This window comes from Peromyscus eremicus, chromosome 3, assembly GCF_949786415.1.
Source record: "Peromyscus eremicus chromosome 3, PerEre_H2_v1, whole genome shotgun sequence".
In the NCBI taxonomy this organism is placed as follows: domain Eukaryota; kingdom Metazoa; phylum Chordata; class Mammalia; order Rodentia; family Cricetidae; genus Peromyscus; species Peromyscus eremicus.
The window spans coordinates 106,851,833-106,923,921 of record NC_081418.1 but is presented as its reverse complement, the minus strand read 5'-3'; the positions used below and the strand labels follow the sequence as shown (position 1 = coordinate 106,923,921).

General features: G+C 43.9%; 1 long non-coding RNA gene across 1 annotated transcript; it reads left to right on the top strand.

Annotated features, from left to right (window-relative positions):
- Positions 1 to 16,815: 16,815 nt before the first annotated feature.
- LOC131906010 (uncharacterized) lies at positions 16,816 to 67,714 on the top strand. Its single transcript, XR_009378094.1, has 3 exons — positions 16,816 to 16,957; positions 64,201 to 64,275; positions 67,532 to 67,714. It is a non-coding gene; the product is annotated as an uncharacterized LOC131906010 (long non-coding RNA).
- Positions 67,715 to 72,089: the final 4,375 nt, after the last annotated feature.

Here is a 72,089-nt window from a genome sequence, read left to right as displayed (position 1 = left end):
CCATTTTTCTCTAAGGGGAAGAAACTCTCTCCTTCCTCTCCTCCAGCAGGCTCTTGAGGAGAGAATGAAATGCCGCCACAGAATGGACCAGACAGCTCCTCTGTAGGGGCTGCACACCCTCACTGCTCTATTCTGTTCTCTCTACCCTGCCTCTGACGCCAGAAAACTCCTGGAAGTTACGTGATGGTGGCTAGAAGCTTCCCGAAATGGGGCTTTCTGTGTTTGAGAAAGGGTTACTTACCAACATGAAAGATGGATTATCACGATGCCATCTATGTGCTGCCACATCTGGTCACCTTTGCTTTATCCACAGCCAGCCCTGAATAACTGACCTAAACTTGGGTTTGGAGTATCACCTTCCTCGTGTTCCAATTGTATCTCCATGCTGGGAGGCTGGGCATAGTCCTTTGGTGCTCTGCTTACTCCTGTCTGGGAGCTTCTCCGTTTGATTCTTAGAAGGGCCCCTGTGATACCATCGTGTCAAAGAAGCTGGCATTCTCCCTTGGGTACAGATGTTTATTTTCCAGTTCCTGATGGGAATAGATGTTTGAAGGGAAGACTGCAGGGGCCTTAGCAGCATGGATGCTGGTTTACTGGATGTAGATTCAGAAAATAACCAAGTTGAGAAATCTCTAAGGCTGTCTGCCTTCTGGGCTACCCTGATCTTCCAAATAATAACAATAGTAATAATAATGTTTCCTTAATCAAGAACTCCTCGGATTCCAGGATGCACTAGAATTGTACAGAATACATCTGAAGAAAAACAGGAAGGCCCGAAGGCCTCCTCTGCTTCACTAGGGCTGAGGAAGCCCTGGGGACCACGGCCCTTAGTACAGTGTCCCCCACTTTCTAGCTGGCTCATGCATCCAGGGTGAGAGTGCAGGTTTCCTATCGTGGGTCCATCAGTTGACATAACACTGAGTCTCCCCTGTTTCAGCCCTCACATCCTGTAATCCTTTACTCCGAGCAGAAAGCACCAGGAAGTAACATGATGTTAAACAATTCATTATTTTTCCATCATCCTGCATCCCTAGGCCCATGGCCACTTTGAAATGACCAGTCTGCTTTTTGTTTTTCATTCCTGCTTTGTACAGCTTTTCTTTGTCTATGAAACCCTCCTTCTGCTTCTGTCCATCGGAACGTTTCCATTTCATAGAAGAAATCTTGTTGTTCAATTCTAGAGTCAGAAGTAAAGCCAACGTGAGAACTTCACACTGAGTTGTTATCATGTGGTCTTTTGACATCATTAACCTCTTTCAAGGTTGTGGAGGTTTTAGGGGACATCAGATGACAAGGCCACGGTGGCAAAGCTACCGAGTCACCGAGCTTAGAGTACAGTGATGCTCTGGGCTCCATACTGAGCATGGTCAGTGCTGTGTAAGTGAACGAAACCCCTCTCGGTAGCCAGTGCATGAATTGTACAGTGGGGAAGGTAAACACACACACACACACACACACACACACACACACACACACACACACACACAACTGATGGACTCTTGCATCTGGGGAACACTTTAGAGCAATCACCGGAACAGCCAGAGGATGAACAGCAGCAGAGAGCTTGGCCTGTCAGGCGAGGGTAAGGTGATTAATTGGTGAGTGGAATAGAGCCAAGAGCAGAGAAGTCACACCAGGTCTCCATCCATTTGTCCATGCCCTGAGGTCAGAGATGGAACAAATGAATCTTTTCTGGCAGAGGAAAAGATGGAATGCAGCCATGGGGGGAGCGGTGTAAGGAATTCACAGGTGTTTTCTTATTGTGCTTCCTCCTCCCTGGGGACCTCTGGGTGTGCTGTTAGCTGTAGAGAGCGGGAGGGAGGGAGTGCACCGCAGCCGGGCTGGGCTCTGCAATTCTCACCCACCCTCCCCTCAGCCCTGTCTTCTCAAGAACTACAGCAGGTTTCAATTGAAATGGCAGAAGCCTCGCTCAAGTCACCGGAAAACCTAAGTCCTTCACTTAATTTCAACAGGTGACTGTGAAAGGGACCTTAGATTTTGGAAGTGTCCAGTCACTGAGGTCACTCCAATGTGGGCAGGAGCAGATATCGTAACTACTCTTCAAGGGACCCAATCTTTGTTTTTCTATAGTTTAGGTGAGAGAGAAGTCAGTCAAGTCTCCCCTCTTCTGAAGAAAAAAGAAGGGGGGGGGCAGAGATTGACTCAGCTGATTCTGTCTCCCTGGGGTTCTGTAGTTGACACTCAAGGCATTGTGGGAGGAGAGAGACACTGCTGTGGAACAAATCATTTCTCTACTATTTATTCAAATCCTGAAAAGAAAAGGTATTTTCTATACAAAAAATTGTTAGTATGTATGTGTGTGCATGATGGGGGCTGTGCGAGCGTCACAGAGACTGTAGGAGAGCTCAGAGGGCAACTTTGTGGAGTCTGATCTCTCTACGGATACATGGGTTCTGGGGACCAAACTCAGATCTAGGCTCACGTGGCAGATACATTTACCCACTGGGCCATCCTCTTTGCAGCCATGGAAAGGATTATTTTTAAGTCACTTTTAAGGGCTGAAAAGATGACCCAGCAGTTGCGTGCACCCTGGGTGGTATTGCGGCACCTGTACCAGGCAATTTACCACAGCTTGTAACCAGTTTCAGGGGATCTGATGCCCTCTGGCTTCTTCAGGGACCTGCATGCATATGGTACACATAAACTCACACAAGCACACACACACATATAAATAAAAATATTAAATACATATTTAAAAAACATTTTTTTAATTGCTTGCCACCCATGAAAGCAAGCTTGATTACTTTGGTATATGTTTCTCTGGAAAGACAATTCTAGCAGACAAGGAGAACTAATGGGATCATTAGGGAAATATATATATATATATATATATATATATATATATATATATATCCCTTAATAGATCATTACAAAGGCTGTGTACAATTATGTTGACTACTGGGCCATTCAAAATCAAGTTTAGGAATGTTAGGAGCCAGACATAATGGCACAGACAGGCCTAGAATCCTGGTTCTTTCAGCTAGAAGGAGGAAGATCAGGAGATCAAAGTCATCTTGGCCATATGGAGAGTTTGAGGCCAGCCTGGGCTATGTGAGACTCTGCTTCAAACAAAATGTCTAGGGTCATACTGACTCCCTCCCTTCCTCCCTTTTGTTTTCCATCTGCTTCATAGGATCTCCACTACAGCTTCTCTCCTGTGAACTGCCCCTGTCATAGACTTAGTAGGGAGCATGAACTCTAACCTAGGCACTCTCACCTGCCGCCAATTATACTTCCCCTGGATTCAGCCATTTTTGCCAGCTTCTAAGGGACCAGGATGAGGCTGAAGGTTTCACAGTCTTAAGAAAAACGAAGCTACAAACAGCATCTTTCCGCTTTCACCGATCTCAGTCACCACACACATAATCTACCTTACCTTTAGGTCAGACTCTTCCTTCCCAGTAGAGAATGGACCAAATGGATGTGGTTAACTCAGGACAGAGCATGCCTTCTGCTGCATCAGGTAACGAGAATGAAATGCCCTGTGACCTACTAAGCACCAAGTACTAAACTAATCGTTTAGGAGGTAACTCGCTGACTCTTTGCATCAGTCTTGGAAAGAACCTGAAGTGCAGAGAGGTGACAGAACCTGCTAGCTCACAGCCAGGGAGTGTGAGCAGAGTAGGATGAACCCCAGCCTGAGCCATCTAACTCTCAGAGGCCCCATCGTGGTCAATTATTTCTTCTAAAGATGTCTATACCAAAATATACAACTCATTATACACGATTTCTGATGACATAAAGTGACACTCCGCCAATGAAGGGCAGGCTGGGGATGGAAATCTATCCCTTCTTCTTGAAATTGTTTGTTTTTGTCTTTTGTTTTTTCAGACACTGTGGTCTCACTGTGTAGCCCTGGCTGGCCTGGAACTCACTCTGTAGACAGGCTGGCCTCAAACTTACAGAGATCTGCCTGCCTCTGCCTTCTGAGTGCTGGGATTAAAGGTGTGCGCCAACACTGCCTGACTCTTCTTGAAATTTAAAACCATCTTAAGCAAGAGAATGCGGCAGAAGTGACCCTGTGACGTCTAAGGACAGATGTGTGTGTGTGTGTGTGTGTGTATGTGTGTGTGTGTGTGCTATCTAGCTTGATTTCTCATTTGGAACACTCACCCTTAGAATCTAGCCTCCTAGTTGTAAAAAATCCCATGGCACATGGAGAGGCCTTATATAGTGTTCATAGGAAGTGAGGAAAAGATGTTCAAGGTGATCCTAGCTCCTAACTTTGGAGCCTTCCCTGTGAGACTCCAGACACAATAGCACAGGACAGAGCTGTTTGATTTCTGACCCACAAACCTTGTGAGATAATGAATGACCATAACGTTTTGGCATGACAGCATTTTGAGCTAACCTGTTGTATAGCCAGAGTACTGGGAACTACATGTGAGGGGGTACAGTAAAGAAATGGCCAACACAACATCTCCCTTAGGGGAAGGTTTCTATTGTGGGTAAGAGAAAGAAAATATCCAGAGGCATCTGGAAGAGTCCAGAGCAGAAAGAAAAGAAAGACTGGGGTACGGTTAGGGTGAGGGAAGTTGGGAGCAGGAGAGAATAGTGGAGACAACAGGAAATAGAGTGTAGCAAGAAAGCGTGAGGTAGAAAAATCATGTGGATTATAAGGAGGACACGTAACTGGAGAGATGGACTCCTCTTGAGGACAGAAAACCCATTTCCCACGTCCTGAGGAATGCTGGCTTTTATCTATAATAAATCCTTCTAGAGTCCAGCTTGAGCCCATTTCTGGATATGTGGACTTCCTGAAGCCCAGAGGAACATTGTTCTTAACTGTACAGTGGGCCTAGGAGATTTTCACCACAGCCATCCAGCTCCACCTTGCTTCTGGATAGCTCTTAGACATTGTCAAGCTTGAGTTAGCCATGAGGGAGTTTTTGCACAAATTTCTTTTTCCTGCCTAGTTACATTAGGGGAATTATTCCTAGGTTTTCAGTTGTTGAAGAGTTTGCGTTTTCCTCGGTGTTTGTCAGTCTTTTCTTGGGGCAGTGAGTAGAGACTGCTTTGGAGCCTGCCAGCCAAACACATTTTAAGCCAGATGTTGAGTTGGCCTCTTCTAGGAAAAACTGTGGCCATTCCTCTAGTAGTTGTTGACTAAGGCGATGCTTGCACCAGTACAGAGCTTTGTCCAACTGAGGTTATTCACTCAAAAGATCCTATACAATAATTTTCTTTATAAAAACCATAAAGTAGAAAGTCCTAAAGAAGTGTAAATGCCCTAACTGCTTGGAATCCTGATTGCTAGACCTTCTCTATAATGCTTTTCTCTGGAAAAACCAAGAGAGACAGAGGTGGTGGGGTGCAGGTCCACAGACAAGGAAAAAAATACAAAGGTCCAAGAATCAGATGAAAAAAAAAATCACTGTTAAATTTGATTATAGGAGACAGGCCAGATATTGAAGATTTGCCAAGTTCTGGACTCTATGATTGGCCCCATATTCCAGAGCTTTTTTGCTGTAGTTTTTAGAGCTGTGTCCTCATACAGAACTGTGATTCAGTTCTTCTAGCTCTCTGCTAAATTTTCATTGTAAAATTTCAATGGATGATAATAACTTTCGGTGATTTGAGGGGAAAGGATGGGAAATGGTGATGGGAACCAGTTAGGGGTCAATCTGGTCCATTAACGTAAGGGAAACCATGTGCCAGGCTCACATGGGCTCTGATTCCCAAATGGAACCTGGAGGGAACAAACTGTTTATTTTACAAGTTCCTTATAAGTTATTTCCTGGAATCGTCTACACATCTATCTGCATTTCCTGTACTTTTATAGGCTACAGTACTGAGGAGGAAGAAAAGAAGTAAATAGAAGATGAGAATAGACTAAAATTAAAAGCATAAATACCCCAGTTTGAATGTTAAAAGACACACTGTTGCCATGCTGGCTCTGGACCCCAGTGAGGACAGATGGAGTGTGGATAATAAACTTCCCTAAGGAACTTTTATTTGCAGTGGGTCTTTTTACAGTGGTATGGATGTAGAGACCCACAGGAGAGAGTTTATGAACTAATAACTAGTTATAGTAAAAATGTCCTTTCCCATAGACCAAACAGGGAGAGAAAAGTCACTAGAGTTAAGAGTCATGAAGAACAGGACGTTTGAAACCAAGCTATGACCTCTGTTTTTAGACATAGTTGAGTACTAGAGGGGTTCACACCAGGGACTGAAAGCCCGGATCTCAGCCTTCTCTGTCATATTTGCTGAAGCTTCCTGTTGGCTGTACCTTTATGGAAGCCAGTGGGGCAAGAGGCCAATAAACTTTTCATAGGAAGTTCCTGGAGCAGAGAGCAAAGCAAGAAGAAGTAGAGGATGTGGAGGGTGAAAGACAAGATGCAGTGTAATCGCCACCACACACATTTAAAAGCTTTCCAAAAGCAGAAAATGGCAATAGCGCTAAATATTAGTGACATGCATGTATGTGTCATATAAAATATATTGCTAAACTTATATATTAGAAATACACAAAACTATAACTTCAAATAAATTATAGTTTAGAATAAAATTCACAAGACCTCCAGGTTGATTACTCAGATCATTGGCTTAAATATAATTGAGTAACCTGGGTGAACATTCCATTCTTATTTTACCTCCATGTGGCTGATCTTCAGGGTGATGATAACTACACCACAAACTCCTTAGGACTGTATCTTAGTATGTGACCATCTCAAAACTCTTTAAAGTACTATTTTCTCATAGCTTCATGTGAGAACCAGAGCCCACCATAACCTACAGGTGTAATTGGAGGCTTTTCTATGTCCCTCCCCATTCTGCAGTTGCTTCCCAAATTATCACTCAGAGGCTTATATTAATTATAAATGCTTGGCCAATAGCTCAGGATTATTACTAGTTAGTTCTTACATTTAAATTAACCAGATTTCTTATCTATACTTTGTCATGTGGTTCGTGGCTCATTACCTCATTTTCTACATATCTTACTTCCTCAGCAGCTGGTTGGCTAGCATCTGCCCCGACTCTGCCCTTCTTCATCTCCCTCTTCAGTTTGATTGTACCTCCTAACCTTATCTTGCCTCACCATTGGCCAAAATTACTTTATTATCAACCAATGAGAGCAACGCATTCACAGCATACAGAAGAACATCCCACAGCATACAGGTCCCTAGGTAATACTTCCTGGACCTCTCTCACCACCATCCAGCCCCACTGCTTCAGATTCACCCATCCTAACCTGCCTCAGGGCCTTTGTTCTTGTTCTCTCTCCACTCTCTCAAATATGAGCATGACTCGATGCCTCACTTTTACTGGGATATTTTCAGATGTCATCTTTGGAGAGGCTACCAGGTGATCCTATATGAAACAGCAACCATACATATGTATTTTTCAAAAGTGCTCATGATCCTTCAGAAACTTGCTATGAACCGCTAAATAGTTCTCCTCCCCTCATGCTGGGATGTGTTACTATGGTAACATATGGGTAAGTAGAAATAACGTGGTGGACTCCCAGTGTTGGGTCATAAAAGGTGATACAGCCAGTTTTTGATGTTCTCTCTTCCTTGGGACATTTGCCTTTAGAACTCAGCCAGGACCCTGTAAAGACACAAAGGTATTTAGGGGTTTCCTTAAACAGCCCCCAGCTCAGCGGATACCCAGCCTTCAGGTGGAAGTGAGTGAGCCAGGAGACAGTCCTAGCCCGTGGGCATCACTCATTCCATCCAAGGCTAAGTAAGTAGACAAAAGCTATTCCCTCCTAAGACCTGACCATTGCAGACCATTTATGCAAACACAAATACATGATTATTTATGTCACTGTTTTTGGAGTAATCTGTATATTTTGGTATCAGAAGTGAGATCTGGAAAGAAAAATGTAAACCTAACAAGTGAAAATGTCTTTAAAATAACACCTTTAAATACCTTTAAAGTAATGGACAAAAACCAAGTAGACTTGGGAACAGTGCTAGGGATAGCCTAACTCGAAGGTGTATCCAGTGTGTGGTGACCAAGGGTAGCTATCAATGTGGCCAGACGCAAAAATCACAAACTTACTTAAAACATTATGCAAGGGGGTTTGAGATTTTTTTTTAAAGTAGCTTGAACTCACAATTCTCAAGTATGAACTTCTAGATGTCAATGTCATGCTATGTGTCAAAAGACAGATGTTAGAAGGATCTTGAAGAGGCTGTCAGTGGAAGCCTGAGAACCTTCTGTAAAGCTGTCAGAGAGGGTGTACTGAGGCAGGGGGATTGTTGTTGGAAACCAGGAGAAAAGACATCATCTTATGCAGCAGGAGAAACCTTGCAATGCTGTCTTTCAATGACCAGGAAGCTGTAGGATGTCTTTACTTAGTCAGGTGGTCTGGCTAAAGAATTTTTGACAAAATACTAAAAATGCTTCCCGGCTTCATCTTACTGTGCTAAAGGAGAGGGCAGAGACATGGCCTTATAAAAAAGGAAATATTTATAAATTTGCTTTAGAGGAAATTTAAGGATCTCGAGATTCCTGGGTTCAAAAATAAGACTGTTAACTAATCCTAGCCTCACCAAAGCTCAGATGAAGAGAGTGCTTCAGAGCTAAAAGTAAACCCAGGATGAAGTAACAAATGTTTTCTTAAAGCCCCAGAAATGTCTAATGCAATGACTCGGGGATTGTTTCGTTGAGACCAAATCCTTCTGGAGATGGCTGAGTGGGAAAGTACTTGCCATACAAAGTGAGGACCTGAGTTTGGATCCTTAGAACCCACAGAAAACAGGACCTGGTAGCATGCATCTGTAATCCCAGCACTCACATGGAAAGATGGGAGGCTGAGACTGGAGGATCCCTGGAAGTTCATGGACCAGCTAGCCTGGGGCACATAGGGGCAACCAAGAGATCCTGTCTCAAACAAGGTAGACAGCAAGGACTAATACCCGAGGCTGCCTCTGACCTCTACACATGTGCTATAATGTGTGTGTGTGTGTGCCCATACTCACCCATTAATACATGCATTCACATACACATTGCATTTTTCACACACATGCGTGCGCGCACGCGTACACACACACACACACACACACACACACACACACACACACACACACAATCCCCGGGAATCAGCACCTGCTACCATGCATGAAATACTGAGTTCAATTTCCAGCAAAAAAGTTGGCAGGGCTTGCTTTGTTTTTGTTTTGTTTTGTTTCAGGGGTTGTTGTTATTTTGGTCTGTTTTTTGGTCTTATGGATTCCTAAGAAAAAAATTTCTTAGTTTTTATTTTATTTTATTTTTTGAGACAAGATCTCATATAGTCCAGCTTTATTCAAACTCCCATGTAGCCAAGGCTGGTCTTGAACTCCTTATTCTCCTGGCTCCACCTTCTAGTGTGGGGGTTACAGACATTTGCCACTGCACCCAGCTAAGACTCATAGTTGTTTTTTTTTTTGGGGGGGGGTCATTTGTTTGTTTAACTATACTGACTTGAGTGGAAAGATTATTTAACCAACATTTCCACACAGAAAACAGGCTGAGGAAACTATTCAGCTGTGAGATAGACCACCCTTTATAGACAAATGAAGATTTGGAGGGTCCACACAACCAGAGCCACGATGAATTACCGCTGAGCACTAGGGTGCTTCCTAATTGGTGTGTGTGCCCTGCTGGGTTTCAGAATCGTTAGGGATCCCTGTGTTCCTCTTATTTCACTTGTTCTGAAAAAAGAGGGCACAGAGCAGTGACCCTGAGCCCGTAGCACCATTATGTGTCCAAGTGGAAGGGGCGGGTGAATTGGTTCTTTACAACAAATCTTAAATAGGAACTACCTCCAAGAGTTCTGTTTGCGCAACCCAATCCAAGGCACTTCTCTATATGAAAACAGTGTCCAGAGCAAGGTCCCAGAGTGTGAACCTGCTCTGTGCAGACCCAGGTGAGAAAAAGCTTTTCTGCTTGTGTGAGTAGTGTGAACAGTAGTGACAGCCAGATGACAGATCTTCGTGATATGCATTTTCAAAAACTAATCATAGCAGTAATTATTATTCTATATAATCTTCCGCATCCTTGCTGCATTCCATCAGGAGGTAGAGTCTGCTTCTCCTCCCTTTGGGAAGAGCTTGAGAAATGCAGCCCCATTTAAAATAAAGACAAACTGATGTGGAAACTCTTTTTTTTTTAATATTTATTTTTATTTATTATGTAAACAGTGTTCTTTCTGCAAGTCTGCCGTACGCCAGAAGAGGGCATCAGATGTCATTATAGATGGTTGTGAGCCACCATGTGGTTGCTGGGAATTGAACTCAGGACCTCTGGAAGAACAACAGACAGTGCTCTTAACCTCTGAGCCATCTCTCCAGCCTGTGGAAACTCTTGAAAGAATCCAACAGACAGGGACATGTATATTAAAAGGATGTTTCAATGTCATAAGCATATCAACTATCCCTAAATGAGTAATTTAGTTAGATGCCTTGTCAACAGGTAGGGCTTATCATAAAACTGACCAAGCTGTTCTAAAATTTAAGTAAGAGAGATGGCTCAGCAGTTAAAAGAACTTCTTGCTCTTCAGAGGACCCAGGTTCAGTTTCCACTACCTACATGATGGCTCATAACCATCAGTTACTACAGTTCTAGAGGATCTGATCCCCTCTCCTGACCACAGCAGGCACCAGGCACACACATGGTGCCCATACATATATGTAGACCAAACACTCATATGCATGCTTAGGCAGGTTTTAATCCTAACAGAGTAGGTAAAACTATAAAGTAGAAGGATGTCTCAATGGTGTCAGGGTAGAGAAGGATTTCCTTTAAAAACATAAAAAAATACAATAACTATATGGAAAACAGCTGATAAACTTGTCTAAATTAAAATTCAGAACATAGAAAATCCAAGGATACTAAAAATAATATTTAAAAAAACTCACTGGCTGGGGAAATATTTACCATGAATTTAAACCCACACAGGATTAGCATCCAAAAATGTATAAATAACCCTTCCCAAAACTGTAGCAATGAGAAAAGTACAAATTACAACCAGAAATGAAATGTTTTTCACAGCCCACAGGTTGGCAAAAAACTTTCAATCTGCCCATACCAAATGTGGGCAAGGATGTGGGAAAAAGAAAAATGTCAAACATGCTGATAGAATTATAAATAGGTCTCCATAGAGCATCTTGATTGAGTCTGCTGAAGCAGAAGGCTCACATAGCATGGATGACACGTCCACTCGAAGGCATTTGTCTTGCAGGGAGTTCCTGCACACACATACAAAGAATCATCCATGCCTAAGCATAGTCACCAAGACCGTGTTTGTTATGAGAAAACGTTGGAAGCAAGACAACTGTTTCTGGGTTGGGAAGATGGGAAAACAAATTGTGATTTACTCATACAATGGGATGTTTTACAGCAGTTGAAATAAGTGTACCAAATTACACATGGGTAACCACAAAGTAGGCTATTGAGTAAAGCTGAGCAGTAGAATGATCCACTCATACAAGTCTTAAAACCATCCAAATAATACTGTGTGGTTTAAGATGCTGTCTGTGTAGTAAAAAGATTAAAACATCCTTGAGAATGATAAAAACAAAATTCAGGATCAAAATAAAACCCATCTGGGGAAGGAGAACAGTAGGGCTAGAAAGAGGTGGTAGGAAATTCCAAGCATGTTGAGATGTTAGGTTCTTTAAAAATAAAAAGACTGTAGCAGAATGTTAAGATTTCACAAAGTTTTGGTGTGGTGGACAGAGCGGTTGGTACATCATTTCTGTCCTTTTTGTTGACAAACACTTTCAAAGCTAATGGGAATCATAAGCCACAGCGTCTTACTTGTGGGTCTAGTACTACATTTGTTGCACAGTCTCTGCAAAGAATGTTCTAAACACATGTATGGAATTCCAATCCTATTGTTCTCTGAAGTGAAGTCCACATGTTGTCAACAGAGCTCTTCAGTTTTAGGTAAAGTTAACACTTGTTTGTTCCCACTTCGCAGGCAAAGGGATTTCTTTTACATTTATCTCCAGAAAATGCACTTCTAACCAGTCTAATCTACACATTGTTAGGCTAGCTGATTCATTTTCGGTTGTCAGCTTGATAGGATTTACAATCACCATGGAAACACACCTATAAATGTGTCTATGGGAAGTTTCTGGATGGGTTAACTGAGTTGGGAAGACCCACTCTAAACATGTGTGACCTTGTTCTGCAGGCTGGGGTTCTAGACTGAAGGGGAAGGGTGGTATTTCATGGGCTGGGGTTCTAGACTGTTTTCTAGGTATACATAAATATAATTCAGTTAGGTAGGTAATCTTCAAACACTTCGAAGACCTACAGAATATAGCATTTTAAATGTTTTTAAAATTTAGACTTTCTAGACAGTGAGACATGTCTGCTCCTGGCAGCACCAGATTTACTTCAGAGAGGAGGATGGGCATCAAAAACATTCTATATAGAGTTTATCTTCACCTTGGCAAAAATAGCCATTTGGGCAAGAAACTGTTCTTGCCTGGACTGCTTGATCGACTGGACATTCAGGACCCATAGGAAGGTGACCACTGAACTTTGCTTGGCAAAATGGTCCTTCAGATTCCTGCTTCACAGAGGAAACTGCCAGAAATTCTACAGGACACAGAGAGAAGTGACTGAGAGGCTCTAAGCCTGTGGACTGAAGACAGATGCCCCAACTTTACAAAGGAACATTAGGTGACTGTCCAGGCTGCCAGCTATCTCTGTCTACTGTCACAAAACTCCTGAAAGTTGCTTCATCCTTCTTCCATTTCTCATGTATTATTATATCCTTCTGAGGTCTTTGATGTAGTTGAAGACTAGATAGTTATAGCTTTCCTTAGTTATGATAAAAGATAAGTTAGATATGAAACCTTAGACTCACAAATATAAGATAGATAGGATATCTTCTTTAATTTTGCCAAATACAAATAGACTAGATATTATAAATAGACTAGATATTGTAACTGTAATTCTTGCTTGGTAATTGTTTTGTTATCTGTAATTTTACTATGTGAAAATTAAAACCTTCCTTTTTGAAAAAAAGAAAAGGGGAAGTGCTGTGGGATGTTCTGTATGTTAAATGTATTGCTCTGATTGGTTAATAAATAAAATACTGATTGGCCAGTAGCCAGCCAGAAGTATAGGCGGGACAAGGAGAGAGGAGAATTCTGGGAAGTGGAAAGCTGAGGCAGAGAGACACTGCCAGCCACTGCCATGAGAAGATGTTAAGATACTGGTAAGCCACGAACCACATGGCAACTTATAGATTAATAGAAATGGGTTAATTTAAGATATAAGAACAGTTAACAAGAAGCCTGCCACGGCCATACAGTTTGTAAGCAATATAAGTCTCTGTGTGTTTACTTGGTCGGGTCTGAGCAGCTGCGGGACTGGTGGGTGAGAGAGATTTGTCCTGACCATGGGCCAGGCAGGAAAACTCTAGCTACAGCTGTGTTCCATGGACTAGAGTTCTAGACTGAAGGAGAAGGACAATGTTCCATGGGCTGGGATTCTAGCCTGAAGGAGAAGGGTGGCGTTCCACAGGCTGGGGTCCTAGACTGAAGGAGAAGGGTGGCGTTCCACAGGCTGGGGTCCTAGACTGAAGGAGAAGGGTAGCGTTCCATGGGCTGGGGTTCTAGACTGAAGGAGAAGGACAATGTTCCATGGGCTGGGGTTTCTAGACTGAAAGAGAAGAGCGGCATTCCACAGGCTGGGGTTCCAGACTGAAGGAGAAGGGTGGCGTTCCACAGGCTGGGGTCCTAGACTGAAGGAGAAGGGTGGTGTTCCATGGGCTGGGGTTCTAGACTGAAGGAGAAGGGTGGTGTTCCATGGGCTGGGGTTCTAGATTGAAGGAGAACACAACTAAGCACTAGAATCCACATTCCTCTGCTTCTGGCAGTAGATGCAGTATGAGCAGCTGCCTCGAGCACCTGCCACCAGTCTTCCCTGTCATGAAGGACTGCACCCTCGAGCTGTGAATCAAAATAAACCCTTTTTTCCTTAAGTTGCTCCTGTCAAGTATTTTGTCAAAACAACAGAAAAAGTAACCAATACAGTTGTAATCAAATTGCCAGCCCCCTCTCAACTATCTAAAGACTAGAAAGAAAAGACAAATGGAAAAAATCCCACCTGTGTAGCTACCAAGACCATATTTGCCTGGTTTCTCAGAAGGAGAAGAGAGCTGTCTCATCACCATTCACAATGAAGGCTCACAGCAAGAGCCTACAATCTCTTGTTTGCTGAAAAGTCGCTGAGGTATAAATCCATCCCCAAGCCCGCTCCTACATCTGAGTCTACCTCGTGGTTCTAGGAATAGTAGATTAAGCTTCAGTATCAGGAAATGACAATGAACAGATAGCTTTTATGTTGTTTCTCTTAAGGCTCTATCTATGAGCAGGGTACTTACTGCTGAGGGAGACTAGGGCACAATTTTACAGGAGACTCAGAGGTTGCATAGAACACACCATGGAATAGGTCCTTCAAAGTATAAGAGAGCAGATGTTTTTATCTTCCCAATCAGGTTTGATGGTTGATCTTGAGAGTCTTTGCACTTTAGGCCTGGCTTCCTGTATATAAGCCAAACAGGTTCCTGTGGGCTACAGAAAGCCCTTTCCATGAGCCCAGAAGCCAGCTGTGTACAAACTTCAGATGACACTCCTCATAGGCTAGGGGAATTTGCCAACTCCCTCTGCCAAGGATATGTACAAGAGCCCTGGGCTGTGTTTTCTGAAGCATGGGCAAGTACCCCTGGTGAGTGGTCCAGGGGATACTTGCTGGTGGTTCTGGGTCATGGCATTAGTATAGAATCATAGGACAAGGGTCCTCCTTTTTGACTTCTCTTTCTTGGTCTCTGATTATCCAAAGTAAACACCTCATTGTGGTGCTAACTATGGCTTTAATACACCTCCAATCCCTACAATCTTCCACTTTAGCAGAGATAGCCCCAGGCTCAGAACATTCACTCCCAGCTCTACTTGGCTGAAGAGCACTGGCATTGTTCCATTCTCAGAGTGTTTACTTTTATAATTACCTTCCACCTATGGCAAGTGATATTACTGATTTTTTTTTTTTTTGCCCGCAATGTGTGGCGCTGCCTTTTAGAACATATTTACTTAATCTTTTAACTCAGTCAACTTAGAGGGTTGAACAAGTAAGAGAACCAGGCAGATGATGTGAAATAGCACTTTCCTGATAAGTTCTTTGCTCAAGTCAGAAAGTTGTGTAGATGGAGAGTGACTTTGGGCAAATCACCTGACTTCTCTAAGCTTCTGTAACCTTGATAGTGACCTCATGGGAAACTTCAAATGGAGAAATATCGGTAAAGCAAGTACTACGGTAAAAGTAAATTTTTAAAAATCAGTAAATGTTAGCTCACTGTCCTTCAAATATTTATAAAATACTGTATTTTTTAGGCAATTTATTGATTGAGTATCAGAACTATTCATCAGATAGCAAACAGATTTTATGTAGTTTCATTTAGAAAAGCCCCTTTCCGGTCATTGCATTCCATCCTGGGAAACGCATTTGAAGGGGCAGGAACATACTTGGCCATAGAATTGATTTGTGCATTTCAATCAGATTCAATTAGTGGGTGAAGACACACTTCTCCTATGACTTTGTTTCTCCACAGGCAAAGTGCTAACAGAACTAAGGGTGCAGGGAGCATTTCCTGTTTCCAATCAAAAACCTTCCATCACTAGACCTGTTGACAGACAGCAGTTTGAGTCCGTGTTCTTAAACAGTGAAAACATGAAATCGGAACACAATGCAATGCTTCTCTCGTGCGGAGCAAAGCCAGCATGGAAATCCCCAAGTCTCAGTTATCACAGTATCATTCCTGCTAGGACATTTCAGTTTTTGTTTTCTGGTTTCTAGTTCTGTTTCCTCCAAATAGGGATAGATGAAAGGTTTGGCATCATGTTGGAAACAACAAAAAACAAAACAAAACAAAAAACGCTTACTCCTCAGCCAGGTTCTTAGGAATGTTGTCTCCAAGTCATTTTGAAGGGATGTGATTCTATTAATGAACCTGCCACCTATGGCAAATAAAGGGACAGGTGACCTTCAGGAGAAGTAATAGGTGAAGCCCTGGTGAAGAGAATATATATATATATATATGTATATGTATATGTATATGTATATGTATATGTATATGTATATCCATACATACATGCATATGCATGCCTATATAGTCACAAGTAATAACTGAAATTCATCATGTCCCCACCAAGTGGTAGATTCTCGTTGAAGAAACGAGCAGCTGAACAAAAGTGAAAAGGCTGTACCGTTGAGGAGCCTGCATTCAGAAGCAGGTTTGACTTATCCATACATACATGCATATGCATGCCTATATAGTCACAAGTAATAACTGAAATTCATCATGTCCCCACCAAGTGGTAGATTCTCGTTGAAGAAACGAGCAGCTGAACAAGAGTGAAAAGGCTGTACCGTTGAGGAGCCTGCATTCAGAAGCAGGTTTGACTTTGTAATACTGAGGGCCCATGGCAGCCACATGGTCAGTGGATCTTATCTCAAAATAATGTTCTCTAAAATATACAGTAAGATATGTAGAACTCAAAGAAAACCAATTATATCACAACTCAGAAGCTTGCGACACTGTGTAACTACACATTCACCTGGCAATGTTATTTTAAGTCACACAATTTAGTAATTATGCCAGCCATCAAAGGTATTTGAACTTTCTTTCTGGACTGTGTGCCTAACCTTGTTACAAAAGGCCATACAGTCTTCTTATTACAGATAAGAATTCTCCTTTGAACAATCTACTCTTAGAAAATTCTAAACAAACATAGGGACAACTTATTCCTTCTATGGATTGACAAAGGAAATTCTAGAAGCCTTGAGACTTTCTCCCTATTCAGAGATACTGAGTTTCTACAGTTGGTGATGGAAGGACAACCAAGCACCCACCTGTCTATTCTTCAAGGAAGGCTTCCTTCACATACCCTCTGAGACAAGCTTAATGGCCGCCAGAGTTTCAAAGGTGAGCACAAATGGTATTTCATGGTTTTGTCAACAGTGGTAATGTTATAGGGAATACATCTGTCATTGCCTGAAGATAAATCACAGGCCCTGCTCAGTCATGGGAGGTGCAGTCTACATTTTCATAATTGAAGAAGATACTACAATTCAATTAGAGAATTGCCTAAGTAATTACTTTCCTATCCAGTGACACCACCACCACCACCCTGCCATAAATCTTCCATTGACTCTAGATACAAATTTCTGGTGGGAAAGCAAGCAATAAATACATAATAAGTAACACCCTGAGTGTTATTATGTATAAGACACATAACACAAAGGGTGATACAGGGTGGGGCATGCAAAGGGTAGGAGCTACATGTAAGTAAAGAAGACTGCTCTGAAATGATATTCAAGCATGATCTGAAAGAAGAAATGGATGAGAGCATGACTGTCTACAGGATGAACATCTAGAGACAGGAAATGCCAAGTATGGTCCCATCTCTTCGGATGGAACCTATCTGACACACAGAAAGAACAGAAAGAGCGGTGTATGATGGCTGAGACAATACGGGCTCATGAGAAGGCAGTGAGAGACGATTTCAGAAACCTGAACGTCAAACTCTACCCTGAAAGCAGAAATTCTGTGAGTGTCTTAGATAAGGGCTTGTTACAGGAATTAACCTTCTGTACTTGAGGGGAACAACAGCCTAGATGGTGGTGCTGGATGCCACTGAAGAGTTCCTTGGTCCTGATGTAGGTGAACAGGCAGATCTTGCAAGGCAGACTCAAGAGTCGGTGAGGTCAGTTGCTGGAATGGATGAGGAGGGCTGGCAGAACAGTCTAGCGAAAGCTTTGCCTGAGTATCACATGAGTATCCACAGACAACCATCTGCATTCAGAACTCGTCCCTATTCCTTTTTAGTCAACTGTGATCCATTCAGAAGAGAAGACTGAAAAAAAAGGCAGTCCCAGCCTAACCAAGTTCACAAGAGAATGAACTACTGCCAATGTCAATGTAAAGAACTTGGTCTTTAATTTTAGTAAGATAGAAAACCACTAGATGGGTTAGTTAGACTTGTTTCAGTTTTCATTAATAAGACATTCATTTAGTCCAGGGGTTATAAAGGAGGGTCCAGAGAAGCTTTATAGAAATGCATTGGTCTCAATATCACACAGACCCTAGTCACCAGGTGGATTTGAATGGAGATGTACATGGTCTGACTTATGAGAATCCTCCACCTCCAGCATCTGCCAGTCAAGTTTGTAGGCCCAAGGCAGCTAAAAGAATGCAATCCCCATCCACTAAGACGAGAAAGACTACAGGAAGAGAAGACCAGCCACATATCGAGTGGGAAGTCAGCTACATCACTCTTGCAAAGCTTATGAGAAACTCAACATGACAGTGTGACAAGTGGGATGACTAGACTCGTGAACCCAGAGTGTAACGCTGTTCAATGAGAACTGAGGATGTTAACACAAGGAAGATTGGGCCCTGGCACTTCCAAAGGTGAGCACGATGAGAAGCATTCTGCAAAAACAACCTTGAAGAACTGTTACCCAAGAGGTAAGAGGAAAGCAAAGACCTGCCAAGAAAGAAAAGGTTTGGACAAAACAACAATCAGTGTGTGCATCATTTTATAAGACAGGGATGAGTAAGACCCTGAGGTCTGACCACTGTTTGGCAAAAAGATCAGTGATAATTGCAGAGAAGGTTGTTGGTGGGTCAGAAGCTATGAGAACTGTTTTTAGAATGAGACAGAGTAAAAGAGGAATCTTCAGAGTCTGGATCTCTCATATGAACCTACAGCTCACCAATTTAGCTAGTCTAGCCACCCAGCTTGCCCCAGAGATTCCGTAGTCTTTACCTCCCAAGTCTGGGATTCCAGGCTGGCTACCACACTCATCTAGCTTTTACATGAGTATTGTGATCTCTAGTCCTCATTTTGCACAGCTATCACTTCATCTGCTGACCCGTCTCTCCAGCCCTTCAGCTATGGTTTTGAATGATGAGTGTAGGCAAATTAGTTTTAGAGTTAGAAATAGTTTGCCCATGGTATCGGGACAGAAGACAGAGGACGAGGATGATTGCTTGTGGAGGGCAACTGAGGAAGAGATCTTCAGCAGACAGTGGCATACGTGGAATGCATCCCCAGGGGGAGAAAAGGGATGTTCACTAGTTCTGCAGGTTACTCTTCTTGGAAGAGAGGTGATCTGGGATGATAGCCTTACCTGCAAGGCCTGGGGCAGAAAAGGATGATGAGAAGCAGGCATCTGGAGCAAGGAGGATGTCTCACCTCCAGGTCTAACAGCTGTGAACAGCAGCCCCCTTAGAGAGAAGCAGTTTACAGTCAGTAGTGGGTGAAAGGATCATTCAGAGAGAGGTTGAAGATGTGGGTGATTTGCTTCTTTTAGGACAGTGCAACAGTGAAAATGTTTTCAGGGAACAGGTAGGAACTAGGTAATTGTTCCCGGGGTGTGCTTTATCGTGTGTCTAGCAACATGTTCATCCTTCTATCTATTGTAACATCTTTATTCACTGTGCACTTCTGATGCATTTTTCTACTGACAAATGCAGAGGCTAGGTTTGGCTTGATTTAAAACAGGTCAATCCTAATCTGCACTGTGCAGCTGGGTCATTATAAATCTATAGAGTTCTGGAATTTTTCTAACAGTAGAGATATTGGCTTGAGGTTAAAAAAAATGTACAGATTCATGAAATTGAGTCTCCATATTGAATTATATAGGCAAACACACACACACACACACACACACACACACACACACACACAGTTCCCTTGATACCTTCTGTGTACCCTGTACTATGGTAGTATTCTAGAAATGTACAGTTTAATCAGTATACAAATAAAAAAATTGCTATCTTATGGAATTTACATTATACTTGGGGAGACAAATAACAAAATAAACATAATTAATCTACCTAGGATTTTAAACAAGTGAGGCAGAGCTTGGTAAACAGGATGACCAGGAGGGTTGGAAGTCAGGTTGTAGTATGGTCTAGTAGTCAGAGCAAGCAAGCTGTCAGAGACAGCTCAACAGTTATGGCACTTGCTGCTCTTACAGCCTGAGTTCAGTTCCCAGTACCTGCACTGTAGCTTACAACCATCTGAAACTCCAGTTCTGGGAGAGCCAGCACGTACCTGGCACATACATAGCACACCGATATACATGCAAGCCAAACTCTCATGCATAGGAAAAATTTTTAAACAAATGATCTCTTTTAAAAGAAAGAGAGAGAGCACGTGTACAAGCCAGCAAAGCCTCAGAGGAGATGAAGGGGTAGATGTTGTGGATTTCTGGGGGCAGAGGCAACAGCTAAGCAGAAGTCCCTAGGCATCACCTGGCATATCCAAGAAACAACAGGGAGCAAGTGACAGGGGAAATGTTACGGAGGAAGTCATCAGAGCACGCAGTGGGTTCGGGAGCTAATCCTTGACGTCCCAGGCAGTAACTTAGTTTCTGCCCTGAGTGAAGCAGGGAGCCGTCGTAGAGGTCAGAGCGAGAAGACGGCAGTGTGTTGAATGAGGACGTGTACCAGGAGTTTTCAAGTGGGAACTCATTCTCATGGATTAGATCTTGGGACTAACGTGAGTGTGCTACCTGATCTCGTTGTTGTTTGGTAATCTAAATAAGACATGGATCTGGCTGGGGGTATGACTTGGTGACGGAGCCTTTGCTTGACGTGTGCAAGGCCCCGGGTTTGATCCAGAGCACTACCCACAAAGGAAGGAACAAAATATGAAGGGAAAAAGAAAGGAATCATCTCTCCTCAAGTAATGATAACACCAAAAGAAAAACAAGACCAGGAGCCAAGTTCGCAATCTTCTTAATGACTCCACATGCTCAGGTAACAGGGACTGCCCTCCTCTGGGGGCGTTAGTCACATCCCTGAAGCTCCAGGATCCCTGAAGTTTTGGCATTTGCCAAGGCTTGGTGTTTGTGGGCCTAGACACACTCATTGGGACTTCCCAGGGCACATTTGATGTTGATTAATGATAAAAGGAAAAAAAAAAAAAACACCTCACTGCTCTAATCCTTAAGCATAGGAAAACCCCTGTCTCAAGGTGATTCAATCTGTTGGCTAGAGGACTTGTCCTTTCACCCTAGAAAAATGAAAATGATAAATGATCACCTGTCTCAGGCAGACCTGGATTGGATGGCTCCAACCCAAGAGCAGGCCTATGGTACCCACTCCGTCAAGACTGAAGTTTGGCTCCCGTGGATAAAGTAGCTCCTTTTCACATTGACACTGCATCATTGCGATCTTTGTGAGGAGCCAACTCAAAGAAGGTCCTAAGACAATAGGAAATGCACTCCTCCCCCCACCACACACACCCCAGATCACCCTGGGCTCAAACCGCTCTTCTGTAGCTAGCACCTTCAGAGCTACAAAATCCAACAAAACTCCTTTTGTATATAGAGAAGGTAAAATTTGCCATGGTAAATAAATGAAGGAGTAAATAAATACACGGATAAACAAGCAAGCACCATTTTGTAACGTTAAAGAGAGATTGCCTAATGCTTGGAAGGCGATTGGAGGTTCGGTCCCGAGCACACACAGAAATGGTAATCAGTTCATTCCCAGAGGCACTGTGATGAAATTCCTCGTGGAGTAAACAAACAAGAGAAGAGCATCAAGACCCAACAGGACTGATTGGGCCAGAATCATGGAGAGGCTGGCAAGCTCGCAAGAAAAGTCATAGTACTGGTCTCAAAAGCCTCCCTGAGGCTGCTGGATTTCCAAAGTGCAGCCAGAGCAAAGCAGCACCTGAGAGACCCAAACAAGGAGCGTCTTCTACAGGCTCTGTGCATGCTACCACTCACCTAAAGAGGCACCAAGGATGATGAGGAAATGCAGACCTCCACAACCATAAAAATCAGAGGTTTTGAAGCCCAGAGTGACTTAAAGTAACAATCACTGATCTTTCTTTCTTTCTCTTTCTTTCTTTCTTTCTTTCTTTCTTTCTTTCTTTCTTTCTTTCTTTCTTTCTTTCTTCCTTCCTTCCTTCCTTCCTCCCTCCCTCCCTTCCTCCCTCCCTCCCTCTCCCCCCCTCTCTTTCTTTTTTAAGCAACATTGAATTAGGTCCATGTTAGCTTAAGATTTACAAACTCAGGCAAAATTCCAATGTCCTCAACTCCTGTCCAAGTTTTGGGGAAGGAAAACCAAAGAGCAGGAACCACCTGAATTCAGGCTCATTTGGTAGCATAGAGTTTACCTGCCCTGGTCTTAAAGGACTGTAGAACAAGAACCTGAATGGAAGATTACACATCAGATTGTTTTACCATCCTAAAAAAAAATTTACTACCCTAAAAATTAGATTTGTACACATGTACACATACATACACACCACCAGCAACAACAACAATAACAACAAAGAACCTCAGTGTACTTGCCCGGGCCTTACAAGTGGAGGAATGGTAAGTTTCCTATTGTATTTTTGTGCAGAAGAGTAAATCTCCATTTTCCTTGTTAATCTGTATTGGTTACTTTTCCACTGCTGTGCTCAAACGCCATGACTAAGGCAACTTATAGAAGAAAGGGTATTTGGGCTTACAGTTTCATCACCGTTTCAGTGGGGAAACATGGCAGAAAGGTAGGCATGGTGACTGGAGCCAGAAGTTGAGAACTGAAGACTGACATCTGCAACCACAAACAGGAAGTTTAGAGAGGGAGCTCAAAAGAGCAAAAGTCATTAAACTCTGAAAACCCGCCCCCAGTGACATACTTCCTCCAGTGAGGCCACACCTCCTAAGCCTTCCCAAATAGCATCACCAACTGGGGACCAAGGATCCAACTGAGAATGACCTCCTTAATGATCTAATCTAGAAGAGATGGATAGAAGCATCGTCTTGGGGCTGGAGAGGCAGCTCAGAGGTTAATAGCATTTGCTCTTCTTTCAAAGGACCCAAGTTCTTTACCCATATCTGACAGTTCATAACTGCCTGGAACTCAAGTTCCAAGGGATGTGACACCTGCTTCTGGCTTCCCTGTGTTCCCATACATGTGGCACACATGCACACACACACACTCAAGTGTGTGTGTACATATGTATATATGTGTGTGTACACGTGTATGTGTGTGTGTGTGTGTGTGTGTGTAGTTTGTTGGTTTTTTTTAAAGAAACATTTAGTGTCTTGATACACACTAAGCTTTATTCTGCTCACAGACTATTCTGGGAAATTCCCCAAATGAAAATGATAATGGGATATGGAAACCAAGCCATTTCTGGAACAAGACACTCAGGGCTTTGGGTTTCCTAGAATTTACCTTTGTCATTCAAGTTAGGAAGGTGTCAGGATCCCAGAAGTCACTACAGACGAACTCACCGCTCAACACCTAGGGAGCGTCCTGCAAGCACCTCTCCAGGGAACTAAGGACAGCATCTCTCTTCCTGTATTTGATAGTCACCTTTTGGGATCCCCTAGAATTTAGGATGAATTACAGAACTAAATAATTCCACTAAAATCTTGTAGATTGAAAGCCATGCACTAAAGTGTTGGAGGATATTCAATCACACTGTGAACCCCAAGTTTGCATCTGCGTTAATTAAATAAAATTAACCTTGGGTCAGGAGGCTGAGTTAGCAACTAGTTAACAGAAAGTAATCATAGAGCATCAAAGGGCATTTGGAAGAGAAGGAATGATGCATGGGAAGGCATAGGGAGGGATTTGGAGTGGTGAGGCTTTTTTTGTTTGATGGAGTGGAAGGACACTCTCTTTGGAAGATTCCAGCAAGGAGAGAAGGTCAGCTAGGTGCTACTCAGCCTCTCTGAGCTAGCAGGTTTTCACCCCAGCCTTTGAATCTCTAGTCTTATTTATAAAGAAAGCAATAGAGATTTAGTTAAAGCTACCTTTAGTGGCAATGGCAAGGCCAGTGCTTGGAACAGAATTCCTGTCAAACTGTGGCCTGAGTGTCCAGGTCACTGCCAGAGAAGCAGGCCAGTAACTGCAGAGTTGAAATTTCTGGCTGAAATAGTAGTAGATTAAGGCACAACCACTGTGCTGAAGATAAAACAACACTAAAACTCTTTGTTTTGAGTTGAGACCTGTGCCAAACACACACCTGTCATATCCCCAAGAGATCAACTCATCCACTGCAAAAACACAAACATCCCAGGGAAATTAAGTATAGCTTATGTCCAGGCAGCAGTGGCGCACACCTTTAATCCCAGCACTCGGGATGCAGAGCCAGGCAAATCTCTGTGAGTTCGAGGCCAGCCTGGTCCATAGAGAAAGATCCAGGACAGGCACCAAAACTACACAGAAAAACCCTGTCTCGAAAAAAAAAAAAAAAGTATTGCTTATGAGAACTGAGCACAAACACACTTCTCTGCCAATTCTTTCACCTTAGAAGAGTTGAAGGAGCAAACAGTCAGACTTTAGGTGAACCTAGTCTGCTATGGGATGTTCTGTATGTTAAATGTGTTGCTCTGATTGGTTAACAAATAAAACACTGATTGGCCAGTAACCAGGCAAGAAGTATAGGCAGGACAAGGAGAGAGGAGAATTCTAGGAAGTGGAAAGCTGAGGTAGAGAGAGACACTGCCAGCCACTGCCATGAGAAGATGTTAAGATACTGATAAGCCCTGAGCCACATGGCAACTTATAGATTAATAGAAATGGGTTGATTTAAGATATAAGAACAGTTAGCAAGAAGCCTGCCATGGCCGTACAGTTTATAAGTAATATAAATCTCTGTGTGTTTGCTTGGTTGGGTCTGAGCAGCTGCGAGTGAGAGAGATTTGTCCTGACCGTGGACCAGGCAGGAAAACTCTAGCTACACTAGTCCACTGCATAGGGTCCTCCAACAATTTTTATAGGTCTCAACCTTGACCATAAACACAGTAGAGTCATATGGGATATCACCTTTATTGGTGAAATTATTAAGGCCACTTCACGTAGTTAAAAGGGAGGTTTATTTTGTGGGGTAACTTACAGGTGAAGGGATAGGTAACGGTCTGGGAAAGGTGTGGCGCAGTCCGGCGGTATTCTCTGGAGATCTCTGCTTAGTCTACCTCCAGTGTCCAGGGTCCAGAAACCAAGAGAGCCCACGCATCCGGATCTTGGGTCTTCAGCGTCCTCTCTCAGCCCTGCCTTGTAGGCGTGATCATTACCGAAGCCTCAGTGGGGGTTGGAACTTCCAGGTCAAAGCTGGAAAGGCTACCCACTACACACCTTTGTGGTGGTTTGAATGAAAATGGTCCCTATAGATTCATAGGAAGTGACATTATTGGAGGTGTGGCCTTGTTGGAGGAAGCATGTCACTGAAGTGGGCTTTGAGGTTTCAAATTCTCAAACCAGGCCCAGTGTCACTCTCTCTTCCTGCTGCCTGCTGATCCAGATACAGGACTCTCAGCTATCTCTTCAACACCATGTCTGCCTGTGTGCCACCGTGCTTCCCACCATGATGACAGTGGACTAAACCTTTGAACTGTAATCCAGTCCCAATTAAATGTTTTCCTTTATAGAAGTTTCCATGGTCATGATATCTCTTTACAACAACAGAAACCCTAACTATGACAACCTTCAATGTGGGTCTCTGGGCTCCCATATTTTATCTTTATATAATTTTACTATTGGTTTGCATATTAGCACTTGGCCCAAAGATGAGAAGAGGTCATGCCATTTGCTGTTAATTTTATTCAACTTTGTTTTTTAAAATCAGCATATGACAGAGAGGGAGAGAGAGGTGGATCTCTGGAACACTTCTTAATTACAATGGGCTATAATTTATTCTGTCAACATGTGATTCATAGGATTTCATGAGTCATCTGACCCACCCTTCTTGTTTTACATATGAGGAAATTGAGGGTCAAGGGGGGGAAATAATTTGTCAATGGTCACACATGTGTCTCATGTTTATGCATGCAAACTTTATTCATACTAATTCCCACAGACCGGTTAGCTGATTTGTTATTTAACTCCATGCCTGTTCTTTCTGTGAGAGTGATTTCTTCTTTAAGGAAAACAGCAGCATTTTGCAGCCAATAAGACAGGAAATTCAACTGGACCTGCCATTCCTTCTCTCTTTTCCGTGGTGTCGTGGGTAGAACCCAGAGCTGCAGACAAGCTGGACAAGGGCTCTGCCGGTCAGCTAGCCCCTAGCCAAGGCTGCCCATTTCTCATCTACCATGGCCAAAGAAAGCTATAACAGTGAGTTTTGTAAATACTTCTATCTTGAGTTGGGGAAATAAAAGCCCTGTGATTAGGGTGTCAGAGTTACAAGGACAAGGACAATAGCCTCATTTCTGCTAGGCCTATGCTTGGAAAAAGAAAAGTTTAGAATCTGGTGCTCTACTGTCTTACCTTCAAGAATTAAGGATTCTCTCTTATTTTATTATTTAACTAGAAGGATTCCTGGCTTTTACAGCAATTGAAACTTTTGGGTTTAGACAAGTTCTCATACTCCATTCAGGTTGGTTTTGATCTCACCATCCTCTTGCCTCAGCTGCCTTCCAAATGCTAGAATTAAAGATGCATGCTATCATGCCACTCTGGAAATTAGATGTTAGATCAAAAAGTCAGTTCCTGTAAGATGCTGTGGTGGTGTCCCAGTTCCGCTGGTCTCCCAGCCTGACTCTGTGGTTTCTATATTCCTTGACTGGATCACTGGAAAATTCACATGTACAATAACATGGAGAGAGCATTCACATGTAGCAATCCTGACATCGAGCAGTTGTCATTTTTTATTTCTATAGCAGTTTACCTGAGCCTGGGTAATTTATAAAGGAGAAAAAAAAGTCTTTTTAGCTCATGGTTCTTAAGACTGAAAAATCTCAAGATCAGGAGGCTACACTTGGTGAGGGCCTCATTATTCAGGCATGAAGGCACAAGTCTATAAACCCAACACTGAGGAAGCTAAGGCAGGAGAATTGCCATGAGTGGAGGCCAGCCTGGACTATAGTGTGAGACTCTGTGTCAAAAATATTTATACAAAGAAGATAAGATGGCATTAAAGAGGAAAGGCAAGTAGCAAGTAGGTAGAGCAGGTGAGGCCAGTCTTGCTTTCTACTACCCATTCTTAGGCTTACTTATCCAGTACCACAAAATTCACCCATTCGTACCGGAGCAGCCAAATGCCTCTTCAAGGCGCTATACCAGTGGTTCTCAACCTGTGGGTCATGACTCCTTTGGCAACCCTCTAGTTCCAAAAATATTTACATTATGATTCATAACAGTAGCAAAATTAAAGTTATGAAGAAGCAATGAAAATAATTTTATGGTTGAGGGGGTCACCACAACATGTGGAACTTTATTAAAGGGTCACAGCATTAGGAAGGTTGAGAACCTCTGCTCTACACTCTCAACAGGCAGTCTTGGGATCACATTTCAGCTTAGGGTGTGGGAGAGACAGTCATCATGCCTTAACAGTTAATGCTGTGTGTGGCTGAAGAAATCTTCCCTCACATTGCCTGAATTAGTGTGTCGAGCTCTTTCAGTTCACGGAAATGTCTTCTACTTCCTACTCCATTTTTTCATAAAAATGTATATTTAAACTGAATTCTAAATTCTTCACACAAAGAGAAAGTATTTCATCCACATGAGGGGTCCTCAACCCTCAGCCTTGGTTACATTTGAGGTTGTATAAAACGTGTGTGTGTGTGTGTGTGTGTGTGTGTGTGTGTGTATGTGTTTTCATCACGGATTTCTCTGTGTAACAGCTCTGGCTGTCCCAAAACTTGCTTTGTAGGCCGTGAACTCACAGAGATCTGCCTGCCTCTGCCTCCTAAGTACTGGGATTAAAGGTGTGTGCCATCACTACCCAACTTTGGAGTTGGATAATTCTTTGTTGAAGGGACTATCGTGTGTATTGTAGAATGTTGACTGGAACCCTTGAGTTCCAAATGTTGTGTGCTAAGTGGCATCACACCCTCACCCCCAGTGTGACAACCATAAGTAAGGGCTGACCTGATCTTGGTGGAGGACCACTGAGGAAACAATAGAATGAATAGGATGTGATTATGTCTGTGGATATGGGTGTGTATATGTAATATACACACGCATATATCTATACATATACATATATATATATATATATATATATATATATATATATATGTAAAAAGAAAGGAAGTGATCCAAGGGAAGTGGTTCATACAACTGTGGGGACTCTGTGGACCTCAGAAATCTCAACAGCACTTGAGAGGGTTGTGCAATATTTGAACGCAGTCCAGAGACAAAAATCTCTTCTTCCTGGAGGAAATGGTCTTTTCAAGGTCTTAAGCTGATTGATTGAGGCCCACCACTCATAGAGGGTCATCTTCTTTGCTGAACTTCCTGGATTTAAGTGCCCATCACATCTACAATATGCATTTACAGCAATACCTAGACCGACATTCAGCCAAACAACTGGCACCACAGCCTAGCCAAGCTGCTACATAGAATGAACCAGTGTACTGGTAAAAATAATCGTGTTTGCCTATATAAGCTCTATTTCCAGTTTACAGTGTTTTCTGGTTTACTAGAAGAGTAATACTCACAGTATAAAGTCAAGTGACAGTGAAATATATAATTTCTTCTTATTACCTTTATGATTAAAGATACTTGTGGTTATAATAATTATTTAATAATAACTTAATGATCACCATTTACTGGGTCCTTCCTACATTACCATTACACTAAATGGCTACTGTAGAGTGTCACATTCAGTCCTCAAAACACTTCCATGGGTTAAAAATGACTATCCTCATTTTAGAGGCAAGAAAGCTGAGCCTTGGGAAGATTAATTAAGTGGCCCATCTATTTGGTGGCATAGCTGGAATTCAGCCCCACACAGCAATGACCTTGTCCCTCAATTCTCAGCTGCTCTAATTTCCATCCCCTAGTCCTAACTTTTATAATTTATCTTTTTAAATGTTTCTGTACAAACATGTAATATATGCTAACTTTAATTTTTTTTAACATTAGGAATTGAACATCCCACCTACTTGCTCTCTGAAGGTAACAATACTAAAAAGTCTGATGTGTATATATCCAATTTTGTTTCCACATTTATTTTACTATAAACATGAAACACATGAGTCACTGTCCAGTTGTGGGCTGGCAGTTGTAGCATGTAGGGTAAGGTTTACACAGGAGTCGGGACAAAGGCAGGTTTGTGCTGTGGGATCTACAGGCCAACCTCAGGCAGCAACATGGGATCTATAGACCAACCCCAGGCAGCAACATGGCTATGTCCATGTGTCTGTGTTGTCAGGGCTTGTTATTGACTTCTGGCTTTGTTTCTCCACATCTTCTTCTACCCTAGTAGCGAAGACCACACATTATTTATTAGCCAAGCTTTCCAAGGAAATCAAAACTCTTCTACCTAAGCCCTTGCTTTCCAAGTTGAACTTCTAATATCCCTAATGTGCACACACACACACACACACACACACACACACACACACACACACACACACGAACATTGTATCCTTTTATACTGTATCATCTTCCTCTGGATTTTTATCTTGAGCTAAATTCAGTATTACACATATTTCTACCACTTCTGCCACTAATAATGATTTGTATAATAGCAATCTTCTTGTGTGATCAGCAGAAACAGTCAGCTTAAGTTATGAAGGACCAGTTTGTAAAGAAACAGAGAGATGGCCTATCATGCCATTTTTATCTTTCTTATCTCTCAATGTTTCCTAAACTTTGGTCATTAATCTATCACTTTCATTATTGTAGCCATGCTTTCATAATTTTATTATGCTGCTGTTACACACTGGTGTTTTAGAAATACATTCACTGTTCTAATTTAAAGCTGCTTTTGAATTTTTGTCTCTGTCATGTGGAAAGCCAGTATCATTTGTTATGAGTGGGAGGTAGCTGTAAAATAAATAGCAATTACTGGTTACCTAACATAATCATATAACATCGTTAGTATGGTAAATATTTCTTTAATTGTCTGGATATAGATTCTAGTGTCCTATCATTGATGGAAGTTCTAGATGCTAGAAGAATCCCCAGGAACAATAAACTTTCTGGAAAAAGGTCCAAAAATGCAGGCTTCACAAGACTCCCTGAACGCAAGTATGACGAACCAGAGAAAGTTACCTATGTACTTAGGGGCATTACAGAACCATAGACTTAGAGCAGAACATAATCCAGGCTCAGCCTCAGCACTAGGGGCCTGAAGGCAGAGCAGCCATCCCTACAGGTGAAAAGTGATGGGACAAAGGAGCCTCTCCTGACCTTGGTCATCTCCCAATGCCTGGACCTGCCAGGTTTGCTGCAGTCAAGCAGACATTTGGCTCTGCTCAGCTATCTCTTGTGTCCTAATACACTTTCTGTTGCTATGATGAGTGCCATGACCCAAAGCAAACTGGGAAGGGAAGGGTTTATTTCATCTTATGCCTTATGGTCCATCATTGAGGGAAACCAAGGCAGGAACCTGGAGGCAGAAACTGAAGCAGAGACCATGGAGGAATGCTGCTCTCTGGCTTGCTCTCTGTGGCTTGTTCAGCTGCCTTTCTGATCTAACCCTGCTCAGGGATGTTACAGCCCACAGTGAGCTGAGCCCTACCACATCAGTTAGCAGTTAGGAAAAGCGTTCCCGGAGATAGGTTCGCAGGCCAACCTGATGGAGGCAGTTTCTCACCGAGGTTCCCTCTTCCCAGGTGTGTCTAGGTGTGTGACACAACTTGACAAAAACTAACTGTGACACACTGTGTAACAAACCACCCCAGAGTTTAGTGGCTTAAGACAGCAACCAATTTGCTCCTTTATCAGTCTGGGGTGGGCAGGGTTTGTAGAGTGATGCCATGGGATCAGCTAGAACGGTTGCTTTAGCCCTCTTCTGCTAGAAGTTGAGTTGGGGTGAAAACTCCAAGAAGGTTTCCTTCATCTTTCAGGAAAGTTTGTGATTATCCACACTCTCGTTTACTTTCTCTTCATTGCCTCTTTTTCTGTCTCTTCTTCTGAGGTTTCTTCATGGTGTAGAAACCTAAGAGCCTCCATTTTTAATATGCTACCCTCCTACCTGCGTGTGACGGGAAATGCCCCCACAAGCAGGCATAGAGATTTGCAGCTCTTAATGACCTGCTTCATTCTCTTAGCCTAGCAAGAGAAATCAGTCTGCTTCTCAAAGCAGGGAGTGGCACAGAAGCCGCCAGCCTCTTTCATCTGCCGCGCTTGGGCTCACTCTCCAGCACCACGGTTGCTCTCTATTTCTCCATAGGCAAACCATTTCATTCCCATTCTGTCCTCAACAAGAGGCAATTAACAGTATTTACCCCACTGGGTAGATGGTTGTGAGGATTAAGTGGGAAAGGCATATGAAGTGATCCAGAGTGCCAGGAAGAGTGTTTGCATTCTGCAGATTCTCAGTTTCCTTCCCTGTCTGCCATGAGCTGACTTTCCTGCGATGCTGGGAGGTTCTGTAACCTCGGTCTTGAGAACCGAGGTCCTGGGACGGAATAGCCAAGCACAATAGAAACATTAGCTACCGAAACACTAAGCCGAAGGGAAATGCCTTCAGATAATAGACTCCAACCATCCCAGACTAAACCTGTGTCCATGCCAAGATGGAGGCTCTCGCTTGAAAGGTTTATCTTCAACAGCTAACCTTTAAACATTCTCAGGGTCTGTGTTAAGAAATCAAAGAAGGGAGCCAGGATGTAGCTGTTAGGAGTCTGGTCTTCAAATGATAATTTTACCGATGAGCTGTTTATTCAAGATTCTCAACCTGCCTGGTCTCTTGAATACGGATACCAAAGAAGTTCTTTCTGCTGGCAGTCTCCAATCACTCGTTTAATTGAATGGACTACTTATTAATAAAATACTGAAAGTTTTTGTTTGGCATAAATTATGTATTGTAGACTAATAGTTCTCAACTGGGAATAATTTTGGTGTCCCTCTCCTATGTATATCTTAAGGCATTTGGGGTTGTTACCACTGGAGAGTGGGAATGGTGCTCCCCAGTTTAGTGAGTACAGCCACAGAGAGATGCTGCAATACAGCCTAGGATGCTCAGAGTGCTCCACCGCAGAGAATTAATTCAGTGGCCCCGAATGATAATAGTAGCCCATAGTTGAGGAGTTCTGGCCTAAGACATCTATCTTAGACATAGGATACTATTTTCTTTAGGAACAGATACCAAATTTGGATGATGCCGGGCTAACCCAGGACCCCTGTAGCCATTTAGTTTGCTTTGTTAAGGACCATGACCAAGAGCAACCTTGGAGGAGAAGGCTTATTTGGTTCAGACATCCCAGGTCATGGTTCATCATGAAGGGAAGTCAGGGGAGGAACATGGAAACCAGAACTGAAGCAGAGGCCACGGAGGAGAGCTGCTTACATGGCTTGCTCGGCCTGCTTTGTTGTAGAATCCAGAACTGTCTGCCCAGCGATAGCACTGCCCCAGTGGGCTGGGCCTTCCAACATCAATCATTAATTAAGAAAATGTCCCACAGACTTGTCTTCAAGCCAGTCTCATGGAGGCATTTTCTCAATTGAGATTCCTTCTTCCCAGATGACCCTACTTTGGGTTAACTTGACAAGAAATTAACCAGCCTAGTAGCTGAAGGACGAAGGATATTTTTGTTTTACCCATCAGGTAACGTTCCTGGTACGGAACCAAGAACCCAGAGCATAGGACGTATATTTGGGGAGCAGTTACTCCCTTTAAGCATGGACTCCAAAAGCGCTGCCTTTTCAACAGTTTTAAGGTATAATGATGAAGATACGTATTCAGAAGCAGAGTGAAAATGAACCTAGACAACACATTGAAAACAGGACCACTGACATCATCCCTCGACACAGTCCCTGCTGGACCCCAGCCAACCCCGCTATATATAGTCCCAAGTGTAGCCTAGCCCACTAGAACTGGGTTTACTGCTCTATGAAACCAAAGGAGAGCAGCAGAGCCTGGCTCCTGGGGCATCCCTGTATCTCTGCATGCTGCAGTACTGTGAGAGAAGGAAGAAAACTGGGTGGTTTGTGACTATTGAAATTCTGGGGTTGAAAATGACTTTTGAAAAGTAACTTAGGGGCTGGGGTGATACCTTCCATGGGTAACATGTTTGCCTTCCAAGCATGAGGATCTGAGTTGGATGCCCCAGAACCCATCTAAAAACAGCCAGGCATGATAGCAAGTGCTTGTTATATTAGCACTATGGCTTGCTGGCCAGCCAAGCCTACTTGCGAAGCTCTAAGATAATGAGGGACTCTGTCTCAATTAAAGGTGGACAGTACCTAAAGAATGACAGGCAAAGTTGCCATTTTCCCTCTGCATGCGTGCACATGCACCTCGCACAGGAACACACACACACCAAAACAAAAAGTACTTCGAGGGGAAACCTCGCGGCATGGAATGCAAATGCCCTCCTGATGCATGTAACAACAAGATGGCGAGGTTCCATAGAGCAAATGACGCCGGACCTGAACGAAAACATACTGAGTGGTACCTTTTCTGTAAAGCAAGCTCTCTCAGCCCTGGCATTATTAGTGACACTGGTTTAGGGGCTGGTGCTGTGTGTTGTGGGACAGTCTCCTGCATACCCAGCCTCACCGGATGCCGCCCACTCCACATTTGTATCTCCAAATACGGCCAAATGCCTGGGAGCAACAGAAGAAATCGGACAAAATTGAATCTCCTGATGCAAAGAACAGGGGAGGGAGAAGAGGGGAGTGGCACCGGGGAGGGGACCCGGGAGGGAGTTCCGGGGTGCTAGTCATGTTTCCTTATTTCGGTGAGACCACATTTTGTGTATTCACTCTGTTAGATGTTCGCTGAGTCAAACCCTATGTTTTTCACAGATTCCCCATTTATATCTAAACCTTCAACTTCATGTTTTCCTCACTGTGGAATAACCAAACTCCTCTCAAACAAAGCATGACGTGTTTCCCTTTCAAGGACTACGGCTATGATCAAATGTGTCAAAACAATTTTATGGAAACTGAAAGCGAACAGTCGTTTGGGTGAGAAGGAAGTGGTACAAGAGGGCTCGGAGTGGGTGTTCTGTGAAAAGCACCAAGTTTGCGGGCTTGAAAATCGCCTAAAAAAGCTCAGAAGTCACAAAATCGCCCTAGGCCTTGATCTTCGGCCATCTTTGTGCCTCGTTCTTTTCACCGTGTACAGCTGCAGCTGTTTCTTGGTGTTCCAACTCACTTGTGTCGGTGAGGGGGTGGGGTGGGGTTGAAACTTGGGACCCTCCTGCCCCATAACCACACCCAGCCCTGCGCGTAAAATTTAGGAAGACATGAACAGAGAAAAGAATCTTAAACAGTTCGTTGGACAAAGAGTTCAGTGGTGATGGGGGAGGGGGCAATGCACACCACGGCCCAGCGTTTTCCAGAACTCTCTATTTCTCAGCATTTGTTGCTATTTTAGAAGATTAGGTAAGAGTCCACAAAAATATAGTGCAGATAACTATGTAGTTCCTAGCTCGATTTCAGAGACTGAAAGCTAATGGAAAATGAAAATGTGTCCTACAGAGTCCTAGGCCACCGTGTCCTGTAGCCACCTCTATACTTGGCACGTTGCCCGTAAGGTGGGGTTCCACACAGTTTTACAGATTGCATTGTTGAGATTATCATGAAAGGGTTCCGCTGGCCACATTTCCCTTCCTTGTTATGATAACTGTCAAGTTCTCTGCTGATACTGACCTACTGGTTTTCCACAATGAGTCGCTGCTGTGGGAGGAAAAAGGATCTTTGAAATGTCTGCATCCTTTAACTGTGTCACAGCCCCAAGCCCCATTGGAATGACCTCTGAGGGCCTTGTCAGGTCCTTTCCTTGTGCGAGAACTTTGTTTTTATCTCATTGTTTTAAATAAATAGGCTTGTGGCGGGAGCTTGGAGCTATTTTTGCCCTTTCAGTATTATATTAATAACGTGGCCATTCTGTCTCAAGCTACCTGACACCTAAGTCATTCTGTTATCACAGCTGTGCTAGGATACGGTGCTTGCTTTTTATCTTTTAATTCTGTCATTTGCTCCACTTTCTCACACTTGATTTTATCCATGCGCACACTAAGCTCTGCCACTCGGTGCCTGATTCAAGATGTCACTCAAATCAAGAACACCATGAACATTAATTTCCTTTCTCATTGCTGAGACCAAATACCTGACCAGAAACAAGTGAAGAGAGGAGGGATTCATTTCCACTCACAGGTCAAGGGTTCCAGTCCATGACAGAGGGCAAAACATGGCAGTGGGGGATGAGCGGCACAGATAGGAACTACATCCTGAGTCCTCTGAGCTCTTCACTTAGGATTTTCCCTTAGACGTTTGCCATGTTTCTGGAAAACAGCCGTCACAGGGCCACAGTGTCCCTGCTCTGAGTTTACTCTGGTCTTTTGTTCTCTTGGGGCACAGAGCTTTAGAGTCACAAGAGATGCAAAATTATGGAACTAGTTAGAATGTGGGGGCAGAATCCTGTCCCAGAGTTTCTATCTTAAAGACAAAAGGCGGCATTTCTTGACTTAGCATAGAACTGTAGCCTGTGAATGTTAGAAGGGTGATCCAGAATGTGTCCCTAGATACCTCCCTTCTTTGGATCAAAGGATGTACTGAAGGACTTGGTTGTAGCTCACTTTTAGACTTTGCCTAGCGTGCACAGGACTCTAGGGTCTGTCCGTCTACCAAAAAGAAAAAGAAAGATAGAAAGGAAGCGAGCAAGGGAGGGAGGGAAGAAGGAAGGAAAAAGAAAGAAAGAAGTTGTAGTAAAGTAATAACAATTATTTTATCTTCTTATATGAATGTGCAGGCTACAACTAGAGGGCCAAATCTGCCCACATTCATTTATGTGGTCGTCTGTGGTTGCTTTTAAGATTCTGTATTGAGTAGGTGTGACAGAGTATGTAGGGCCACATGCTGTGGGATGTTCTGTATGGCAAATGTGTTGCTAATTAGTCAATAAATAAAACACTGATTGGCCATTGGCTAGGCAGGAAGTGTAGGTGGGACAAGGAGGAAAATAAAGCTGGGAAGTGGAAGGCTGAGTCAGAGAGACACTGCCAGCCGCCATGATGACAAACAGCATGAGAAGATGCCGGTAAGCCACGAGCCACGTGGCAAGGTATAGATTTATAGAAATGGATTAATTGAAGCTGTAAGAACAGTTAGCAAGAAGCCTGCCACGGCCATACAGTTTGTAACCAATATAAGTCTCTGTTTACTTGGTCGGGTCTGAGTGGCTGTGGGACTGGCAGGTGAGAGAGATTTGTCCTGACTGTGGGCCAAGCAGGAAAACTCTAGCTACAGCCACACAACACATTTACTATGTAATCATCACACACACGCATGCAGAGAGAGAGAGAGAGAGAGAGAGAGAGAGAGAGAGAGAGAGAGAGAGAGATCTTGCTAACCCTTTTCAATGATGAAAATATTTCACTGTGCCTAGAGACTGTATAAAGTTGTAATTGCGTGAACCATATTGTCCTCATATTTAGTGTTTACTTATACAGGAGAACCCCACCCCTTGAGATAGTCCTCCTCATACAGCTCTTCCTATGGGGGATGTAAGGGACTTAATCACTAAAACACTTCCCATGCAACTAGGAGGATTTGGATTCAGAGCCCCAGTACCCACATAAAGCTGGGTACTGTGGTTCATCCCTGTCATTCCAGCACTGAGAAGGCGCTGGCAGGATCCCAGGGGTCCTTTGGATACCCAGTCTAGCTAAATCAATGCGCTCCAGATTCAGGGAAGAGAAAACCTATCCCTAAATAAACAAGCAAACAAGGAAGAAAGTGATAGATAGACCTATCCTAAATGTGGATAACACTGTTCCATGGGCTGGGTCCTGGAAACTGAGCTGAGGAAAGGGACTGACATGGGCCTCTGGGCTCCACACACATGCACACGTACCCACAAATACACAAGTGCACACACAAAAGTCTTCATGTCATAGATCTTTGGTAACATGGAGGTTTTAGTCCCTCTTACCTCATCTTTTGTTCTTTGGTTCCCCCTCCCTGCCTCTCCCTCTTCTCTGTTTTTCTCATCTCTTCCTATACTCTTCTCCAATGCCCTATCCCTCCTCTCTCACTTTTCTATATTCCCAGTAAAGAGAAGCTTAAAAAAATTTAAAAAGACCCACAAGGTAACAACATGGTAACATATTACATATCAGCATATTTCTGCAGAAGGCCAGCTGGGTTTGTCATGACTTTATGGACACACCTTAGCTCCTGATAGGTTTACATCCCAGTATCCCAGTATCAGCTGAAAATGTTATAGACAAAAATGCACTTCATAACCCTACACTATCAAACACCAGGGTGTGCTCAGAACACCTAATGTTACCCTACGGCTACTCAATAACGTAGAACACAGTGCTGATTTCATAATGAAGGTTCATTTAAGAAATTCATTGCAATTTTAAAACCTTTAAATCTGAAGTCAAATTTCAACTACGTGCTTATTCATGTTGCATCATCATAAAATTAAAACCTCATGATCGGAATCATTGTAAGCTACAGTCTCCATTTGTCTTACAAAATGCCTTTGTCCAAGACCCTGAGAGATTCAGGAATGTACTAAGTCGGAATGGACTGATGGACACATGAATCTGTAATCTCCACTAGCCCGTTATAGCTAGAAACGACCTATGGCTTAGACAAGATCATCCAACTATGTCTCTGCACCACAGCCTGGGCTTCCCTTTCCCCATGTGATGCTGGCTGGGTATGAACTGAGAGCTCAAAATAACTCCCTCTTCCTATAGATGGTTTTGAATTTCCTGCACCCTAGCCACCAGCTTCTAAAGAGCCAGAAACACCTTCAAAGAATGAGAACACAGGGCTTCCAAAGTGCAAGTGAACAGTGTACCAATTCTCCATCCTTTATGCCTAGTTATAAAGGAACAAGGGGCTAGTGTACATGGCTATCACACAGAAAAAGGATCTAGATGATGGTTCTCAACCTGTGGGTCAAGACCCCTCTCACAAACCTCTATCTCCAAAACTATTTACATTACAATTAGTAACAGTAGCAAAATTACAGTTACAAAGTAGCAACAAAAATAATTTTATTATGGAGGTTGAGAACCACTGTTCTAGATAATTGGCATGGGGTGTGTAAAGATTTCAGACCTGGGTGCAGGTTAAGACCATGATGGTTCTTTACAAACACCTTTAAAATCCTGCCAACCTCTTCCTCCCTTAAGGGATTCACAAACACACACACACACACACACACACACACACACACACACACACACACACACACGCCACTTCTCCAAGCGCCATCTTAGCATGATAGCACTGTGGCGGTTCTGCAGTCCATTCTGGCACCAGGTACCTTTTCTAGAGATCCCTCCAGGTTGGCAAAAGACCCTCATCTTACTAATTTACCAGGACAATTAAAGACAAATATCTTGATACCCCTCTCCATCATTTGAGCAACTTTGTCTCTGAGGACTCATCACTACTATGTTGTAAAGGCACGTTATAATCTGTCACCAGAAACGTTGGGAATGCCTGGAGGACGAGCACGTCCTCAGCCCTGTGTCACCTCACCTTACACATGCCTAGTGTACCCTGGTTGCTGTTGAGTGGGTGTACCAATTAGTTCACTAATCAGAGAAGGGACAAGAGGGGCCCTTTATTTTGTGGCCTGGTCATGAGACCCATGGTAAAGTAGAAACTTCCTCCACGCTAGGCAGGATGGATGGCGATCATTTTCTGAACCCTGGGGACAGTGGAGGAGGGCAGCGCACACAGCTGCTTGAAATTTTGCATGTGTGGCAGTGGCTTTGGGCCAGACTGTTGCACTTTCTGCAGACTCAGCCCCATCCACGGACATTTTCTGGCCCAAAGCTCCTTGCTCAGATGTTTCCTGCCACGCTGACTACATTTGTCCCAAACATGTCTCTCTGTGAGTTGAAGAAAATACAAGATCTTTGGGAAGAAAAAAAGGGCTTTCTTGGGCAAGGTGGTTCACATCTCCACATCTCAGCATCATGAGGGCTCCGCGTGCATCTTTTGGAGCTATTGTTTTCGCCCGTGAAGACTGAAACACATCGTTAGGTGGGCAAAGTGGAGACGGGCTTTACATGAGACACGCTCTGACCTTCAGAGCCTGGCTGGCCCTTTCCCCCAGCACCGCGGCAGAGTGACTGAGCCGCACATGTCCCCATCTGTTTGGCAGCTGCTGAGCCACAGAAAGGGGCGGGGTCTTTTGTAGCACCGGGGTTGCACCAGGCCTGACTTGCTCACACACTGCATTTGGCACTCGTTTCTGTAAGCACTCAAGCTATTTTCAAGTAAGCCCCTGAGATTTTTTTTTTCTTTCAAAGAAAAACATTCTCTACATTCCCATCTTCATTTGGGCATAAAGATGGGAGCGTTCGCTTTGTCTCTAAGCCTGGTGTTTTTGTTCAACTTAACAAATGTCTGTTGAGTTTCCACCACATGACAGGCGCTGCACGGTGGACTGTGGGAGAAAGGATGTCAGAGCTGCCACGATCCTCCCCTTCCAGGAGGCTATGTCCTTTCAAAGGGCATCAGTTATAGGACAATGAAGTAGGTACATGTAAAATCTAAGGGCTAAAGTGCTGTAGAAGACAGAATAATAATTCTGGTGTGTGGCAAGCAAAGTTTCTTTTTCAGTATGGATGAAAACTAAGGTTTTAGGAGATAAAAGGTTGCCAAAAAATTCAATAATAGAGATGTTATAACTTATCTACTTATATTAAGCACCATTTGTTGGTATTACATATGTATTATGTGGCAGGCATTCTGTTGAAAGATTTGTAAAAAACCTTATTTATTTCTTACAATCATATACATATGTGTGCATATATACATATATATTTATATGAATGAAGTATGTATATGTTCATGTGGGATGTATGTACATGCATGTGAAAGCCAGAAGTCAGAACTAGGTGTCTTCCTTATTTCTTTGAGATGAGGTCTCTCCTTGGGCCGGAAACTCATCCATTCCGCTAGGCTAGCTGGCCAGCAAGCTCTAGGAATCCTCTTTGTCCCCCTTCCCCAGTGCTGAGATGACTGGTGTGTGCCACCATCCCTTTCTACATGGCTACAAACTTAGGCTCTCATACTTGGACAGTCAGCACTGTATAGCGAAGCCATCTCCCAAGCCTCCAAAAAATACATTTTAAATTTTTGCTACACAAAGCTTTTGATTATTAGCTTAGAAGTATTTTTTATTTAGGAAAAAAATCTCATTATGATTAAAATGTTAATACCACTCAAAGGGTGTATGCCAGGAATGTAATGTAAGTCAGCATGGCAGAGAGATGGCAGATATCCGTGTTTATCACTACCGTGTTCACAACAGCCAAGATTAGAAGGGAGCTAGGTACCCAATAATAGATAAATGGGTAAAGAAAACATAGCATCTGTACACAATGAAGATTTATTCAGCTTTAAAGAAGAATGTAATTAAGTCCTTTTAAGAAAAATTTATTGAAACAGACATCATCGTGTTAAGAGAAACAAACTAAAAAGCTAGATATGTGTTTTCTTCTCTCATATTCAGAATTGATATTTCTACTACACAACAGACGCATGCATCTACATATGACAACAGACAGAAGGGAGGCTGTGGGGAGGAAGAAGAGGAAGGTAACTATGAGGCAAGAACAATTATATAATGAAAAATAATAATGAGATCTAAGAGCCAAGCTCGTAGAGCTCAGTGGCCCAGTGTTTACTTCATATGCACGAGACCCTGAATTCAATGCCCAGTGCTGCCAAAATTTAAAAAAGAGAAGAAATCCATTACTGGTGCACTAATTAAAAAAACAATAATAAAAACACTACAAAAAATAAAATAAATAAAAATACGCTAAAGTATCACTCAAAGAGCCAGTGTTGGGAAGAATGGATTTTGAAGAGGCAAAGTAAACTTCACCTTCAGAAGCGTTTCCGGCTTCAGTCCCTTGTCTTTATTATGGTTTTGTTTCTTTTTCCTGTGTGCATATGAACGTTCCCATGTGTGTGCACCTGTGTGTGGAGGCCAGAAGACAACCTCAGCTGTCATTCCCTAGGCACTGCCCACCTCCTTATTTTGAGACAAGGTCTCTCACTGACCGGAACTCATCATGTAGGCCAGGCTGGTTATCCATCGAGCCACAGGAATCTGCCCATCTCTGCCTTCCAAATGCTGGATCATACAAGTTTCACCACATCCGGCTTTTTAAACATGGGCTCTGGAGTTCTAGTTCCGGTCCTCCTTGCAAAGGCAAGCATTTTACCAAGAAAGCTATCTCATAGCACTACATGTCATGCTCTGCAAGATTATTAGCGGACAACTGTGCTAGCTAGTTCTTACGTCAACTTGACACACACGAGGGTCATCTGGGAAGGGAGAATTTTCATTGAGAAAATGCCCCCAAAGGGCTGACCTGTAGGCAAGTCTGTAGGGCATTTTCTTGATTGACATAGGAGGGCCTAGTCCAGTGTGGGTAGTGCCACTCCTGGGCATATGATCCTGGGTGCTGTAAGAAGGCAGACTGAGCAATCCATGATAAGCAAGCCAGTAAGCAGCAGCACTCCTTCATGGCTTCTGCACCAGCTTCTGCCACATGATTTCTCCCCTGTTTGAGTTCCTGCCCTGACTTCCCTCAGTGATGGACTGTGGTGGGGAACTGTAGGCAAGAATAAACCCTTTCCTCCCCAAGTTGTGTTTGGTCACGGTGTTTTGTCACCGCTATAAGAACACTAAAGCAACATCTAAACCTCAGATTAATTTAATAGCTCCAAGAGCTTTGAAGACATGTGAGCATGGCCGAGGTACAACCTTGGTGACTCCTTGCCCTCAACGTGACTCATGCTGCTGTGCTCCCCGAGGAAGTGTGTCGCGGAGGCAGAAAATCAGTCCCTGTGGAAGGAAGCCTGTGGTCTAAGCATTAGTGGAGGTTTTTAATGGGCGCTCTCATGGTAGGCTCCAGACTCCTCCTGCAATGAAATTACCTGAACAGTTACCATTTTTCAGGGTTCACCTTCTGCTTTAAAGGAGAGGAAGAGAGCATTGTTTTGGCAATACAGTTGTCTATTAGTGTATACATCGAGATAATAACCCCAGAGGAGGCGGGGAGAGGGAGCAGGAACCTTCCAAATCAAAGGATGAAGAAAACAGCTCCCAGAGAAGTAATTTTTCAGTTTTCCTGATTTGCTTAGTGAGAAATCGCCCTCCAATTTATTATGATTTGAAGGGGCAATGAATTCCTTATTTAGAATTAATATAAAAATGACGGAAATGCATTTTGCTTGTCTCTAAACTTAGAGCCTGCTTGTATAGTGCACTTGTTAAGACCCATGAGTTAGTAAAGCTGGTAATGCATGCCGTATGGTTTTCTCTAAATGATAATTATAGGTCATTCGGAACTACAAATTACATACACTAAAAATGTTAACTTAATTTAGGATTACTGGCTGGATGAGGGCTTTTCCCCCCTAGAAGCAGGTGTAATGGGAACGGCGTTGTCTGAATATAGTCAGTATGCTAGACATGATGAATTGTCATAACCACATTATCTTTAAATTTGACATCATTTTGCGGATTCTCCTTGCAAATGCTCAGCCTGTTGTGCGTTTTCTGTGATTTATCCTGAGCAGATAAAACATTAATGGGGAAAATCTAAACAAATGCCTTCCCTGGATCCTCCAGCATGGCTGTTGGCATTGGCCTACCCTAGAGTACCAAGCTGCAAGCCGAGCTCCAGCAGACTCCTGCATTCTGAGATCAATCAGCATTAAATCAGAAACATTCATCATGATTGAACTTGAAATTAACTGCACCCTCTGACTGAAAAGTACTTACTTATAACCTTTCAGTTACTTTCTGTAATGAAAGATGGCAATGAATTAGCCATGATAGCCTGGAGAAAGGCGCTTAATAAGACGGGGCGGCTGGGAGTCAGGAGCCAAGCTCCTCTCGTACTGATTTCATTGAGGGCCTCTCTCCCCCAGAACCACGACCAGAAGAATTCCTTTCCTCAAAGCCGTAGCTGCTTGTACTTAGAGGCAAATAGTTTGGAAAATCTTTAATTAGTCTTAAAATTTGCAAAGTGTCAGGAGTCAGAAATCCCTGGAGGCCAGCTGCTCTCCGAAGTCAGTATTCGAAACAGAAGCCGAGGAAGCAGAGAGTAGCGTCTGAGGTTCTCCGGTCAGGCTGCTTGGGTTAGAACCCGGATTCCAAAGCTTCCTGGGCCCGAGACCTTGAGAAAGTCCCACAGTCACGTGAGTCTCGTTTCTTCATCTACCTGGTGACTGTAATAGTCACAGGTCAAACTGGAAAGCTGCTCTGCAGGTAAAGGCTATTGCCACCCAGCCTGACAATCCTTGACCTATTCATGGACCCACATGGTAGAAGGACAGACAGGACCAGTTCCACAAATGCTCTTCTAACCTCCACATGTGCACTGTAACACACGTGTGCACGCTCACACACAAAAACAGGGTGTGATCTTAAAGCAATAGTACGTTATGGGTGTGAATACAAATTTTTCACCAAGTCTCCTATCTAGAAAGAATCTGTCTACGGGGACATTTGGCAACATCTGTAGACATTTCTGCTCACCACAACTGGGAGGGAGGGCTGCTGGCCTCTAGTGGATGGAAGCCAGGGATCCATGGGACAGCCCCACAGCAAAGACATAGATGGTCCCAATTGTCCCTTACACCAAGGAGAGAAGAAACCGTGAAGTAAACAGTGGGAGGAGGGGCTTGGGAGCAGGGGACTCATTAAAGGGGAGCTGAGAGGCCCCTTCTGGAGGGAGGAATACATGGGAGGAAGGAGTGCATGAGTGCTCCCAGGCAGGACCAGGAAACCATCTCCATGGTCAATCCAACAAACAAGAAGTAAGAAATCGCAGCTATTTGGATGTGGCTTCTTGCCTATGGCCAGCACTTGAATTCTTCAAGCCTCTGAGGTAAAATTGCTTTCCCCAGGAGCTGTTTACCTGGGAGGCCACAGGAGCTGCATTTTCTCCTGGGGCCTGCAGGTCAATCCGGAGCCCAGGCGGTATGGAATTGTGGTGTCAGCAAAGTGTGTCCTTGGCCCTATCTCTATTTTTTGTTCATCTTTGCTGTTCCCGGAGATTCTGTCCTCCTCACAGATACTCTGAAGCTGCTAGCTCTCCCATGAGGCTAGTGCGTGACCATCAGTCTTCAGTCAGGAGGCTCCCTGCTTCGAGAACACCTCCTCCTCCATACACCCTACAAGAATCTTCTTTCCTTCCGTGCCCACCCCCACGTGGGTATCAGAGCAGAAATGACACAGAGCCCCTGATGTGTCAGTGCTCAGTGGCTGGCAGCATGTTCCCGTGAGGGTAATAGTGTTACCTTTTGAACCCCGAGTGCCTCAGGCCGGTCCCACTGCTAACTTCAGGCACATTGAGCGTGTTAGTTTCTGTCGCTGTATCAATCCTGAAATGATCATCTTATAAAGATAAAAGGTTGCTTTTGGCTTATAGACTTGGAGATTTCTGTCCATGGCTGTTGACCCCATTCCATTGCTTTGGGTCTGTAGTACTACATGTCAAACACAAGCACATGACAGAGCTGTCCATCTCATGACTGGGAACGAAAAGGAGAAGACATGAAGGGCCTGGGACACCACAGTCCCCTCAAGGGCACAACTGTAATGGCCTAGGGTCCTCTTACTAGGCCACCTCTTAAAAGGTTTCTACCGGCTCCCAGTAGTACCAGGCTGGGACCCAATCCTTTAAAGTATGGGTCTAGAGGACAGTGAAGATCCAACTGTGGCACTGGGACAGGGAGGCGAAGAAAAAGAAGAAACAGGGAAAAGTGGACTGCCCGAGGTTACAGAGCCGAGGAAAAGCAGAAATGGAGACTGGGGAGATGGTTCGGTCCGGAACGTGCTATCCAGACAAGCGTGGAGACCTGAGTTTGACTCCCAGAACATGCATTTTAAAAAATCAACCATGGCAGTACGTACTTGCAATCCCAGCTCTAAAGAAGCTGAGGCAGACAGATTCCTGGGGCTCTCAGACCTGCCTGCTAGTTCCTAAGATCCTGCAGGTGAGAAACCCTGACCCAAAACAAACAAACAAACAAACGAAGAAACAAACAAACAAACAGGTGGACAGCCCCTGAAGAATGACACCCAGGGTTGATCCCTGCTTACCACGTGCATGTTTGTGTATACATTCCTGTGTGTGCATGTTTGTGTGTACAGTTGTGTGTGCATGGCTAGGGGGCAGGAGTGTGCAGGTCAGAAGTTGGATGTCAACACTTTTCTCAGTTGCACTCCACTTTATTATTTTGAAACAGGATTGTGCTGAACCTGGATCTCACGACTCGACCTCCCCGGTGTTTGAACTACGTACATGCACTGACACGTTTCGTGTTTTCTGTGGGAGTCTGAAATCCGGTCCTCACTGGTACATTACGACTATGAGTATTCTGACTTGTAGGCGGTCTACTTACTAGTTTGACTATTATTTTAAGATGTCTCACTGAGAATCCAGTATTACCCTAACTGTATGACTCACATTTGGACTTAAGGATCTTAATCATCTGAAAAACTAAGAACATCTCAGATTCTAGAAATGTGTCTCAAGCCTGCTCCCTGAGGAAGGTAGCAGGCATATTCCCTCCTGCTGCAAACACCTCTGGAATATTAAAGTTTTACTCTGTGTTTGCATTGAGTCATGTGTTAAGAAAAACACATTGCATTCCTTTGACATAAGACAAATGCCGTGTGTTGTGTTTACATTTAAATGGTGGATAAGAACAGGGAGACCACGCTCCAGTCTGAGAAAATACTGATGCTGCCATGTCAGAGAGGCAGGTTATGGTTTAATTCATACCTGTGGATTAAAGAATGAAAAATGAGCCCACGTCCATGCCTGACGTCTGTGTAAATGGTGCATATGTACCGAGGCCTGTCTGCCTTCCTTAATGTACTTGGAATAAAGTAAATAGTGGAGGGCTTGATGTCTTGCCTAAGCCTAACAAAGCTGGTGCAGCTGCAGCCCAGATGGTCTGGGGTGGTGGAAGGTCCTAGGGGCTGGAGAGAAGGGGTGAAAGCCAGAAGGTGTCCTGGAGGTGTGGCATGGAGAGTGGAAGATACCCTTTAAATGCCCTTGCTCTGGGATTATCTTTATGCATAATGGAGAAGTGGATGGTCTACAATTTGGAAAGATGCCTCCACCCATCCCCTCTCTGGCAACCCTGCCACCCCACCTCCCTCTCCATCCTTCTCAGGGTTCACAGTGTCTCTTTTTATCCATTCACTCTTACTTTAGATTTTTATTTTATTTATTAGTTTGTGTGTATATGTGTATGTGTGTGGTGTATGTATGTGTATAGTTACAGGGGGCACAGGTATGCCGTAGCTTACATATGAGGGTCAGAGGACAACTTTGTGGAGCCAGTGCTCATCTCCCATCTTTATTCAGATTACAGGGATCAAACTCAAGTTGTCAGAATTAAGCAGCAAGAACTTTTACCAGCAGAACCATCTCAATGGCCCCTACCCAGACACTTTTATTAACATCTATTAATTGTACAACATAATGGCTTCTTTGTCACAGGGTCTGTTGGTAAGACGGTCGATGCGAGTGTGGCAGTGTATACACCCTATGGCCATAGCTCTACCCATCTCTCCCCATCCCACCTGTGCCTAGGCTGAAAGATTCAGTTGCATCTTTTTCCTAGCAAGTGACTGGAAACAATCCTACTGCCAGACAACGGGTGAAATAAGACATTGAATTTTGTATAAGCGCTGTGACTTCTCATTAGTAAAATAGGACCAATATTGACTGCTTCTTTCTTGGAGTTCCATCATGATTAAATAAGAAGACTTGGCAAGCAGCAGACTGTACCTCACAGCTGTTCCTATAACCACTCTTATCGGCATTACTATTTCAGAGATGCTACCCAGCTGTTAAAAGGCAAGGTCTATGGTCTTTAGTAACTGAGGCTATCGGGGAATCACAAGTGCAAAACAGGAAGTAAAATGTGAATCTCTGTTTTGATTTGCACAGCAGTGCTAGTTGCCGCTGAAGAACACACTCATCCACCTTGTCTGAACAAGCCTTACAGATACCTGAATGGAGTTGCAAAATGCAAATGTGCAGAAATGATGTCTGTAGTTTTCAAAGTATTCAAAACATTATATAATACCTGGGCATACATTTGCGTGTATAAAACGTACATACGTCAGCAGGACCACAGAGCAGGCACCAAAGAAGGGGATGAAAGTTGCTTTGGGGGTGTGTATTTGTTAATGTCTTCCAACACAGACAAAGTCCGGGTTAGGGCTGGAGGAGGAAATGCTTCAGGGGCTGGGGGAGTGGCATGCTCAGTGAAGAGCTCGCTATACAGCTTGAGGATGTAAGTTTGTTTCCCCAGGCACAGCAGCCTGTAAGCTAGCACTGGCAAAGCAGAGACAGGGGGACCCCTGAGGTTTGCTGGTCAGTCAGATTCAATCAGCAAGCTCCAGGTTTGCCGTGAGACCCTGTCTCAGAAAAAACAAGTGCAGGTGATTAAGGAAGGCACGCAGTGTTGAGCTCTAGCTTTCACAAGTACACATTGCACACTCAACCTCATGTGTGCATGCATGCATGTGAATGTGTACACACAGAGAAGGAATATTTCATCTGTAATGAAAACTTCAGAAAAGAGGGGGCCCTAGGGGAACCTTCTAGAACAGATGCCTCATCTATGGAAGACAGGCTCAAGGCTCTCTGAAGAGAGGCCAAGGTCACACAGCAGAGACTTTGGGGAAGGAGTCCTGGGACTCAGATGAGCACTGAGGAGAACTAACATTGCAGGTCAGTTCAGATGAAGGGTCCTGGGGATGAGTGAAAAGGATGTAAAAAGGTTTCTAGCAGGTCTCATCAACATTAAAATTCAACCTGCAAGTGTCTCAGGCTTTCCCGCATCCATTGTCTCTCAGGGGTTTCTGGGTTGGCTTCCTCACCATCCAGGGCCCTCGGTTGTGTTAATGCTCACAAGAGTGAGAGGAGCCCTGAGAGACAGCATGAAAGCTCTAGGTCTCTGCAAGAGAAATGTCAGCCGATCTAGAATGTTACCAGTCAGGAAGGAGCCATGCCTGAGGGAATATATTAGAAGAACAGATCTCAGAGAAGCAGCTGGATAAGGTTGTCCTGCAGAGGCAGGGGCACTTCCAGACAAGAGGGCTGAATAAGGTTGCTGTGGGTTACAGAGGTCACCCCCTTTGAGCAGCATTGAAGCTGCCAGCAAAATGGAAACTGCTCTTTAGGATTTCCTGCATGTCAGATTAGGCACTGTGCTGACTGGGACAGTTGCCGGAGTTTGTACACCCCTGAGGGTGGACAGAGAGACACAGGCCACTCTGAAATGCTGAGTTAGAGTCAGGGACAGAGCCTGGGTGGAACCTTCTCCACCTTGGACTCTTGGCCTCCTTCCTTCCTTAACATCTTCCCCTTGGGTCTCAAGCAAAGATGAAATTTAGGGGCTGTCCTGTGAACCCCACTCCTAAAACTACTCCCTCTTACCAGCGTGACAGAAGGGTTCCACAAAAGCTCCAGCTACCCGCCAAGAACATACTTGTTGGGTTTTGTCTCTCACTTCAAGGCTCTTCTCTGCCTTGCAATAGAACTAAAAACTAGAAATGAATGAAACCAGCATGTGTCAAATCTTGATGGCTCAGAAAATTAAACACATCCATATACATGTGCATATGCACAGGTTTATACACACAAACACACACAATAGGGCCACACAATGTAGGTCTTTAATCTGTGCTGGCTTCATAAGGACCGACTACTTCTCGTGACTGACTGAAAGAAAGTGTGAGGATTTCCCTTGCTGGCATCATCCACGGTGGGCCTTGGCTTTACTTGCCCTGCGTTCCCTCAACCTGTCGAGTGGGCTTTATCAGCTGAATTTTTCAGACAGATGAGCATAGTGGCTGACACTCATTTGCCAAAATGTACCTAGGTGTCACCTTCACAGAAGAAAGGAAGTGGGTCTCTTGACTGCCACACACGTTGACAAAGAATAAACAGCCTTGTGGAAACTGGCAGCGCACGTGACTTGCAACAATGAAAGCCTTTGGTTTGCTTGCTGTAGCGCAAAACTATGAGAAATATTTAATCTTTGAAAATACACAATGGTATCATGAGTTAGCTGCAGGTTCAAAGACAGTACAGTTTAACTTGGTGTATTTAAAATGTAGTGCTTTTGTATATTTCCCAAATGCAAACAGCAGAAGATGAGGAATAACTAAGGAGCACTAGACCATATCTTATCCTTATAAAAGTGTCTCCTGTGAATGTTAACCACATCTCTCAGTATTCCCGATAGCAGAAGACATAGACAACGGGGTCATAGAAATGTGTGGGCCTACCTGGTGTGCGGTCTCTGTCAATTCCATGTGAGGGTTTTATAAACTTTAGGTACCAGTCTTCTGCTTTTGAGCAAGGAAATAAATCTAAATGTTTATAATTTTCCCGATCTGTTATATACTCATGGTTTTAAAAAATTCTATTTTTTGACACAATAGTTCTTTCTCTTAAAAAAAGAAATAACCAAACGAGATTATTTATAGGGTATCCTTTTGTCTGTTTTAATCCATGTTTGATGTCCAATTGTGTGTATATAAAACTGTTAGTTTTATATTGTAAAATTGATATGTGTTCACTTTAAAAGAATTTTATGGTGTGTGTTTGATTCAGCTATAAGCAGCAGAGTCTTAAACATGTGGGAATTTATTCTTTCTTGCAAGTCAAGAGGCAAGCTGTAGGACAGTATTACCTACTAGAACTTTCCATGATGGGGGATAGTCATGTTGTTCAATTCAGGAGCCACTAACCACAGGAAGCTGTTAAGCACTTTTAAGATGAAGCTGGTAGCAGGGCTGAGAAATTGAATTTTTTTACTTGGTATAATTTTAATTAAAATACCCATGTGTGACCTGTGGCACTAACATTGCAGACAGTAGAATGAAAACCAGCAGATTGACATGAAGGAAGCTCATGCTTCTTCATCCTTGGGCAATTTTGAGGAAAATGAGGAAACAGAGTAGCTGAAAAAAAAAAATGATACCACCTGGCGGATAATAAGCAGAAAACAGCTTCCAGATCAGGCAATTTTAACTGTGTCTTGCTCCCCGACTCAGCTCCTCCTTAACTATGTGACCCCAGTGAGTTATAAAAGGGCCCAAGGCTCTAATTCCCTGTCATTAAAAGGCATCCTTCACCTCTCAGCCCTGCTGTGTGACTTGAGACAATCAACATATCCCCCATATCATTACAACGCTCACACAGACCTGTGGACATGACATCTATTCCTGTGTTTCCAGAATATTAGAGTAGGGCTCAGGACAGGCTTGCACACCAGTAGAGGGGCCCGTCAGTACTGACTACCTCACTGCTGTCGCTGGAAAGGAAGAACATCTCACCTGTCTGTCATCTGTAGTGACATATGGTCCAGGTACATCTGCTATGCCTTGCTGACAGATTGAGATGTCCATGGAACCTGGTGGACAGAGACCGCTACAATAAGCAAGGACCCTGGTAGCAGCCCTCTAGACCAGGAGCTCAGCATTCCAGGTCCCACAAAATGTTTCTAGACCAGAGTTTTCCTCTTCCATTTTTAAGGTTGTTTTTCTAAGTAGCACACAAAGTAGAGTTGGATTATGACATTTTCCTACTTTTCGTATCTGATCTGCCCTCCCCAACTCTCCTGTTCCTCTACTCCCCTCCTGCTCCCCCTCCCTGCAGGAGCCGGAAGTTTCTATTAGAATTCTCTTAGTGTTCCTTGTCAAAACTGTAAATTGGGCCCAACTAAACATGGAATCGGAACCTGTGGGGAGAGACAGCCCACAGACTTGTGGACTAACAATCTCACTGTGCAAAGAAGTATTTAAAGACCATTGGCCAAGAAAGACTTTCGCTGAGTAATTATAACAACTGGGTCGCCCTGGGCTTTCTAGAACCTCTTGTGGAGGGACACCGACTGACAGGATGTACAAAGAGTTCTGTGTGCACGATTGGTAACAGACTGCCAGCAACATAAAAGTTCCAGGGGAAGGGAGAAAGGAGTGTGTGAGTAAGTGTCTGGGCATTGCTGAACCAAGGACTGATGGATGAATAGGTTTCACCAAGTTGCCAAGAAGGTACAAGATACTCAAGGGTAGTGTCCCTCGGGATTTAATGCACCTAAAACTCTCCCAGGGTTCCGGTTAAGAAAGCAGACTCTGGCTCCAATGTGCCTGTTTACCTGGACAGCATGGACAGGGGAGGGGCCTCGCTTTGAGCAGCAAAGCCTGGCAGGTGGAAAAGGTATCTGTCCTCCTGGTGAGAGCACGCAGGTTGCCATCTGAGTTCTCTTTATGAGGTTTCCTTAATGAGAAGCCACTCCAGCTTGGGAAGATAATTACCCATTGTTAAAAAAGCCAACCAGGCCCTGCTTGTGTCAAAAGCTGCCACAGCCACAAGCAACCATCAACTACTCTAAGCATTCAGTAAACTCGTTAGAACAGTTTAGTGGTTACCATTTTCTTACTGTTTCTTCCTGGCTCTTTCCTTTACTTCCCGGCATCTATGCCACAAGCTCATGTTTTTTATTGTTTGCTCAAATGAAAAAGCAAAAGAACATATTTTCTCTGAAGCTCTGAGAGTTCTCCTTTATTGTACACCTAGGGGCAGCTGTAGAGAGGGCTGTCTCCTTGTTCCTTTATACCTGGGGACTGTCAGAGATGGGCTATCTCATTGCTGTATGTCAACCTATAAGAAAGCGTCCCTGCAGGTGCTGGGGACAGAGCTCAGTTGATAGAGTGTTTGCCTAGCACACACAAATCCCTATGTTAAGACCCATCGGCACCCCCCAAAACCCAACGTGGTAGGGTATACCCATAGCCCTGGCACTCAGGAGGTGAAGGCTGAATGATCAGAAATTTACAATCCTCCTCATCTGGACTGTAAGTCTGAGGCCAGGTTAGGCTACCTTAGACCCTGTCTCAAAAGTAAACAAAACGAAGATGCCTCGCTATAATCCTATCTCCAGAGTAACGCTTTCTCTTTGTCATGCCCCCTAGAAGCTGGGGAGGACATAACATTGGTCATGAACACAAAGTTTCCCAGTATGTAGAGCTAGGTTACAATCCAGACTGTGAGCCAGGCTCACCCTTGCAATTTTGGCACTGAGGCAGCTGAGACAGTGGGATCACTGTGAGCTCAGAGTCTGCCTGGGCCACATTGCAAGTACCAGGGCAACCAGGGCTACACACCAAGACCCTGTCTTGAACAAACACAAGTAAAACAAAAGCAATAAAATCCTAGCTATAATTAAGGTGTATCACTAACTTCTCTGGGGGGGTCGATGTCTTCACAGGTGGAATGCAGATAACAAGGGACCCTATCTTGTACTATTTCTGGACGGATCATGTAAACCAGTGTAAGGAAGGGCACATGTAAACCAGTGTAAGGAAGGGCACAGACTTGCACACTCCACCCACACCTGGCTGACCCAATGTGATGCTCACATATCTCCACACATGACCTTCACCATTGCTTCTCCCGGTACCATGACCCTGGCCGGGGTCCAAGGCAGCCCCGCTTGTATATCTCCTCTAAAGGACTCAGTCTTGTTGATACAGAGCAGCAGAAACACCCACACTGCTCATATGTTCTCTTCATGTTTCATTGTGAGTGTGGAAGACAAGGCTGCCCAGGAGAAAAAGGACAGAGCACGCTTGCCAGGGGAAGCACAGGCATATGACTCACGCACACAAGCAAGACTGATTCTTCTCTCCAGGGCTTGGCTTCCTTAACTGTAGATTTTATCTAATTTACCTCACAGAATTGAAATAACTACTGCTCTGTGTCCTGCAGTATAGTGTCATACTGTCACAGGGATAGGCTGTCCCATGTGCTCAAAGTCTTGTGATTTGTCCTATAATGGATTGAGGACTCCTGGGTTATGTCTTGAAAAGCTTAAGTAATTCACCCATTTCTTCTAGAATCAGTTTCCCTTCCACAACCACTCTCCCTGTGCAAGTCTCTGCTCTGAGTATGAAGGTTGCCTGCCGCACTCTGCTGAAGACAAAGCGTTGCTGGCCGTGTAGGGAGCAGATCTTGAGGAAAGAGGAAATAACTAAGCTTTAGCTGATTTCTTCTTCCTAGTTTATGTGTATGTTTGTGCCAGTGCACATGGAAGACAGCACTCAACCTAGCCTGTGGGCGCCATCCTCTTTTGCCTTTTGAGTCAAAGTCTCTTCGTGGGCTCTGGGACCAGTCAGTGGGCCATTTGTCTATGTCTCTCGAGCACTGTCATCGAAGGGACTGCTATTCGGCATAAGATACCCCAAGATCAAGTTCTCAGCACAAAGGAGATTTATTTGCCCTAGAGGGACAAAGGGCAGGGAGAAGGAGACAAAGACAGGAGATAGAGCACGAGGGAGAAGGAAAAAGGAACACGGGAGAGGAAGGATATTTGCTCCAGAGGGACAAAGGACTGCCTCTGGATGGAGAGGAGACTGTGGGGTACCTGCTCCCACCTTTTGAAGGGTTCTTATGAGGAGGAGAGAGGGATAAGAAAATATTAGATAAAAATATATCGAAGAGGAGAAAGACAGAAACACAGGGTAGCTTCGGGAGGACCTGAATCAAAACCCAACAGTCCCTTCTGCGGCCCCCTTCTGCTTCTTCAAAAGGGCTTTTTATAACAATGTCAACGGGCGGGGCAAAAGACCTCCCCCTTGCTAGATCAAAGCACACCACATTGCCAAGTGTAGACTCTTCCAAACACCTGGTAACCACACCCGTGGTCAAATCATCCCATTATGCAGCCCTGCTGGGTAAAGCAAGCTCAGATTCTCTGACCCTGAGTAATTTGGGCATCCACAGGAGACAGGCATGGCTTAAAGATAAATGATAGTTTATAAAGGTAAAATGGGAAAGCCTGTGTTAGAATGAGGTGTTTAATTTTAATTGGGCATGTTAATTAGGGCAGCCAAAAGGGGGCTTTTGATTGCTGGACTTAAATATTTTGATAGCTGGGCCTTGTTAGTCAGCCTCAGGAGGAGGAAATGGCCAAATAAAGAAACAGACCTTGGTGGCTAGCTTTAGGGATGTAATCTAATGGTTTTTAGCAAAGCAGAGGGAAGTGGGAAGAAGGGCAAGGCCTGCCAGAGCTGTGTTTGCCATGATCAGGCCGGCTAGAGTCCCTTCAATAACTACAGGAACACATCGCCACACCAGCTTTTTATGTAGGTGCTGGGGCTCGAACGCAGGTCTTCATGCTTATACCTTACTCACTGAGCCGCCTCCCCAGCCTTCATGCTGACTTAGATACTGTGAATTTGATTTCCTAAGGTTACGCTTTTCAAGCTTGCAAAGACTTGTTGACTCTTTCAACTACTATTTCCCAATTGCTTTCTGTGCATATGGAGCAAATACACCGAGGGTACATAGACCCAGGGCAGCATGAGAACTGCTGTGAGGCAATTTCTATGAGGTAAGGCCCAGGGGCAGCATCTGGCTCTAAGGGTGACCCTGCATCAAAACCCCAGATGTGCAAAAAGAGTGCTATTTCTCCTTCTGCACTGGGTGATCTTGGGGATGGGGAGGCCCTCCTCTGAGACTGCAACAGGAGTTAAGAGCATGCCTCTGCCCCGCTAGTCTGTGTTAAACAGAATAAGTATGATGCCTCCCTTCAAGGGGGCCCCAGTCCACTGGTGGGAGAAATGGCTTCTAAGTCAGGTTGTAACAATTTCCATCAAGATGTCAGAGTGGTGCTACTGAGGAGATGATAAGGAGGACCAGGCTGGCTGACAAGAAGATATTTGAAAATGAGCAGGCAAGCATGCAAAGAACAAAGGAGCAGGAATATGCTTAGGTGAACAATGTGTGGGCCTGGGGGTGGGCTTCAATGGGGGAGACAATGTGAGAATCCAATTGGGTAGCACAGGATAAGATGGGAGGAAACAGAGCTTTGTGTGGTGATATTTTATCTGTGTCCCCCAATAAAGTTTATCTGAGGATCAGAGGAAAAAGCCAGCCACTATAGTAAACACAGAAATCAGGCAATGGTAGCACACGCCTTTAATCCCATCACTCGGGAGGCAGGGATCTGTCTGGATCTCTGTGAGTTCAAGGCCACACTGGGAACAGAGCCAGGCATGGTGGCACACGCCTTAAATTCCAACACTAGTTAACCAAGGAGGTCTGGAGGTCTGCACAGACAGACAGGAAGTGACAGAGCTGGGCTGGAAGAGGAAGTGATGTACCTGGGCAGAGAGGAAATGAGTTGGCAGAACAGAAAGGTATATAGGCATGGGTATACAGGAAGTAGGTCTTTTTGGAAGCTGTGGAGTTGGTGAGGTGAGGTTAGCTGTGGCTTTTCCTATTCCTCTGATCTCTTGGGTTTTAACCCCAATATCTGACTCCGAGTTTTTATTTAATAAGACCTTTTGAGATTCGTGTTACAGCTTTGTCCCACAACCCCCATGGTAAGGATTTTAAAGAGTAGAACCTTCACCCACACTCTGTAATGCTTTGAGTGAGGTTTGTTCCCACTACGATTCATGAGGAGGCTTAATTCTCTAATATAACAGTACTAAGGTAGGGACATCTTCAAGGGAGCTATTTGGGTCATGGGGCAGCACTCTTGGAAAGAATTAACATCAGTCTCACCAGTAGTAGATTAGAACTCTTGGGTTTGGATTAACATCAGGTCCCAGAGCCCAGCTGCTATGGAAATTATGGATTTGAGCTGCTGGGGTAAGGACTGTGCCACAGTTTTCTAGTAGCATCATTCAGACTGGGCCAGGATTAGAGGGGACAATGTGTGGGGTTAGGCAAGACAGATGCCACCAAGGCTCCAAGATATTGATTGTGGATCCAGGTTAGCCAAGAAAGAAGAAAATAACTCAGGTTAAGATTGTTCTGTTCTCTGACCCCCAGATAAGATTATTGGGGTGCACAATATATCGACCACAGAAGGGCCCTGTGGGAAGGATGGACGGGGAAGTGCAGATGGTGTATGAGAGAGTTCATCTCTATTTGATGTTGAAAGCACAGGGCGCAGGGGAAGCTAGGACGGAGCCAGGTGGTCTTGAAGGGGAAAATCCTTTCCTTTAACTTAATCAGTATTTTGGACACCTAAGTGAGCACTAAGGCAGCATGCTGATGCCTTTTTACCAATGATCTTAAGCTTCCTACAGCACTGTTGCTGCTCTCTTTACAAATCCACACAGCCCATTCCCTCCCTACTCCTTCCTGGACAGTCTTCGCTGTCCCAATCAGAGGTTTGTCACTGCTAAGCCTAATTCTGATTTTGTTCTTTGTACCTCAATGCTTAGATGTCGTGCGCCATGTTTATAAATGTCATATACGTGGTACGCCGCTTACTTTACCATAATATGCCTTTATTGTTGAACTTGACTGTTAAATGTTAAACTTGACTAAGCTAGGTGAGTGTGCACAGTGATAGGCCAACATATGTGTTTTGAGCCTGTTTCCGACAGGCTAGGCTAAGCTATGATATTTGGCAGTTTGAGTATATTTTGACTTAGAGTTTTTGAACTTAAAATGAGTTCACTGGGACATAATTGTATTGTGAGTCAAGAAGCATGCATGTGTGTGTGTGCATACTTGTCTATGCATGTGTGTCTGGCAGTTCATATGTTCATGTGTGTGTTTGTGTGTGTATACTCACGTGTGCGAGCATGTATATGTTTGTGTACTTTCATGTGTTTGTGTGTGTTTGCACGTGTGCCTGACTCTGTGTGCACATATAAATGTGTTTGCATATGTGCCTGTATGTTGCATATGCTTGAATATGTGTAGTGTTCATGTGACTTTGCCACATAGTTTTCAATATACAAATATACATTGTATCATTTTGCCCCTTGGAGAATAGTCAGTCATTTCTGATTTCTCTCAACTCCAAGCATTGCTTCAGTGAACATTCTTCTTGCACCTGAGTAAGAGTTGCTCTGGACTAACCTACCACTGAAACCCTTGGGTCATACTGCACAGGCCTCTTTACCATGGCTAGATGTTGCCAAGCCACGCCTCTAAGAAGTCATATACATTTGTGTTCACTCCAAGTCTGTTTCCATTATGCCATAGTATTTATCATCACTACTGACAGCACTTCATAATTGTGTGTGAAATGATACTTGCTGTATCGGCATATATTTCTATGATTACTACTCTGATTAATCATTATTTTATATTTTAGTGGGATTTATGTCTGCTCTTGACCCTCATACCTATGAGTTCTGCATCTAGGATTTCAACCAACCCCAGTAGAATATCAACTTGAGAATGGCGGGGTGCACACAAGGGGATCAAGGGAAGACATCTGGAGGGGGAGGGGATAAAGGGAGGAAAGGGAACAAAGAGAGTGACATAATCTTATTTCAATTCAAAACAATTTTTAAAAGTACAGAAAACAGTATTTGGAAAAATTGTGTCTGGGGCAGAGGACTGTCTGGTAGAGTGCTTGTTTTACGAGCATGAAGACATGAGTTTGATTCCCCAGAACTCTTCTAAAAAGAAACCAAGCTGTAGTGGCACATATTGACAGTCCCAGTGGCAGGGGAGCAGAGAAGAGGGAGTCACTGAGGTCCCCTGGCTAGCCAAGCTAGCCTTCTTGGCAAGCTCTGGATCAGTGAGGGAAGGGTAGATGGATGGGCTGATCGAAGGTTGATGATCTTTAGCTTCCAAGCACATAGGCACATGAACCTTCATCTGTAAATGTGCATCCACTCACAGGCCCCAACACACAGATAAATACACACACACACACACACACACACACACACACACACACAACTGTGTCTCTATTTCATGTGTACAATTTTTTCTTATTATTCTCTAAAAATGCAATATAATTGATACTTACATGGCATTTGGTATTACAGATTATCTGAAGATGATTTAAAGATGGTAGGAGGATGTACATAGGCTATTACAAACACTGCCATTTCATGAAAGATACTTAATCACCAGTGGATTGCCATCTGCAGAGGTGCTAAAACGAACCCCTATGATACTGAGGGACAACTCGTGTATGTGTATGTGGGGGGTACATTTCAGAAATGTAAATATGAGTCTACTTTATTTCTAGACTACCACAGACTTTGAAACTTAGTATATTGAATCCTCAAGACAGAACAGTGTCTAGAGGAGCTAGACATTCTAGACTGGCCCTAAATTTTGTACCAGGGCATTAAAGAAGTGAAGGATTTGTCACTTACGAATTTTGTAACCTGGGAGGGAAACCATCTGCCTCTCTGTTTCATTGTTCCCCTGAATGAAAGAAACGATGATGTTAATAGTTCCAAAGATAGAGCCCACCACTTTCCTTTCATTCGGCTATTTTTAGCTCACTTCAGTGGAAATTTCTATGGAGTATGAGCACCCATGTGCACAGCAAATGTTGAGGTCTTTTGGTCTGACAGTCTGAGAAACCAGAAAAATAAATGAACCATCCTCAGAAGGAACCATGGAAATATTCAGCTTCACTGAAAGTTCGAGAGGGCTGTTGCCTTGTGACACAGTCCATGGCAGTTCTAATTTATCTCAAGAGACAGTGTCACCAAACCAAGACTCCTAGACCCTGCTGGAGCGTGACTGACAATTGTAGGCAGTTTTTCTTTTCTCTCCAATTCTCCAATTAGTTCTCTGAATTAACTCAACAGATACGTTTGTTTGCTCTATGATCCCTTTCTATTTGTGGAAAATATATTGTTTTAGGCCCGAATTCTTTCCCCTGGATATGTCCCATGTTGCTATTTATTGGGTATTGCTACTTATTGGGTATGCCCCCAAAATTCCTCTTTTAGTAATCTTTGATGGTTTTAATCAGGTTAGTAGAAAATATCAATCAAAAGATTTGTACTTTGCCCTGAAATTCAGTTACTAGGTCTTTTGTGTGTGTGTGTTTTTAGCACCAGTTCTTAGAGTCAGGGTGTCTGAGTTTCCACTCTGTTGTCAAGACACTGAACTTCACAGCAAGGAAAAGTTGTTTGTCTCCCAGGATCCTTCAGGGGCTTTAGGAACCTGACATGAGGATCGGAATTTGAGTGGCCACAAAAATATTCCCTTTACGGGACACTAGGATTCAACTGGAAAGCAAAAGGCTTAAGTAAGCTTTAACAATCCTAGCAACCCCCCCCCCCCCGCCCCAGCTACTGGTGAGATTTCACCAAATGGTCCCTGCCATGGGGGAGGGAAAATATTCCTTCAACAATAGCCACCAATGTGAAAATGCTGAGCTGCAATTACAGCTCAAGGAGATGCCCAGCTGGAAATATTTGAAAGAATTTTGATACCCAGCGGAAAACTCTGGAAAGGTTCTGGGGTTAAAGGTCACGTGTGTGGCCTTAAAATCTATGCATAACAGGGGTTGTTTTTCTATCAGCACATGGCAGGTGAGTCGTGGACATTGCATCTGCCTCCTTGGGGAGCTGACAAAATGTCAGGACTCTGGGCCCGGCTTAGCCTAGCCATCACTCACTTCAGACCTTGTACAAACAGTTTCAAGTCCCCCAGCCCTTCCTTTCCATTCCGGCTGTTTTTGAAGTTAAATGAAGTCATTGACCATCACAAAGAAAATATTCGAGGCATTGTATGGGGAAAGGGGTGTGCAAAATGTGACTGTTTACTTTGCTATGTTTGGATAATAAACAAATATTCACACCTGTGGTGGGCTGATGAAGAACCTAGCCAACTATTTGAGACAAACATAATTTCATACTTTTCATAACTGCAAGCCACTTCAGTGTCTATGGCCAAGACAGAAAATTAAGGCACCAAGGAGAGAAAGTAAAGCTGCCGGTGGGTTCTAAACCACAGGTGGCAACTTGCTGAACTGGTTGGACTCCGGCCCTGATCTACTGATGCCTTTCACATCTAGGTTCTCCGATCTTGCTGGAAGAAGCGGAGAGCTCTTTAAGGCCGCATTTAGAGCGCCGATGCTCTTGACAGATTGCCCCAGCACACACAGAGAAGAGGTGGTGACTACTCTTCACACGGTAGTCAAGCCAAGCGTGACAAGTGGAACAAAAATTGAAGTCAGGAAACCCGACACGATCAGTTCAGTAAACAGTGTGGCCTAAGAAGCCACACTAGGGGCCGTTCCTTGTTTTTAACTGTGGTCAACCCAGTGGCATAGTAACTCCACAGTACCCAAATATTGATTGGGTTGCCAACACCCACTCCTAAGGTGGCTGACTCCATAGAGACAGCTCCTGTCAACAAACAAAGGAGACCTTCGCAGCTTCACGTGCGCAGCTAAGTGCATCTTCTCAAGAGAGCTTTGAAGGTAATCACCTGACTATTTTTAGAGCCATCCAGGATACCGGTGCCCTGACATTTCTCTCAAAGATCTGTGCAGAGTTATTTACTGAACTTGAATTTCCTGGAATTCAGGGTTGGCTTAGGGACCGAGTTAGTGGCTCACCGTTGCCAACTGGTAGCCAGACACAGTGGCAGGCATGACCAACAGAGTTCCTCCTCCTGTGATGACTGAGTTTGCTGGGTGGTCCCTGTGTTCTCATGCCTCCTGTGCCCACAGATCCCCCTGGCAGGTTCAGAAGCAAAAGTATTAGTTGGTGGATGTGGAGAAAAAAATATCAGTGCTATTTTCCTAGATGAAACTTAGTACTTTTGAGGGCGAGGTTGGCCAAGTTGCCTCCTGATGAATACCAGAAGAATTAAAGCAGGAGACCGGGGACTCAAGGCAGCTGAGCATTTGAGTACAATTTGCACAACGGGGTTCATTTTTCTTACAGCAGCTCCTTTGATAACAGAGTTCCGAGTTCACTAGTCAGCAGAGAGAGCTGATGCACAGGCAGCATGTTCAGGGTTCTGTAGAGCACAGCTATGTTATTTGTCTTCAGAAGAAAACATCTGGGCTATGGGAGTATAATTTATCCTGTTCTCTAGAAATTGAGGAAGGGTGCAGGCATTCCTGTGTTCCCTCTCACTTTTTGGCACTCCGAGTTCCCTTCTTGAGAATTATCAACATTGGATGTTCCCATGTTAAGATATTGTTCCCCTGGCTTCACCTAGCCCTGCTGCAGTAGTCAGAGCTTGGACCAGGAGGCTGGCTTTCACTAAGGTCCGCAACGATTCCTGTGAGCATCAAGCTGTAAGACAACTCTAAGTGTCTGGGATTAACCTGTTGGGTAAAGTTACGGAGTGGGGCTAACACTATGAAGGAAACTCTTGAGGGCATGGGGTTTCTGTGTTCCCATAGATTTGATTCAGGACTGAGGTCCCCACACTGGCTTTTGTCACTTTACACCAGGAAAGGCACTGGACTTCAATTACATAAGAGCCACTTAAGAAACTTAAGAATTGTAAATGGCTAGGTTCTACCTAGAGTGGGTGATTTGATGGTCCAAAATATGGTCCAGTTATCAAGATCTTTACATCTCACAGGATAAATCTGTTTCCAAGATAGAGAACCACGAACCTGGACTAGGTTCTGGAGCTTGGATGTAGTACTTGCAGTACTTATTAAAATGTATGTTCTTGAGCCCCACTGCCCTGCACAGATGCTAAGTAACACAGATGGGATCCACGTGTCTTCATCAGTGTATATAGAGAGGTGCATGTCCAGGAGTGTGTGCATGCATGTAGAGGCCAGAGTACAGCTTCTGCTACCATTCCCCAGACATCACCCATCTTGGTTTTTGATGTAAGCTCTTTCACTGGTCCAAAGCTCTCTCAAGTAGGGTAGGCTGCCTAGGGAGCAAGCTCCGGATCCTCCTAGCTTTGCCTCCCCAGCACTGGGATTACAGACATCTGCCATTAAACTTAGGCACCAGAGCTTGTACAACAAGCACTTTTCTGACTCAGCTATCTCCCCAGTCCTGTATCTTCATTTTTGACCAAACTCATAACCACATACACATGCATGTGCATGCATCTACATACCCCTAAAATCCACCATGGAGGGTCTCACACCCTCAAAAGTGATTCCCCAGATCAAGGAGAAGTGAGAATGTGTAGGTGTGCTTTAACAAAAACAATCCCCCTGTTTACAGGTCTGTCCCTGAGAGACATGGAGAGAAGCTATTCCTGTGCCTTAGTGGAAAGCACAGGACCTCCCTCATCGCCTTGGGCATTGTGACCTGAGATATGGAGAGTCCAGGTGTGTCTGGAATTGAATGCTGCACACTGTCCACTCCTGCTAGATTTCTTCACCCGTATTTCTGCATTTAGGGAGAAACCATTCCACTCCCAATTCTGTTCAAACAAGGATATCTAACAAAACTAGCAACTTTAAACTTCCTAACTCTAAAGAAATTGTGAATTTTTCCAAAACCCCTGGTCACGAGCGTCTAGAAAATAAGAAGACACCCCAGTAGAAGGCAGAGCTGGCCAGCCAAGGCTGGGATTTCTACTCCAATAGGAATTTCTTTTCATAGTTTGCTCTTTGGAACAGTAAGCTGGTGAGTTAAAGAAAGCAGGGTGTCAAAACGCACCCCCCCCCCCCGGCAATTCTTCTCAGAGACCGGTTGGTTTGCTGCACTTTGGATTTTAAACACCCATATATAGGAGGCTCAAATCCAGCTATAAGGAGGTGGTGAAACCTTGGAGTGCTTAGAGCAAGGGCTTTTGCCTACTAGAGTGTACCCTTGAAGGAGAGGCCCTGTCATGAGGTGGACAGTTTGCCCTGCCTCACACGCCTGTAATGAGGTGGCCTTCCACCTCATAAAACAGCAGGTCTGCCTAGTGTTGGACAGAAAACCCCAGAACTACGAGCCAGAATAAACCTCTTCCCTTCTAAGTGGATTTTCTTGGGTGTTTGTTACAGTGACAGAGAGCCGACCCAGGGTTTCCCTTTAAGATTCATTGACAAGCTGTCACTCAGAAGTTCTAAGGTGATGACTGTGGGGACAGACAAGGAAGGGGTCAAGCCCACTGCAAGCAACCTGGCCCTGCCTGTGCGAGCTCTGGACATTCTCTCTTCCCCACCTGGCCCAGCTCCTTGATGCTCATGGGGACACAGCTCACTTTTCCCTTGCAATCCCATTTTCCTTGGGCCCATCACACCTGCAACAATAAACTCCGAGCTTACATTTTCCAAGCCACCTGTCATCCCTCCTTCCCGCCTACTTTGTGCCACCTACACTCATTGTTCCCTCTTGTTGATAAATGGACCCGGCCTTCTTACTCTCCGGAGTGACGTTCTGTGGACAAAGGACAGTACTGGAACCATGGTGCTACCGTTAAGAAACCATCTGCCCTCAGCTTCATTTTCCCATAGCAACAGAGCTGTGTTCTCACATGGATAAAATTCATTAGGGTGGCTCCTCCTTTCTCTAAGATTTTGATTTCGCCAGGTATAGTTTTGTACATCTGTAACCCTAGCTCTTAGCAGGCGAGGAAAGGAGAGTTGTGAGTTCAAAGGCCAGTCTTCAATAAATTGCAAAACTTGTCTCAAAAAAAAAAACCACAATTAATTAATTGTACTCCCTTCAGAGGCCTTTCTTAATACATTCACTGTCTCTTAGGAGTTTTGATTCTCTGTGTAAAACTTGCTATCTTTTTGTGTGTTTATAAACTGGAGGATGGGCTGGTGGGATGGCTCAGTCGGTTGAGGCACGTGCCACCAAGCTGACTGCCTGAGTTAGATCCCCAGGACCCTTATGGTAGAAGGGGAGAACCAATTCCCACAGTTCCTCTGACCTCCCGACATCTCTCTCTCTCTCTCTCTCTCTCTCTCTCTCTCTCTCTCTCTCTCTCTCTCTCTCTCTCTCACACACACACACACACACACACACACACACACAATGAATGTAAGATTTTTTTTTAAGTTGAAGATCATCTGCTCTTACTAGAATAGAAGCTTACAGAGAAAGCCTAGTCTTTCTCAACTACTGCATTGTGAGCCTTTAGAACAAAATCTGGCACACAGTAGGTACTTAACAAATACTAACTTTCTTGTACAAAGGACCTAGTACAGTACCAGGCACTCAATAAGGACTTAATAAATGATAACCATTATTATTTATAATTAAGTGTCTGTGAGATAAGACAACATTTGAATCCCAAAGTCTTTCTGTATTTCTGAAGGAGCTCCTGAAGGTTTCATGTGGGAGGGGTTCCATAAATCACAAGGTTGCTTTCTCTTTGGGGGGGTCAATGAGATTCCAGGGAAAATATTTTTCTATTATTTCTAATATTCCTATTACCAAATTTAGCATAATCTTTTCCATTTTTGTTTAAAGACAAAGAACAGTTTTTGATCATTTCAATTATAGATACAAACAATAGGTGTGTATAGAAACACATATTCTTAATTTCCTTAATTTCTCTCACTTCATGTAACTTTTTTTTTCTGATTTCTGATCTAAGGTCACTGAAATCAACTCATTTCTTCCAGCAGCCCAGAACTATCCTTACGGAATCTGACATCTTCTCATCTCTGGGGTGAGGACTGAGTGGGGGATGGACGGAGAAAACAGCACAAAAACCAGAGACACATGTCTGAATTCAAATCAACAGCAATGATTGTTTTTCCTGAAGACGGGGTTCAAAATCATGTCAAAAAGCGGAATCACACATGGCCTCACGATTGGCAGGGCAGATGAGGCAGAACTGAGTTAGCAGTTAAAGGGAATAACATACATCTGTAGAATATTCACTGAAGCCCTGAGATCTGACTGGCATTCACTTTGAGGGTGTGTGTGTGTGTGTGTGTGTGTGTGTGTGTGTGTGTGTGTGTGTCTGTGTCTGTGTGTCTCTGTGTGTTTAAAGCAATTTCATATTACAGCCACAGTTGTCCTTTCCTGGGCATTTGTTTTGTGTCTGTGACATTGCTGAGTGCTTTATATATTTTCTCATGTATATAAGTGCAGTAGTGTGTGTGGAGGTCAGGGCATAACCTTAAGTGTTTTCCTTCACCTTGTGCTTTGCAAGCTTCCTGGATTACCCTGTCTGCCTTGGATCTCACCTTACAAGCACTGGGATTCGAGATGTGTACTGCTATGCCTGGTTTATGTGGTTTCTGGGGATTTGAACTCAGATCCTCATGCTTATTTAGGAAGTGATTTACTCAGTGAGCCATCTTCCTTACTCTGAAAGATGAGTTAATAGTGAGCCAAACTCCAGAAAAACTACGCTCCCTTGATTCATCAAAGATGAGAAGACCATTATTATGACTACCACTGGGTGGGTGGTACATATCTCTGTTTAGTATCTACTGTGTGCCTAAACAAGATGGACAAGTGGGCTGGCTTCTTTGGTGATGATTTGTTTTTAGAACTCATAGCCACAAACAGAGTGAAAAAAAAATCTGTTATGGTTTTTCAACCTTTTTATTAAAGATTTATTTTTATTTTGTATATATGTGAGTATTTGCCTACATGTATGTATGTGTACCACATGCATGCAGTGCCCTTGGAGGTAAGAGGTTGTTGTATTCCCTGAAACTGGAGTGACATATGGTTGGGAGCCACTGTGTGGGTGCTGGGAACCAAACCAGGTCCTCTGAAAGAGCAGCAAGTGTTCTTACCTGCTAAGCCATCTCTCCAGACCCAATGTTCAAAACCTTTAATGCATAGAAATGTAGTTCTTGGCTGGCAACATAAGCTCAGTTGGTAGAGTGCTTGCCAAGCATGAACAAAGCTTTAGGGTCCATGCCCAGCACCAAATAAACCCATGGGAGTGACCTACCTACAGTCTCAGAGCTCAGGAGGCAGAGACAAGAGGATCAGAAGTTCAAGGCTATCCCTGACTACATAGCAAGTTTGAAGCCAGCCTTTACTACCTAAGACCCTATCTCAAAAAGTAAAAGAGAGGGGGGAAATGTGATTTCCTTTGCCTCTTCTGTTGTCTGGGTTACCCCACACCTCACACCATTCTCAGGAAAGAGAGCTGGGCTAATCAAAAGAAGCAACACCAGTCATGTCAAATTAGCTGCTGTCTAGTGAGCTTGTACTGTGTATAGGCCCTGAACTTGAGCATGTACTGTGTATAGGCCCTGAACATGAGCATGTACTGTGTATAAGGCCCTGAACATGAGCATGTACTGTGTATAAGGCCCTGAACATGAGCATGGACTGTGTATAGGCCCTGAACGTGAGCATGGACTGGGTATAGACCATCGCCTATATCAGCGGTTCTCACCCTTCCTAATGCTGCCACCCTCTAATCCAGTTCCTCACGCTGTGGTGACTCCCAACCATAAAATTATTTTCATTGCTACTTCATCACTGTAACTCTGCTACTGTTATGAATTGTAATGTAAATATTTTTGGAGATAGAGGTTTGCCATAAGGGTCATGACCCATAGCTTGAGAACCACTGGTATATGTGATAGTCACTATGTCATATTCAAATCTTTTTCCTATCTTATTCTAATGGAATATTAGAACTAGAACACCTCGGGACTCTACCTACACCTATACTCCATGTAAAAAAGAACTACCTCATACAAGACATATTAAGCACAGCTCATGACATCATCCTCTAAGATGTACTATGGAGTGGAAAGACGCATAGGTTCAAAAGTAATTTCAATATGCAAAAATATAAACATTCAAACATATTCCGTGGAACATCATTTATGTTAGGGAAAAAAGTCCTAAATGGCCATTAAATTTAAGACTACCATACCTGCAATAGTATGCAGCTGTTAGAAACTATGTAGGCCAATATTAGTAGAAAAATACATGTATACTACCAACCCTAGTTATAGATATTTGGACACGACACATGGGTATGGCTAAATCTCATCCTTCTCCTCCTTCACTGGAGACAGGAGAATACTGGCTGATTCTTATTTTCCTCTTTGTATTTTCTACAGGTTTTTGTTTTAACAGTAAGCATGTGAATATGTTATTGTTATTAATGGACTTAATTTTTTTTTTTTTGGTTTTTTGAGACAGGATTTCTCTGTGTAGCTTTGCACCTTTCCTGGATCTCACCTGCCTCTGCCTCCTGAGTGCTGGGATTAAAGGCATGCGCCACCCCTACCCGGTATTAGACTTAATTTTTAAAAGCAGTTTTCAATTCATAGCCATCCAGAACAGAAAGAGAAAGTTGTGACATATGTCCTGCCCCTTACATACCTACAGTCTTCTGTGTCCCATACATACATAGGCCTCCCTAAGTTCCTGGTACCCCCCAACCAGAGTGACCTCAGCCTGTGGTGATACATCATCTCCCAGAGCCCATAGCTAGAATCCGTTCTTGGTAATGGGTCTCCTGGAAGCACACATGATTTCCTAAAAACAATGAAAATATCAACAGTTTTTAGATTTTCAGAAAAGAATTCATGGAATAGTCTGGTTATTAATGGAATAGTCTGGTTATTAATGGGATCCAGCATGCTGGGGGTACCGTGTCCACCCTCCCCAGTCTCTCCGGGATCCACAGATGAAGCTCGATCTTTAAATTGGAGAACATGGATTTGACTCATGATGGCAATGTTTTGTCTGTGTGTTTCCCCCTGCCTATGGGTGGTTTGGGAAGTTGAAATCAACCAGCTAACTTTCCACCTCTCCCTTAACCTTATCCTTATGGGTCAAAAGGTGTCTGTGTAGGGATGTGGGTACAGGAATCAGGAAGACAGCCAAAAGAAGGCAGGGGGAGATGCCCCATGGTAATTCACCAGAACAAACTTCATAGTGGGGGGCAAGGCTGTCTGGATTCCCAACATATCCGTCCTGCCCCCCACCCCCAGGTGGAGCAACAGGAGAATAGAACGGAAGGCCTCAACTTGAGACTCTGGAGAGCAAGATGCACGCCTTGTTATCCCCAGGATCTCACAGATCACCTTGTCTTCAGTCAGGAGCCAATAAATGTGTGAATGAACGAGAGAAGAAAGGAAGGAAGGAGGCCAGGGGCTATAAGGACAAGGGGGACTTTGAGTCACTGACCATCACTTTCCCTGTGAACAAACTTCCTGCTGGGCACAGTGGCTACACACCTGTGGCCCCAGGACTCCAGAGGCTGAGACAGAGGATCATATATTCAAGGCCAGCCTGGTCTACATGGGAAATTCGGTCTCAAATAAATTAAGAAATAAAAAGTTCTTGTTCCTTCCATGTATTTACAGGATAAGGGGGCACTGGGGAGATGATGGGTACAGGGTATAAAATGTCAGCAAGAACAGGTGTTTGTCTTGTGTTTGATGACACTTGCACTACATGATGACTATAGTTACAGTCATGTTGCCCACACTTCAAAACTGCTAAGAGGGTACATTTCAGATATTCTTACCAGGAAAAATGATCAGTATTTGAAAAGACAGGTAAGTTAATTAGTTTAATTATTCTGCATTGTATTCACAAGCCATAACTTACTGGGTAGGTACTCCTTAAAAATATACAACTCTAGATTAGTAATTCATGATAAATAATGTTTGGGCTCTTGCAGATGTGTGAGCACACTTTCTCTTGTGGTGATCATTTGGCTTCCTCCTTTACAATGCTTTCCCAGTGAGAAGCCCATCTTGTTTATCCCTGCCTTCTTATCCCTCCACTCTATCCCTGGCACTCTCCATCTCCTCTTTTACTCAGAGTGACTGGCAGCTCAAAATAAAAGATAGTGCCCATGCCTACTAGTTAAGATGACCTAAACCAGAGCCAAGCAGATGGCTTGGTGGGTAAGAATGTGTGCTGTGGAACATGAGGACCTGAGTTCAGATGTCCTGCACCTATATAAAAAGGTAGGTGTGGCCAGGAGTGCTCATAATCCCAGGACTGTGGGAAGTAGACACAGGGAGATTGCTGAGGCTTGCTACACCTAGCTCTGGGTTCAGTGAGAGATCCTGTCTCCAAGGAATAAGGCTGGACACCAACACCCTCCTCTTAACTCCAGATTCTCACACAGGTATACACACACACACACACACACACACACACACACACACACACAGAGAGAGAGAGAGAGAGAGAGAGAGAGAGACAGAGACAGAGAGAGAATTGTCTAAGCTACCTTCCATGAATGAGAAGTTCATGTCTGTCCGCATGTCTTGTCTGTCCATGAGAAATGTAGACAAACCCACTATTTCTCTGACCACTACTCATAGGGAACCCTGAAATCATTCTTATGCTATTAGAGAGAGTGTGAGTCTGAATCTTCTCCCTCCTCCCCACTGAAGTTCTTGGAACTGAGAGTCAGTTTCAGCATTCACAAAGAATGACCATAACTGTGTTACATTGTGGGAAATGTAATAGCTGTGTATCAGGAAGCTACGCCCCCAGAAACAGGGAAGGGGAACTCTATTTTTCAGTTTCTGTGTTTAGTAAAAGAAAAGGGAATAGTCAAAGGCCTTGGCCCCTCATGGAAAATATTTTACTTTCCATTTTTTTAAATCTCAGGATTGTGTTTTAAGGCCTAAGAGGTCTCAGTGCTTGGGTCTGTTGGACTCAGCGAGAGACACCTGGCCCTATATTTTTACACAGGGAGGTAACTTTGAAAACAAAAAGTCACACCACCTGCTGATTTCTTTATTGAGAAACCACGGAATTATGTAAGTCGGAATCACAAACAATCTGCATGTGAACTGAGAAGGCGGAGGAGGGACAAGTTTAATCAGGTTTACGGGCGGACGTTCTGAGACCTGTAACCACACAGCAAGCCCAGGTGAGGGAATCTGCACCGAGGAAGCCACAGCATGCCAAGTCCAGCCGCAGGGTAAACACGGGTTGCTGTGATTGTTTTGTACAGCTCAGCAGGACGGAGACGAAGGGCAGTGCACCCGGAAGGCTGCCCTGAAAATACTTTGATCGCTCAGCAATTTCACTTTACAGGAAATTATCACAGATCATTAATTTTGTGACCATATTGTAGAGAGAATTACAGAGAACAATAACATATTGGGGTTGATGATGTAATGATAGGAGCCGTTTCATTGATAAGGAAAACAGGTGTACAAACATCAATGTACTGAGCTGAATATGAGGACTGTATTCTTTGCAAGGATCTTGTTTGGCATCAGAACTTCTTCCCTGTAGAACTGAGGTCTTGAAACTTTTTCAATGACTGTTGTTGCAGGCCCCACTTGTCTCTGCTGTAAGTACTCAATCTCATATTATAGCATAAAAGTAGCCATACACTAAGATAGAAATGAATGAGCATGGTTTTGTGCCAATAAAACTTTATAACTACAAGTTGTGTGTCAGACTTGTTCCATGGGCCATAGTTTGCTTACTCCTGCTCTAGGCAGTGCACTGTCCATCTGCCTCACCACAGGTCCCAGATTACATATTTTGTCCCCTTATGTCACATTTTTTGTGCCTTTTCCATGGAATGGATTTGTGCGTTGAGTGTTTTGAACATGTGACTTGGCCTAGGAAATATTTTAGCCATAAAAATATCATAGTAAGGTTATATCTTCCTTTCTAACTTTATATATCCCCCTTGAGTAGTTTTCATGGCTTTGCCATGTGCTCAGTTCAACCTGTGTCTCTGCTTTTAGTCTCATTCCTCAGCCAATTCTCCAAGCACCCATAACCTTCATCCTTCATTTAGGAGAGTTCCCTCCTCTTCTCCCCAGACACACGGGATAAGCAAAGGCATGTGTGTCTTTGTAATATACTCATGTACATTACAGCAGTGAGTAGTTACTAGTAGGTGTCAGTAAATACCAACCCAGTGAAAAGTAGGTGAAGGCAGGACAGAAGGAGAGGAAGGAGGGAGAGAGGGAGGGAGGGAAGGAGGGAGAGAGGGAGGGAGGGAGAGAGGGAGGGAGGGATGGAGGGAGAGAGGGAGGGAGGGAGGGGGGAGGGAGAAGGCGAAATCAAGCCTCCCTGAGTCAATGTGTGTACCAGATCAATATTGCTGGTTCTTTTGGGAGCAGGTTTATATCCAAGAGCTTTCTGAGACCAGGTTTTGTCTGAAAGATTCATCAATAAGGAAAGAGGGGACTGGAAAGATGGCTTAGTGGTTAAGAGGATGAACTTCTCTTGCAGGGGACAGAATTCAGTTCCTAGCACTCATGTCCCGCTGTTCCCAGCAGCCTGTAATTTCAGCTCCAGAGGGTCTGGTGCCCTCTCTGGCCTTCAAGGGTACTGCACTCACATGCTCATACCTCCCCCCCCCCCCACACACACACACATCCCTAGTTAAAGATAAGTAAGTCTTTTTTTTTTTTTTAATAAGGAAAGAACATTCATTTGTTCAACACATATTTATTAAGGAGAGTACCTTTGTTCCATGTTTTGGCACAAAATAGGCAAAGCTCCTGGGTTCATGGGGTTACACTATGTTGGCAGGGGTGAACAACATATAAATAAACATCTAATAAAATACCAGGTGGTTAGCTGTTGTCCTCAATATTACACTTACCATCGGCTTGCCCTAACAATTGTTTGTTTGTTTGTTTGTTTGTTTGTTTGTTTGTTTTTGTTGAGATAGGGTCTTATCCAGCATAGGCTGGCCTCAAAATAACTTTGTAGTCAAAGGTCGCCTCGAACTTTCGATCCACCTACTTTCATATCCTGAGTGATAGGATTACAGGCATACACACTAGCACACCTGGTTTTATATGCAGCTTCAGCCATGCTATAGGCAAGCACTCTAACAACTGGGTTCCATCCCCAGCCCACTCCAGTAATCCTTTATTGAAGGAATAATCTGTCCCAGCCTACTTCAATTTCCACCCATGGAATAGATACGCATGATGGTCTAGGGTAAAGTCAGGACCAGAGCAGCAATGAGAGGTAAGCTGTATTTCAGGTCCTGTCAGTCCCTCAGGGAACCCAGAGGCACTACTTTCTAGTGGTTTGAGTATCTCCAGAGTGGTCACTGGCAGTGAGCTGGGAAATGCTTGTGGCAGCTTCAGTAGTCAAGGCAGCGGGGTGTACTGGATGCTTTCGCCTCCTTGAGCCACATCAATAACGTGAAACATGACTGGTGTCTGTGGAAGCGACAGTTCTGAAGCATCTGCCTTTTCTCTCTCCAGGCAGGTCCCAGGCACAATACCCCAGGCTCCTGGGTTGTAAACAGCTGCCAGCACAAAGACACAGCCAGGGATGTTTGCTGGCGCGGTCGGAGCTGGACCAGTCCTAGCTTGTCCGGACAGTTCATCTCTATCGGAGATCCCTGGGGAAAGTTAACTGACTCCCAGCAAACCGGCAGAGGAGACCTCAAGAGCAGCCCTCAAAACCCTCCATAGGGTGGGAGCAGTATGTCGTGGGGAGCCAGCCACTTCTAGGAACTGAGAATTCTTTGGGGATGTGTCGAAAGTCTGACACTGGTGAGCTGCCTGATATATATATATCAGGCAGCTTATA